The 72,089-nt window shown below is 45.0% G+C and overlaps 1 long non-coding RNA gene across 1 annotated transcript; it reads right to left on the bottom strand.

The window, feature by feature from the left end:
• Positions 1–3,063: 3,063 nt before the first annotated feature.
• LOC122466582 lies at positions 3,064–17,604 on the bottom strand. Its single transcript, XR_006292214.1, has 3 exons — positions 17,515–17,604; positions 4,813–4,919; positions 3,064–4,125 (listed from the first exon to the last, which is right to left on the bottom strand). It is a non-coding gene; the product is annotated as an uncharacterized LOC122466582 (long non-coding RNA).
• Positions 17,605–72,089: the final 54,485 nt, after the last annotated feature.

Below are 72,089 nucleotides of genomic sequence, written 5' to 3' on the forward strand. Positions count from 1 at the left end.
TAGTCCCAGCACTCGGCTTCCCACTCCGCAGAGGGTTGCCCACAAAGTCTCAACAACTCAGACAATCAGCTGGGGCTTCCCAGCTTGCTTTTCAGTGTCCAATTGCTCCACCTTGTCAGGGAGAAGGGTGGGGTGAAAAGGGTGGCAGGCCTTTGACCTCCCAATCCGGTCTTACCCCGATCCAGACCCTTCCTCTGTAGATCCCCCTGTCCCAGAAGCTACAGCCTGGCTGCCAGCCTGACAGAGTCCCCTTTTAAACAGGTTCACTCTTTGGCACATGCCCATCACAAGGAGCAACATCTGGTGCACAGCGTAAGTGCTGGGGGTCGGATTAAAAGGTCATTTACCAGTTCCACCGAGCACAGCATCCTTGTATCTCATAGGGTTCTGCAGGACTCTCCCCCTCCACAGACGATGCTGTGAAAGAGACAGCACTAAAGAAAACAACAAGAAGTCCGGTGGCACCTTAAAGACTAACAGATTTATTTGGGCACAGGCTTTTGTGTTTCTTCTTCTGAAGCTGGGTAATTTGAGTCTTGTGCAGATGAATGAACATGTGCAAGTTGTAACCCTACATTAATTTCTGTGCACCTTACCTGCTTTAACAGCAACAGTTACTTCCCTTAATAACAATTATTATAGTCTAGACATAGCATACAGAATATAATGAATATAAATTGACCCATTTGCAAGAATTTACTGCTGGTGGCAGATGAAGGCTCATAACCAAAAATGTTTACCCTAAACAAAGAGGTACATAAGAGCCAGATTCTGAACTCAGTTGCAGCAATGTGAATGTGGACTAATGTTGATGCTGTTGGTGGAGTTACTCCAGATTTACACCAAAGTAAATGAGACCCAAATCCGGGCCCTGGTGCTGTATCATGGGAGATTGTTTTTAAAAGGAAACTGCATCTTTCTTGCCCAGCTCATCTGTATGAAAGTTCAAAAGCACTTCATATTATGAATAGTTTATCGCCTTTGTGATTATTTCAGGGGAATTTAAGAGCTGGGATAAATTGTTGGACTGACACTCCTGGAGTAAGGAGTCCTCTGTTTTCCTATTTATCTTCGATGGAAGCAGTAAGCTGCCTGACCACCATGTTTCAGCTTTGTTCTGGAGAATGCAAGGCAATTTTACCTGTATTTCCCTTCAGTGGTCCATCAAGGGTGCCGACTCTCAGGCTTCCAGCTCCCGCGGCACCGTCACTCTTGCATGGAGACCTGCGACTCTCTCCCTTCTGACTTTGGTATCTCCAGGCTGAACCATTCGCTGCCTTCCCTGCCTGATTCCCAGCAAGAGACTGGCTACCTAAGCAGACCGGCTTGCTCTGTTTTCAGAGACTAAACAACAGTGCAACTGTCCACAGTTAAGCTACCACACAGCTCTTTCTGTGCAAGTTCGTGCATTTTTTAGGGTAAAGACATTAGAGAAAACATATTCAAAACAATAAAATCAGCAATATGCAGTCTAATCGGCGTAGCAGAGATCACTCCAACTCTGACATGGGCTCTGACAAGTCAGTTGTCCTTCACACCCCACAAAGGGGTCTTTTTTGTGGTCACAAGTTCAGACCAACCTCTGCTCAGAACTCATGAAAAGTTTAGTTCATCCTTTCTACAGTACAGGAGTCTTGGATCTGGAGCAGATAATCAGTGAACAATGGGTTTTTCTCTCTCTTTCAAAAGGCCTCCCAAGTCCTTCCCAGGAAACCCACTTCACATGTATTATTCCGACCGGTTCTTTGACATTCCTAACATTTTCCCAAGGTTTACATTAGTGAGGCTTCTAGACAAGTTACATACAATCCTCCCATAACACATATACCATTCCATTTCTAATACAGTGGAGCTCAAAAGGCATTAAACTTAATTCAGTAAGGTTTGTCCAGAATAGTGCAGGAAATTGTCCTCTGTCACTATCACTTTTAGAGGTGACAAGACAAGCCAGACTATCCCCATTTGGTCATCAAACTCTCTTCTGAGATTGCTAAAATGGGTGATAATCAGTGGTTGGCTTTGGTGGTGCTTGGTGCACAGGGAATAGCTCATGGTGGCTAGCAGTTCTCATTAATCAGCATGACGTTTTCACGCCACAGTTGAGCATGACAAGGAACAGACTTGGGATGAGGCTACTAAGTACAGGCCTGACACAAAGGCCAGGACGGTCCATGGAAAGACTCCCAATCACTTCAATGGATCTTCACTTCCATGTAGACAGGCCCCGCCCTTCACAGCTGCGGAACTTCTAACTACAGAGGACAAGCACATTTCTGTCAAATAATAAAACAAAGCAAATCCCATTGGCTTGATACACGTGCAACAACGGGCTTCACTATGTGCTCCATTGTCACATCTCAGTCGCTGGATTGAAGGATCTCCCAGCAACCTGGGACACAAACAGTATATACACCCAGGGGCCTGTGCTTTGTGGCTTTAAGCAACCTTTGCACTCCATATGCGCTGGCACTATACAGGAGCCCACCCCACCGGACCCTGGTGTAAGCTAGAGCAATCTCAGGGCTTCTGTAATTTTTGCTCTATTTCACTTATGGCAATAGTTGCAGTGCAGTGCATTCTGGTCAGCCTCTTCCTTTCTGTACCTGACCTTGTCCTTTTCCCAGCTTGCCTCTGTGCTGGGAGCAAGGATGCCATGTAGAGCCTTTATGCCAGCTATGTAGGCCTCTGCACAGGGTGTGTCCCAGGGGGCTGTTTCTACCTTTCTGAGCACCAGTGCATTCTTAGTGTAAATAAGAATCAGGCCCCAAGAATCCAAAGAGTGTTCACAAGGTCCTTTGCCTTTGCAAGGCCAGCCTTCTGTTTGCCTGTACAGCTAGGTACCTCTGCAATAAACCTGGCCAATCAATGAACAGAGAGCTCAAGTGTGCAGCGGCATGAATAAATCCTACCTTTTGGAGCACTAGTGTTTTACCAAAGCTCTCCGAGTTTCACATTGGAAGGAGCGAGAGAAGTCCTTGCGTCCCAGCGCAAGGGGAGGGAGTCAGCTATTTCACCTCATTAATTAAGGTGAAATCAGCACCACCGGGCATGAAGGCAAGGAGGACGCTGGGCTAATCATTTATTGCTTGCATGCAATGACAGCAAAATAAGTAGGAAAATCAGGGGCAGCTCACACTTGATGTTTTCATTTTGTAAACCGTCTCCCCTCTTTTGACAGCCTTTATCAAGGCTGACACTAATTAGTGCGTGATTCACTGGGGATGGCTCGTGGTGGCTAGCAGCTCTCATTAATCAACATGAAATTTTCATGCCATGGCTGAGCATGACAAGGAACAGAAATCCCAGCAAATCGCCTGTCTGTGGCTATAAGCATCAGTGCTGAACTGAGGGTAAAGATTAAAGTGCGTAAAGTGAAGAAGCACAGCCAGCCAGTCGGCTTCTTGCTGCCGAGTTGAGCCAGACAGAGAAGATGCCAGGGAGAAAAACGAAACAGCAGCAGGAGCAGGTTGTCTGCACAAGATGCCTTGGAATGAAGCAACCCTCAGAGATACCGTGTGGGGCACCCCCAATCCCGTGGCTTTCCCATTTCAGCTGATGTGTGTACAACGGGACACTGATCAAACGGGGGAGGCTAGATCCTCAGTGGGTGTAAATCACCAGAGCTCAATGCAGTTGTGCCAATTTGCACCAGGTGAGAATCTGGCCCATGAGACAGATACAAGCCAGTGCCATTAACACCTGCCATACAGAGGCACCGTGAAAGGCTGGCAATCCAGGACCTTTTAAAAAAAAATTAGAATTCCACCCACCTTTGGAGGGTGAATTCCACTAAATAACATTAAGTTCCTGCTCCCAGGGCTAGACTGTGCCTTGGCCACAAGCTGTGTATGGGATGGTACCGAACTCCTCCTTTCTCCTCAAGAGCGGTAGTCGCTTCAGCTGGGCCTCCTGCTAATTCATCGGTGCTGGCTGGTGCACAAAGGGAGTGGTGCCAAAGCTCCACCCACACACTTCCCCCTCTGCAGGGTGGGAAGGAGGGGGAACACACAGCTGGCTTCTTCCATTGCTTCCCACTCTCCCCAATCAAAGGTCCAAGAAGACTGTGCAGCAGTGTAAGGCAGGGAGGGATCCTGCATTAATGTCCCAACATCATATGTCACTTCCCTAAAAGCAGGAGATTGTTTTTAGAAATAATAAATGTGGGGCCATGTGCATTTCCCTTCTGGTTTCTGAGCCTTTAGGGTGCACTTGGGTCATGTTTTGGGGCTTTCCTTCACAGTCATGAACCTTTTTAAAAAAAATGAAAGCTGAGGTTCTCATGTAACCAGCTTCCTTGCAGCAACTGGGATTTTATGAAAGACAGCAAATATCACACAAGTCGGTAACACTAGATCTTATTCCCCCCCTTACATGCATTTGTATGCCACAATCTAGCCCTAGAGCTGTACAAAGAGAAAGTTCAGATCAGTTGGTATTATTCATTATTAATTAGAAACATGTGTCAGTTTAGATAGATAGCCAGCACACTTAACAAGCTGTATCCTCCTCTCCCGTAAACCTTTATAATCCTATTGACTTCAAATGAGCTATGCTGATTTGTGCCAGCATGTTTCAAGGTCTGTACAACCAGTTACCTGAACATCCTTCTTAACACCCCTGTGTAGCTGATAACTAGTTTTAATTGAAAAGTTTGTGTCATGTATAATTAGTCCTAAATAATCATTCTGAGCCGAAATGAAGCACGTGACTTTTTCTCCTTTTATTTGAATAGCTGTGGCTGTTTTTAGCAGAGATACTTTTTGAACTTGGTGTATTATAATAAAACAAAGAAACAACAACAACAAAACCCACCAGTTTTAAAATGGACTTTGGCAGTCAAGTAGCATTTGTGAGCTAATGGCTTTTAGGTTCAGATGCTTCCCAAGAGCTGTGTGTCAATAGGACTGCAGCAGGTGGACCTAAAGTGGTAATAAGAAGGCCATTTGTATAAAAAGACATAGGTAAGGAAGATCAGATGAGAGTCCCTCATCCAAAACTAATTTTACTCTGAACAAACAGTAATTATTTGCTGTATATTCTAGGAAGGATTTCTAGCACAAGAGTCAAGCAGGAAATCTTCCAAAGTCTTACAAGAACTTTTTTGCACTGACAAATGCTGTATCTGGTGCTAGACAGTTATCTAACATCAGGCTGGTTCTGTATTGCTGGATTGCATGCATAGCTTATTTATGGCATTTTTAATAGAGAGCATATCAATATTTGATAACATTCGATAAATGATTTAGAGTCATGAAAATCAAGAACATGAAATACAAAAATCTACTTTTAAGTAACGCTGGGGTTGTGACATCCATGAATAAATAACCAGAGGGCCTGTTCTTGCTCTCAGACACACCAGTGTAGATCCTCAGGCACTTTAGAGTATTTACTCCAGATTTACAGCTATATTCTCAGAGAGCAGGATCTGGCTGGAGGAATTCAGAGTTAAGGCGGATGCTGCTCATATATCATACGAGTGAATGTTTAGCTCTCTTTTTATATATAATCCCTTGTCTTAAAGGTGACCAGCAAATTAAATTTAAATAAAAACACCCTTTTTTAAAAATCTTTTTTGTGATATAAGGAAGGCCTGACCAGGTTTTCTTTAAAAAAAATTTTGCTCTTTTCTTTACCTTAGAAATTTGAGGACTATTAACTTTGATCCTCCCTGGCTTTGCTTGAAGATTTTTCTTAGGAGAGTCAGATGTCTATTCTATTTCAGTTTTTATTAATGGGTGAATCTGTAACGGAGACATCCTTGCTCCCCAATGTTTATTAAGAAATTGTTATTATTTACTTGTATTATAGTAGTCAACTGAGATCAGAGTCCCATTGTGTTAGGCATTGTACATACAAATTGTAAGAGACAGTCCCATCCCTGAAGAGTTTACAATCTAGACTGACAAAACAGATAGGGTTGGAAAAGGAATTGTCATACCCATTTTACAGACAGGCAACTGAGTTTTAGAGAGATTAAGTGATTTAGCCAAGGCCACACAGGAAGTCTGGCAGAGCCAGTAACAGAACACAGATTCCTTGAGTTCCAGTTCACTAACTTTACCCATAACTTTACCACAAAAGGGTTTGAAACGGTCTGATTAAAACTGCCTTCCCCTCTCAGCTTTCATGTTTGTGTGTCTTGTGATGGCAGAATTCCAATAAGCAGTTGTTCAAAGAGATCTAAGGAAAAAAAGCTTTAAAATTAGACCTGGTGAAAAGTTTTCTAATGGAACTTTTGTCCATCGGAAAATGTCATATGTCAAAATTGATAACCTTCTGCTGGAAGGTGTCAATTTTCAGAAAATATTGTTTTAAAATATTGAAAGAAAGCAATGTTTTATGTCTTTCCCATCTGGAGAAAATGAAGCGTCCAGCAGTGGGGTAGCCCTCTGGGTTAGGTGAGGCTCTCCTGGTCTCTTGCTGGGTTGAGGTCTTGTGGTCTTGACCCTTCAATCCTCAGGGTCTTTTCTCCCCTAGACTAGCCCTATAAAGGTGTCAGCAGGTGACTTTGGCACCCTGTAGTGGGGCGGCTGCCCCACTCCATGAGGGAAAGGGCTAGAACAGGCCAGAGAGGCTGCGCAGACTAGCAGCCAATCAGCAGGGGCCTGTGGAGAGCCAATCAGGACAAAGGGAGAGGCAGCCAATCAGGGCCAGGCTGGGTCCTATATAAAGGCTGCCTAGTGAAGGAGTGGGCAGTCTCTCCCTGACTAGCAAAGGAGGAGTGGCTCCTGAGGTAAGGAGGTAGCACCCACGACATGACACCTCACCTCAAGCCCAGTTACCTGCCAGGCTGTGACCTTGAGATAGACTGCAACTTGCCCCTGAGGTGAGGGGCTAGACTTTAGGGTTGTGGTTGGCCACTGAGGCAGGTGAAAACCGAAGGACTGCTGTTAATCCCACCCCTGGAAGGGGGTGAGAATGGAGTAGGGGGCACTACTGGAGGGCAGTATCCTGAAGAGGACACTGCCAAGCGGGGAGTGATGTGGGTCCCAAATGAGCAGAGCTGACAACGGGTGAGACACCATGTGCAGAGGGTACTCTGTAGCTGACAAGAGCTAATTCCCAGAGCAACTAGCAGGAGGCGCTGGCGGTGGTGAATCCTGACCCTGTCACACACCCCCTGTGATTTACATGGGGAACCCAGATCTACTTTCTGCACTGGGCTCCAATCCAGGGCCTAGTGTAAGCAGTTAAGTCCTGCATCACCTAAGTGCCATCATGCTGGATCCCATCCCACCAGTCCCCTCTTTCCCCGATGAGTAAAGAAATTAAATAACTGGAAATCAAATGTAAAGTCTGAGAATCCCAAGTCTCTTCTCTTTGGGTTTGGCTATGTTGCCATAGTCAGACCTCAGGTAACAGGAGCTTCTGTGGAGCTCTAGCCCAGAAACTCAGTGGCAGTGAGCTGACCTACACTCTGTCTGCTGCCCTGGCCTGCTCTCCTTTTGAGCTCTGCCTCCAGGCCGTGCATGCTTTGCAGATGTGGCAGGGTGGGGCTTCCTGGGCCCAGAGCCATTGCTTAGCACCTTCCTTACTGGTGCAGTGTTTGTAGACACCATCACAGCCACAATACAAATCAGTAGCCTAACCACGACAAACGCCAGGTTTGCTGAGCCCCAGATCATTGCCCTAGTCATGGGAAATAACTCTATGCCTATGAGTAATGAAAGGTTGGGATCTGCCAAAAACAGTTGTTCTGTCCCAATCTGGACATCATTAATGTGTATGAAGTGGAGTTTTGCTGCATGGTTGTTACTAAACTAAGCTGTAAATTTGCTAGGGCATACAAAATACTCCTGCCCAGGAGGGTGTTCAACCACCATTCATCAGCAGGGGAGTTATAATCAAGGGATTTACAAATCAATTACAGATGCCCAAGCACCACACAATGGGGACTGCTCAACTATGACTCAGTTGCACAAAACACCACCCCCCCCAGGGGGGATTGCCCAGCCCAGTGACTCAGCAAAGCCCACCATGTGTCTTCTAGGCACATGGACTAAGGATATAAAATAGGAGACAGGAAAACACCAGGATTCCACAAGTCTCCTCCTCCATTTACAGTGGAAGCACCAAGAATGCGGAGGAGATTGATTTCTCCCTGAAGCCTGGACCAATGTATTAAGGACTGTAACATCTTCCTGGGCTGAGAAAATTGCTTGATCTAAAATACTGCCTAATGCAATAAGGTTCAAGATTTAGATTGTGCATTTATATTCTTTGATAACTCTGACCTTTTATGCCTACCACTTAATCACTAAATCTATTTCTGTAGTTAATAAATCTGTTATCCTATACTTAAAACAATGTATTTTGCTTGAATTTGCTTGGGAAATCTCAGTTCAGTTTACGAGGCTAGTGCATGTCCTCTCCACCTTGAGGGAGAGGCAGACTGGGTGATAAACTTACACTAGTCAGGCGTCTGACCAGGGCTAGATGGTGCAGCTCAGGGTTGAAAGGCTGGGGAGCTGATGGGAATTGGCTGGTGCTTTTCTCTGTGATATGTGAGTGGCTCTGGGAGCATTCATTCAATTTAGCTGGATGTTGGGCTCCACATATTATTGTTCTGAGTGATAACAGAATCTGGAGGGGTTTGCTGCTTGTCACTAGCAAAACACTGAGGCCCAGCCCAGGCTGGAGAGTTAAGAGGGCACAGTGGTACCCCAATTCCAGGTTGTGCCCCAGGGAATCCCATCAAAGTGTAAGGGTATGTCTCCAGTACAAGCACTATAGTGGCACAGATGCAGTGCCGCAGCTATGCCCACTGTAGCGTAGACACTTGCTACAACAATGGAAGGAGTTTCCATCACTGTAATAAATCCACCCACATGAGGCAGTAGCTAGGTTGATGGAATTCTATCAACCTAACTGAAGCTATACCAGGGCTTAGATTGGCTTAACTACATCTCTCAGGAGTGAATTTTTCAACCCCGCCCTGTGATGTAGCTAAGCTGACCTAAGTTTTAGGTGTAGACCAGGCCTGTGTGCCTTCTAAGGAGTCTTGTTACTAAAGTTGCAGGGATGTGAGTAATGCAGAATTTGTCTAATGTGGGGACCTCCAGGACTAAAAGGAACAAAGTTTTTAATTAAAAGCGGGAGTATTTCACCAGGGCACAAACTTTACTATCTGTTTCCTGTCTGAGGCAGTTGCAAATTACAACCACTGCTTCTTCCCATTTTAATTAAAAGTTGTTAGCTCCAGTATAATCAGCTTCCCTCCCTTTTGTGTCCTTAATGAGCATTAAATAACGGAATTAGAGTACTGCTTAGTATTCAATGTGTGTATTGATGGTTAAATCAGGCAATGCCAGTTAGGTTTCCAGGGCCAAATCTGATTGATGTAATGCCTTTAGGAAATTGCCTTGCACCTAGCCTAAGAGCAAATAGCCAAAGGAAGGCTGCAGGGTGTCCACACTCAGGTCTCTACAGTGCGAACGGAGTTGGTTGTTCTGTCAAAGGCAAATGCAACTGACAGTTACTTAATATGTAATGGAGCTGCCTGACGAACAGGCTGGTGTTTCTATTCTGGGGACACTTATCCTGGTAAAGGTCGCAGTGTTTCTTTTTATCTTGCCCATTCAGCATGAGGACTGGATGTCTGCACGCAGTATAAGGAGATTATTATGGAAGCAACGTGACGACGCTGCTTCCTTCTTCAAAGAGTCAGGCAACAGGTATTCCCATCAATCAATATTACTGCTGGGATTTTCAAAGCCACCTGCTCAGTTCCCTCTAGGGGCAAGGGATGTGGGGGCACAAAACACATGGCAGAAAGAAGGAATCTGGGGAGAGGATGGGAATTTCTAAGGCGAAGGAGGACAGGTAGGGGACTTGAGGAGGAGGATGGGAATAAGGGAAGAGGGAGAGTGTCTGAGGAGCAAATAAGGGAATATCATGGACAAGTCACGGGAAGCTAGACCCAGTAGTCAGAGCCAGAGTCTGCAGTCACAAGACAGGAGTCGAGAATCAGCTGGATTGGGATACCGGAAGGTCAGAAGCAGGAGACAAACTGGAGATTGGAAACCACAACTCAGATGCCTGCAGTCAAGCTGGATGGGGATGCCAGGACATGAAACCAGGGAGGCACAAGGCATACAGTCAAGAACAGGATGGGGTCCACTTAGACAGCTTCCTGTTCCTGATGGTGACTGAAGTAGGGCTAGCAGGCCGATCAGCTGCTCTGGGACTCCACTAATTGGACTTCAGAGGCAGAGCCCACACTGGGGCAGGGTTTCGCGGGCCCCAGGTAAACTATTGCTAACAGGCTGCTAGATGCAGAGTTGGAGCACGGCTGCACCCAGAAACCTGGAGGGCTTGTGTTTGAGACCTGTGAGTCATCAAGGGGAAGGAATTAAGAAAAAACCGTGGAGAACCCCGAAGGGAGGAGACCCATAGGCGCCAACTCCGGGGCTGGAGCACCCATGGGGAAAAATTAGAGGGTGCTCTGCACCCACCTGCAGCCAAGCTCCCGCCTCCTTGCCTCCTCTTCCTCCCCAGGGTGCACCGCGTCCCTGCTCCTTCCCCCTCCCTGAGGTGGAATGGGGGTGGGGCAGCAGAGGTGGGGCCGGGGGGGTCAAACACCAACCAGGCGGAGGGAAAGTTGGCACCTATGAGGAGACCATCCTGCAATGGCTGAAGGATGGACATGGTGATAACCTCCTTGCTGTCATGTAAAAGTCTCTGATCATTCAAATGAATCTGTTCCCTTTTTCCTCTTAGGCCTTATACCAAAGCTTCCCCCACCCCATCCCCACATAGAAAATGAACAATTTTGTTTTGTAGAAATCTTCCACAGAAATGTTTGGTTTTTTTGATACAAAAAACCCAAACCTCCCACCCCCTTTCCCTATTCAGTTTTTGGCAACCGAAAATTGAAATTTTTTAAAACCGCTGAAAACATTTTTGGCCAAAAGATTTACAGAAAGTGGCTAAACCCTGCCAGTACCTAAGTGTTTCAGTTTTCATATTTGTGATTTTTTCCATTTAAAAAAAACCCTTTGAGGAAATCAAACACACCATGGAAATTTGTTTAATTGAAACCCCCAATATTCCAGTGGAAAAACAAGTTGACAATTTTTAGCATGGGCTGTGGCTCACGTTAGCCGTCGGAGTACAAACCCGCCAGGATCTGTCTCCCCAGACTGGGAAGCATGCTCTCAGTTGCAATATAGACGCATCCTCTTTCACCTTCCAGTGCTTGGCTTAACCAAACTGCTCACAGGCTCGTTTTCATTGGGCCTGCAAAATAGGACCTGTGACTACAACACTTTCGAAAGGCAAACTTCTCCCCTAACTAATTTAGTTCTGCTTCTCAGGCTTCTCTGATGTTGCCCACATCCTGTCAGGTACTCAACTTCTGCCTGTGGGTCATGCACCAGTGAGCTTAATGGAGTTTTTAAGGAGGTTAATTAAATACTAATGCTAAGGGTCCCTGCACACACTCCACTTGTTCTGAGCAGTGTTAATTTAGGTGTCTACATCTTTAAAACCTTTTTCCAAATTTGACCCTCTGTGGATTGGCGTAAATTACTCTAGGGCCAGGAATACTCTTTGGCTGATTCTCCTTGATCTATTAAAGATCTCGGAGGGGCACCATTAAGGTCAGGCAAGATTTGTACAGTAGGTTAATGCAAGGGCAGGGAGAGACCTTAGGGGTGGGCTTTTTTTTTTTTAAGGCCATTCTTTGCATGCAAACCGAAACTTTTTGCACTACATTCTCTATTTGAGTCATTGAATTCAGTCAGGTCAGATACATTTAGACTCTCACCCAGCCAAGTTCTGCCCTCAGTTACATGGGCAAAGTATAAAAGCTGGACAAAAATTCTTAAAATATTTTACATTTTTATATCACCTTCCATCCCTGCTACTTTACGCTGACAGTTTTTGGACTTGCTTGGAAAACATTGTCATATGTAAATGCTCAGTATAGTTATTACCTACTTTATGTCCCTATTCCATGAAACATTTAAGCATGCTCTTATGTCCATTCCTACTTAGCAAAACCCTTAAACACATTTCTCTTTAGGCATGCATTTAAGTGCTTTGCTGAATAGGAATGCACTATTGAATCTAGGCATATATAGGTATTGTGACAGGTTGTTACCCCCGGCGTGTAGTCTGGGAGCTGTGGGAACTGCTGTGGGCTCTAAGCCCCCAGCTAGAAAGGCCTCTCCCACACTGGAGATTCAGCCAGCCTCACCAGGCCCCGTTATCGCTCAACGTGACAGCAGGTGGCACCACACATCCAACTCAGTTACCAGAGTGCTTTACCTAAGCCACTCAAGGACAAACAGCCAATTTACCAGCTCCCCCACCTTGCACCCTTGCTGGAGTATAAACTCAAAATTATATCATTTTGTACTGCACAGGGATCTGTACAATGTAAGCTCATTAATAAAGTTTGCCTTCCCCTCCGTGAGGAAAAGATATGCAGCCGCCTTTGCTCACAGAGCTCAGATTTTCCCCAGACACTTCTCTTAAAGGTGCACTAGTTTAGATAACTCATAAAACAAGTTTAGCTACAGAAAGATGATTAAGTGATAGCAAACAGATCAAAGCAGGTTACCTAAGAAATTAAAGAAAAACAGAAACTAAGCCTAAAATACTAGATAGATTGCTGATTCAAATCCTCTCACCCTGACTAATGATACAAGCAGCATACTAACTTGTATGCAAGTTTCTATACACAGGCTAGAAATCTCTTCAGCCTGGGACCGGTACTTCCCACAGTTTCATCTTTGATCCTCACGTGTTCGCTTGTGTGGGGAGTAAGGCCAAGAGATTGTCACTCCTTGCCTTATAATATAGTTTTTCCATATGGCAGGAACCCTTTGTTTCAACTTCAGTTCCCAGACAAGTTTGTGGAAAAATGGAGTTCAGAGTCATGTGGTTTGGTCACATGCCCTTGTCTGCCTTCCTGAGTCATAGCAGCCATTATCCAGAAGCTGTCTGGAGTGTTCTCAGGAAGGCTCACCAGGTGGGGAATAAGCTTCTCCTAAGGCCTATTGTTTCCCTTAATAGCTCATTACCTTGAATAGGCCATTCACAACCAACTGTCTAGACTTGAAGCATCTTGCCTAGTGGGTGTCACCCGGGTGTGACTACATTTGAAATACAGATACATAGGTCAATATTCATAACTTGATACAAAAGATACGTGCACACAAATAGGATACTCATTCACCAAATCATAACTTTTCCATAGACACCTCACAAGACATGTATTGTCTAAGATGCAGCCTAATTATGTCATAATATTACGAGGAAGAATATGGGGGCAGTGTCACAGGTATATACATGTTATAGGCAGAGCTGGTAGTGTTGCCTATACTTAAGGTTCCCAACACTTCTCATTTTAAGGCTCTCTTTTCAATTGCTTTTAACATTGCCAAATTATAACTGTTTGGGCTGAAATTTTCCATGCCAAGTGGCTGCCCCATGTGGACATCTTGGGGAATGTTTTCAGCAGTAACAGAAAGCAAGGGGACTGGCTGGTGCCAAGGCAGCATAGAGAAGAAAGTTATCTGTCTTGCATGCAGAAGAGACAAGAGCCAATCCTGCTGCCGAGGAAGGAAGGAGTAGATTAGGACAAGGAGCGGTGGGGTTGGGGGGGTGGAGAGAAGATGGAGGAGAAACTGGACCTGAGAGCAGCAGAGACAGGGAGAACTGGGTGAGGGGAAAACTGGGAGCCAATTGCGGGGGGGCGGGGTCTGAGATCAAAGAAGATCCCACTCGTTATGACATGGTGGTTAGTTACCTTATTTCATAAGCGGCAAAGCGTCCTGTGGCACCTTATAAACTAACAGACGTATTGGAGCATGAGCTTTCGTGGGTGAATACCCACTTCAGATGCATGCAGTATGGATTATATGTCGTGTAGATTGCATAGTGTTTTTTCCACAGGACCCCCTGCCACATCTAGTGCACAGCATGGACAGTACTCTAGGGGTGAAGGGCTGTGCAGTGAAGGAGGCTGTTCGCAGAACCCATCTCATTTGTTGCAGAAGTTGGGAGGTGCATGGTAAATGAGGCAGGGTTGCAGGATGAGAAAGGACAGCCTTGTGTTCAAGGCAGTTGACTGCTGTCCTGGAGAATTCTCTTCCCTGCCTCAAAATTTCTGTGGGATACTGAGAAAGTCATTTGAAGCAAACTTTTCACAGGTGGCCACTAATTGTATGTGCCTCATTTTCTGGGTGCCTGACCTGAGACCCTAGGATCTGATGTGCAGAAGTGGTAGGCATGCATGAAATCTATGGGAACTCTACTTGAAACTTAAATGCAAAATCATGCTAAGCGCACTTTAAAAAAAAAAAAAAAGGCCCTAGGGCGGTCTCAAAACAGGCACCTGGAATTAGTGAACACTTTTATCCTCAATCATTCTGTGCCTTAGGCCTGGTCTACACTATGGGGGCAAGTCAACCTCAGTTACACAACTCCAGCTACATGAATAATAGCTGGAGTCGACATAGCTTAGGTCGACTTACAGCGGTGTCTACACCGTGCTGATGGGAGAAACTCTCCCATCGACTTAGCTTACACTTCATTCCGGTGGAGTACCAAAGTTGACAGGAGAGCGATCTGTGGTCAATTTAGCTAAATCGACCCTGGTGTATCAATCGCCACAGCGTCAGTTCCTGGTAAGCGTAGACATACCCTCAATCTCATCTGTACTATGGGGAGTACTAATGCTGTCTTCCAGAGGTGTTGTGTAAACACATTGATTAGTGTGTGTTTGAAGCACTCTGATACCATAATGGTGGTTAGAGGCTGCATCATAATGAATATGCCACAAGGGGGTAGCACAAACAGTCCTCCTGCTGCTGTTTCCTAACTTTTGAATGCTTGACTTTGCAACCTTAACATTCTTTTAAGACTATGTTTTGTGCTATATATTTAAAAAAAAAAGAAAAAAAATCACACTGTGAAAGAGAAACCACCTCTTCTGCTTAAGAGGCCACAGGAATTTGGGACATGAAGGGAAGGCGAATGCAACATCCAACTAAAATGATAAGCCTCTTCCACTTGAGCCAAATCCTTTAAGTGCTTTAAATTTAATCTGACGTGTTAGCTGTTAGAGGTGTAATTTGTTGTATGGTTTTTATTCTGACACTTGCCAAGGCCCCCGGGAGGCTGTGGACACACGATTTTTGGCAGAGTTTGTTATCTGTAGGCTGTGCATTATCAACTCTCCTGCAGTCTCTCTCTCCATTGTATGTTTCTCAGAGCCCCATTCCCTTGAAGTTGCCTTTTTACTCTGAGCTCCCTGAAACGTTCCAGGTTCAGATGTGGCTGCGGAGCATGAAGAATACAGCACTGCATGCCTCCTGAATGCTTTGCCAATGGGCTAGGCTTTAAACGGGCCAGCAATATGGGCTCTTTATTTTGGTTTGGGTTTTTTTGGCTGTAGACTTACAAATAAAGATAACGTGGAGAACCAGTGGCAAACAATATTAATAATGCAGCCATCCATCACTCTGACTAACCCTTGGAGGAAGAGCCTCTCTCCTCCTGATTGATAGCTAGCTAGATAGGCAGGAAAAAGCCTGCCTGAAATGATTAAAGTAGGCACTATATAACAAGCCTTCCCCATGTTAAGAATGCCACAAGAGAAGCCGGTCACTGATATTTAAACACATATTATACTTCCATCTTCCTGTCGTTTTGTTCTCAGAGATGTTCAGATTGGTCTACACCAGAAAGGAGGCTGTGAAAAGCAGCTGAGCAAACAAACAAAAAAAATCCATCCGAGAGCCACACACACACAGGGTTGGTCCTTCAATCTGTCCCCAGATGAAGTGTTGTTGTTTGTTTGCAGCACCTGCAGCTTGCTAACTTTAAAACTCAGCAGAACCCAGGGGGAATGGAAGCAGCATGGGTGGATGAAGGCAGGATGGAAAGGTTCTATTGCTTTGACCCTCACACCACAAAGGGATCCCCCAAATTTTCCCCTTAGGTCCTCAACATTTTCAACTCCCCCTCTGACTCTGAGCAAAACTAGATGCACATGTTTGAGACCTCTGGATGTCTGATCAACTCAGGCTTTGAGCTACCTTGGTCTCACACCCTCTGTGGCTGACCCACAGAGAATATCCCCCTGGTACTTTGTCATGTTAATGGGGTTAGTTCTTTAGGCTAATGTGGTTCAGGTCTAGGATGCAATGCTAAAGATCCAAACCCTGCAAATTACCTTCATTGAAATGTAGGGGCTGGAAAGGACCTTGAGAGGTCCTCCAGACCATCCCCCTGTGCTAGGGCAGGGCTGAGTAAACCTAGCACATTCCTGAGAGGTTTACCCGGCTGGTCTTAAAAACCTGCAAGGGCAGGTTTTTACACAACCTCTCCTGGAAGCCCCCCACCAGAGCGTAACCACCCTTCTAGTTTGCAAGGGTTTCCTCATAGCTAACCCACATCTCCCTTGCTCCTGAGGAAGCTGAACACTCCTTAACTTTCCGTGAACATTTTGTGCCTCAGCCTCTTACAACACTTGAAGACTGTTACCAGGTCCCCACTCCATCTCCTTTTCTTGAGACTAAACATGCCCAGTTTTTTAACCTCTCCTCCTAGGTCAGGTTTTCTAAACCTCTATCATTTTTGTTGCTTTCTCTTCTGGACTTCCTTCACTTTGTCACATGTACTGCAGCCAGAACTGGACACAGTACTCCATCTGAGCCCTCACCGTAAAGCAGGACCGTTACCTCCCATGTCTTACAAATGACACTCCTGTGAATATGCCTATGATGAGACACACTCGCCTCTCATGAATGCCCCAACCAACCAGGTGTGTCAGGCCCTGCACTCCCTCTGCACTGTGCCGCTTGCTGCAACCCCTGCTGGTGGCTAACCTTCACAGGCAGGTTTTTCAGTGACTCAGCCCTCTGGAGAAGTCACACACAGGCCATATGTGAAACAAATGGAAAACAGACCCACCCCCCTTCTGGGGTAAACAGTCCAACAGGGCCTATCACAGGACCCTCTGTTGGTCTCTTCACCCACAGCCCTCCCTGGACTTACTTCTAATCAAACAGACCTTATCACAAGACTCTCTTTTGATGTCTGCCTGCAACCCAGTCCTAGGCTCAGGTCCTCAATCAGTCCAGCAGGGCCTATCACAGTACTCTGGTTATTGCCCTTCATGGGCTAGTTTTCATATTGTCTCTTAGCCCCTAGTGTGCTCGCTCAAGTGTGGTCCCTGTGCCCCCAGGGCTTCCTCTGTGGAGACTCATCTCCTGGCGCTGCAGCTGAGTCACTGTTTATAGTTCAGCCCCCTTCCTGGGGAGGGAGGAGAAACAAAGTTCAACAATTACTGACCGTCATCTGGGTTTTCAGCCCCCTCTCTGGGCTACTCCCTTGCTCAGAGTTTTAGCTACTCCAACTGTGGCTGGTAGGGGGAACCCAGACCCACCCACTGCTCCGAGTTCTGACCCAGGAGCCCTAAAGGTAACAGCCACCTGCTGCTTTTCTTTAACTATTTGCTATGGCATTTCCCTGGGCCACTTCCCTTCTTAGCCCCAGTACCTTCCTTGCAGCCTGACTCCAGCCAGCATTGATCTGTCCAGCCCTGCAGTCAGCCAGGAGTATTGTCCTTGCTCCTTTGGCTCCAGCCAACAACTCAACTGCTCTGTCCAGCAACTTCTTTTATATGAACCTGCTGGACTCTGGTTGGCTGCTTCCCTCACAGCCTCTCTAGGCAGCCTGGAAGACTTACCTCTTTTGCTCTTTTCTGGGGCAGGGTGTGGTAGTGCCGGGAAGCCTCCAGTAGGGGACCTCAGGGCCTGGTACACGCTGTCACAATGCCCCTGAATGATATCAGCCTTTTCCATAACTGTATCACATTGTTGGCTTCTATTCAATTTGTGATCTACCATAACACCCAGATCCCTTTCGGCAGTATTGCCACCTACCCACTTATTCCCCATTCTGATTTTTGTGCATTTGATTTTTTTCCTTGCTAAGGGAAGTACTTTGCACTTGTCTTTAATGAATTTCATCTTACTGAATTCAGACCAATTTTCCAATTTGTCAAGGTCCTTTTAAATTCTAAGTGTGTCCTCCAAAGTGCTCACAACCCCTCCCATCTTGTGTCAACCATAGTTTTATAAGCATACTCTCCATGCCATTATCCAAGTCATTTATGAAAATATTGATAGTACTGGACCCATGGCAGGATAGACTCCCACAGGACCCCACTAAATATGTCTCCCCAGCTTGAACGTGAACCTTTAACTATTCTTTGGGTACAGTCTTTCAAAGAGTTGTGCACCTTACTTACAAGAATTTCATCTAAACCACATTTCCCTAGTTTGCTTATGACAGTGTCATGTGGGACTGTGCCAAATGCCTTATTAAAATCAAGATAGCCTATCTGCCACTTTCTCCCATCCACCAGGCCAGTAACCCTGCCAATGAAGGAAATTAGTTTGGGCTGATGTGATTTGGCAAATCCATGCTGGCTATTACTTATAACCCTATTGTCCACTAGTTCCCTACAAATCGGTTGTTTAATAATTTGTTCCAGTATCTTTCCAGGTCTTGAGGTTAGGCTGACCAGTCTGTAATTCCCTGGGCCCTCTTTGTTCCCCTTTTTAAAGACAGGGCACATATAGTATCTTCTCCAGTCCTGTGGGTCCTCACAAATCCTCTGTGGGTTCTCAAAGATAATTATTAATTGTTCCAAGATTGCTTCAGCTAGTTCCTTAAGTACCCAAGCATGAACTTCATCAGGCCCTGCCAGCTTGAAGACATCTAACTTTTCTAAATATTCTTTAACCATTTCATTCCCTAATTTGGCTTATATTCATTCCCACTTGTTTTTAATATCAATGGTCGGGTCACCATTTACCCTTTTAGCGAAGACTCATGCAAAATAGGCAAGAAATCCCTCAGCCAGTCATCAGTTATTAGCTCTCCTTCCCCACTAAGTAGAGGACCTACCCTTTCCTTTATAATACTTTAGGACTAAGAGAAAGATGATGTCCAGTGACCGAGGCCAGCTAGGGGGCAGCCCAGAGCACAGGTGGTTGGGTAGCCAGGAGGTCAATTGGTATCGGAGACAGTACAGACCAATGGTCAGAGTTGTCTCAGGGGTTAGTAGCCATGAGATCCAATCCAAGGGGCCTGGTCATAAAATCATAGAATATCAGGGTTGGAAGGGACCTCAGGAGATCATCTAGTCCAACCCCCTACTCAAAGCAGGACCAATCCCCAATTTTTGCCCCAGATCCCTAAATAGCCCCCTCAAGGATTGAACTCACAACCCTTGGTTTAGCAGGCCAATGCTCAAACCACTGAGCTATCCCTCCCCTGAAAAAGGTCAGGAAGATGAGGTGGCAAGGCAAGGTCAGGCAAGGCACCTAGGCAGCAAAGCAGAATGAGGCAAAGCAGCAGGGCAAAGTGGTCTAGGTAGCAACCAGCAATGGTCTATTGCTTAGACAGCATCCTCTGCCTTTTGGGGTCTTTATATAGCCAGGGACCCAATGAGTGTGCTGCCTGTCCATCCACTCAGGGGCCTGGGGTGCGGCTGCTATGGGTCTGTTGGCCTTTAGCAGTGAGGCTGTTGGTCAAGGGTAACAGTTCAGTGCATTGTGATGAACCCAAGCCCTTAGCCACTGCGTCAATACCAGCATCTTGACAAGTATTTATAGAAACTCTTCTTCTTGACCTTTTATGTCCTTTGGTAGGTGTAACTCATTTTGTGCCTTAGACATTCTGATTTTGTCCCTATATGCTTGTGCTATTCTTTTGACTCATCCTTAGCAATTTGTCCATGTTTTCGCTATTTGTAGGATTCCTTTTTGATTTTTCAGGTCATTAAAGCGCTCCCAATGGTGCTGTATTGGCATCTTGCTATTCTTCCTTCTTACTTTTCGTCTCATCAAGATAGTTTGCAGTTGTGCCTTTAATATTGTCTCCTTGAGAAAATGCCAGCTCTCCTGAACTCCATTTTTCCCTTCGATTTTCTTCCCATGACCTTACCTACCATTTCTACGAGTTTGTTAAAGTCTGCTTTTTTGGAAGTCCATTGTCCTTGTTCAGCTGCTCTCACTCCTTCCTTTCCTTAGAATCATGACATCTATGATGTCATGATCGCTTTCACCCAAATTGCCATCAGCCTTCCAATTTGCAACCAATCTCATAACAGAAGAACGAGGGGTCACCAAATTAAATTAATAGACAGCAGGTTTAAAACAAACAAAAGGAAATATTTCTTCACACAATGCACAGTCAACCTGTGGAACTCCTTGCCAGAGGATGTTGTGAAGGCCAAGACTATAACAGGGTTAAAAAAAGAACTAGATAGATTCATGGAGGATAGGTCCCTCAATGGCTATTAGCCAGGATAGGCAGGGATGGTGTGCCCAGCTTCTGTTTGCCAGACGCTGGGAATGAGTGACAGGGAATGGATCAGTCATTATTACCTGTTCTGTTCATTCCCTCTGGGCACCTGGTATTGGCCACTGTCGGAAGACAGGATATTGGGCTAGACGGACCTTTGTCTGACCCAGTATGGCCATTCTTATGTTTAATTCGCCATGGCTGTCCCTCTCCTCCTCCTCATTTACTTCCTCCACTTCTGAAACAAAAAGCTGTTCCCTATACCTTCCAAGAACATTACTGAACATTGTGTGTTTTGCGGTATTACTTTTGCAGCAGACGTCTGGGTAAAGTCCCCCATTGCTACCAGCTCTCCTGTTTTGCATAGTTCTGCTATTTGTTCTAGAAATACCGCATCCCTCTACCTCCTTGTTCAGTGGTCTATAGTAGATGGTTACCATGACATCACCCCTGGTTTTAATCCTTTTACCCGGAGACTTTCAAATGCTCCTCTGCTCACCTCCTCCTGGGTGTGAGAAGTGTGTATACATTTAGATGCATCATGCAACCCTCCTCCCTTTTTATACTCCCTGTGCTTCCTGAACAAGCTATGCCCCTCTATACCAATATTCCAGTCATGAGATTTATCCCTCCGTGTCCCTGTGATGCCAGTTAAGTTGTAATTTAGTTTATGTACTCATACTTCCAGCTCTTCATGTACATTCAGTATATTCCTCGCACCTAGGGACTTGTTATACCTGCTCATCAGAGTGCCCTGCAGGGACAATTACCAGTGACACTGAAAGGAAGATGGTGGAGGGAGACAGGTATATTGGAGAGGGAACAGGTAACTTCCATGGTCCGGGTATCTGCCTTGGTTCTGTGTAAACTGTCTTAAATCATGTTTTCACCAGTATTGTGCTGGTTCATCTCAAAGCTGATTCTTCTGAAAAGGGGGAGGGGCCAGAGGAGGGGCAGGAGCACATCAGCTTGGTCTAAATATGAAAAGACTTGGGATTTTTTTCCAGAGTTTGATTTTCAGGGCGGGTGATGGAATGGGGCATTGGAAACACGACCTACTGCGCTCGAAATAGCCAAGCTTCACACCCTGTCCCATCCTCTGCAATGCATGGGCTGAAAATGAGACCCATTTCTTCAGCTTTCTTCCCTTGCAGAACTCCATTGGAGCAGTGGCACAGAACTGGGGTTGGCTTTGAAGGAGGAGGGGAAGGATTTTCCCAGCAGATCCTTCTAGTCCAGGGGCACACAACGTGGTAGAACAGCGCCAGACTACAGAAGTGGCTAGTTGCTCAGTCTTAGCTTGATTTGGCCGTGACTGGTTTACAGTCAGATACGCATGCTCACACAAAGCACATTTATAGGTACCCCAGTGTCCCTATAATCTTCTGAGGCAAACAGGCCACTGCACACCTTAGTCGCTAAGGTCCATAGCCTGCTTCGCTCTAGGAGGGTCAGCAGTGGCAGGGGGAACTGTGGGAAGAGTCCACCTCCCTGAACCAGAATGACTCGCATGTTCCCCCTGGAGGCAGTACAGGATTGTCCCTAAATCATAGAAATGTAGGGTTGGAAGGGACCTCAAGAGGCCATCTAGTCCATCCTCCTGCATTATATAGCTGTAAAAGAGTTACTGCAACAGTATCTAGCTAATACATGCCTTCTCAACAAAATGAATCTATCTTGTGCCCAGGACCTTCAAAACTGTACAATGTGATAAAATTGTCTCTATTCTGGTAGCTTCTAAAGGTCCCAATTAGGATCAGACCCCCTTCTGCTAAGCACTATACAAACGCATAGCATGGCATGACCCTGTTCCAAAATCCTTCAATCCAACAAAGAACTTCATGGGGAAAATTTTCAAAAGTGCCTAAATGCCTGAGGTGCCAGGATGTAGGCACCTAGGTCACCTAATGGGTTTTGAAAATGGCCCCCAGTACTAATAAGGTACATAGCAGAGCCTGGCAGCCACCGAGTATCTTTCATCTAGTGACCTCAAAGAGCTTTGCAAACATGAATGAAATAAGCCTCACTTGTTTCATCCCCGGAAAGTAGGCCAATATTTATATCCCCATTTCACAGATGGAGAAACTGAGGCATAGAGTCTAATGGACTTTTTCTCAGCTCACAAAGGCCATAATTCAGGGATGCACTTAAACACTCAAGTGTTTTCTTGAATAGGGATGGACTTAAGTCCCACTGACTTGAGCAGGACTTAAGCAGTGGCTTAAGGGTTTTCCTGAATCAAGACCAGTGTGGGTCTGAGGCAAAGCCAAGAATAGAACCCAGGAGTCCCCGATCCATACTTGTGGAGTATTTCTGGCAATGTTTCTGCCAAGATGCACAGATGGGCTGTCAACCATGCCAGCTCCCATTAAAAAATACAACAGTAGTGATAATGCCCTTGGGCAGTAACAATAACCCAAAATAAGTCTGAGAGAAAGCAAAATTTACCCATATGCACCGGATTCCCATCAAACCATGATTTCTTCCACATAAAGGTACATTAACATCTATTGTGCTTTATTAATAGCCAGGTGTAATTCCCTTTAAAGCAGGAGATTAAGGTGCTATCTTATTAGTTGGGTTTTATGTGCAATCTAAACTATAACCATTAAGCTGTCTCTTTATATTACATTTCAAAGATTTAACTAAGATATACATAGACAATTAATGTTATTTATTTTAATTGAGTAATTTCTCTTTTCTGCTGAGCCAGTCTGCTTGCAATATAAATGATCACAGCATGCAAATAGCTAGCTAACGTAGTGATAGCATATAAGTTGCCATAACCTTCCAGTGTAACATGTTAACATATTTTCCTATTGACCATTTCACAGCTTGGATTAACTTTCCCCATAATTGAACTCTTTTATGCTTAGAGCACCATATATTGAAAGATTATTAGGTGCTACTGTGAGACTAGGTCATGCAACTGGGACCAGAAAATTCAGATCAGGACTCCTGAATGCCACAACTTTATTATAGCGCCATCATAGATCTCAAGAGTCGCAGAATTCCAGGTAGTTGACTAAAAAGGCAAATTTATAACAGGTCATGGCTATATAGTCGACAGCTAACTTTATGTGTTCAGCAGTGGGAAACACATTTCATGACCTTCTGGTTTAAAAACATAAATCTCTATCATCAAAGTTGTAACCGGTTGTCTAGTGTGAATTTACAGTGCTCATTCTAGAGAGATTCATAAACTTTACTTTGGAGGGTCTGGGTTCAAACATCAATGATGACCAAGAAGATGGTCTTTATCAATGCTCCACCTGTTCCTGGCCACTAGGTGGCGACATAAGCACTAGACGGCAGTGGTACACATGCATACCAGTAAAAGCAATATTATGCCTGACATATTTTCCATGAATCTCCTCAGATGCTCTTTTACTTTGTCCTGTGTGCCTTGTTGTCCCACTCTACATTCGTCTCTTTAGGTTTTTATGCTGTGTCCACCACCACTGTATCTGAGCACCCAGCTGTTGAGAGCCTAATGCTTCTTCCTGATGAGTTCTTCAGGACCCAGTGCGAGTTACCCAGAGGAGATCTACCTGAGAACAATAAGGGCTTGCCTCCTGCCCCTGGGCTGAGTAAAGGCAGTCAGAAACACTTCAAAACCCCCATATTCCACTGGAAAATGCAATTCCAGCAAAATCCAAAATGTATTGCCAAATCAGGTCAATTTCACCAATATTTTTTCAGAGGAGAGAAAGAGGGGAGAAAATGCTTTAAAAATGTCAAAGTTGCTTGTTGATAGTATCAGAATGAAGTTTTTTAAATTTTCCTTTCAACATGATTTATTTTGTATTTTATTATAATACAACATATATAATTAAAAAAAAAAAGTGCCGAGCAAAATCAAATTTGGGGAAACAACAGCACTCTGATTGACCTAAAGTGATCTTTGTTTTCTGGAGTTTTCTTTCACAGAAAAATTTGAAATTTCCAGGTTTCGTCCTGAATTAGAATGAAAACAGTTGTCCAAAATCTTGAAAGCCTCTGCAAAATGGAATTTCTGTTCCTTGCATGCCTCTAGGAGTGAGCCTCCAGCCAGGGATGAAAATAATTTAAAGGATTTACCAATACATCGGAGTCCTGAGCAGGGGGCGGGGGCCTCAACCAGAAGAGGCAGGCCTTTAAATCCCCAGGTCCTTTAAATTGAGATTTAAAGGGCCCAGGGCTCCGGTTGCGGTAGCAGCGGCCGGGAGCCCTGGGCACTTTAAATCACCACCAGAGCCCCAGGCCGATGCCACTACTCCAGGGCTCTGGCAGCGGGGCTCTGCAGGCGATTTAAAGGGCCCGGGGCTCCGGCCACCACTACCACAGCGGAGCTGTACCAGACCGTATCGGCTTACGTTCACCTCTGCCTCCAGCCTTCTTAGACTTCTCCATACAGACACAACTCTGCTCCAAGCAAGAGAGACATGGACGTCAGCTGGGGCTCTGCATGAACAATTTACAGGATCAGGGCTTTAGAGTCCCTAGGCTCTGCCAGCCTAGACAATTAGGGGCTGAGCTAGTCCTGGAAATAGGGAGTTTTCCATAGCCCAGTGAAGTAAATGGAAGGGCTCCCACTGACATGGTTTTGGTAATTAAATATTCATGGTAAATAGGCCCAATGGCCTGTGATGGGATATTAGATGGGGTGGGATCTGAGTTACCCAGGAAAGAATTTTCTGTAGTATCTGGCTGGTGAATCTTGCCCATATGCTCAGGGTTCAGCTGATAGCCATATTTGGGGTCAGAAAGGAATTTTCCTCCATGGCAGATTGGAAGAGGCCCTGGAGGTTTTTCACCTTCCTCTGTAGCATGGGGCACGGGTCACTTGCTGGAGGATTCTCTGCTCCTTGAAGTCTTTAAATCACGATTTGAGGACTTCGGTAGCTCAGACATAGGTGAGAGGTTTTTTGCAGGAGTGAGTGGGTGAAATTCTGTGGCCTGCGTTGTGCAGGAGGTCAGACTAGATGATCATAATGGTCCCTTCTGACCTTAGTATCTATGAATCTATGACTTCAACTGGTTTTGAATCAGTCCCTTAGATTAAAGGGACTATGGGGATGAGGGTCAGAAAAGTGGATAGGTATGTAGTTAGATTAGGTCACAAGGATGCAACCCAGTATCTCTCTTAGGTGTCTAACTGTAACAGGTTGAGCCCTCAGCGCTGCAGTGAAACCTGCACTTGTTGTTTAAAGGGCTGGATTCTTTGACAGGAATATTCCAGGCATATTATTTCTGCATGCCTATTGCACAGAGAACGTACACTTCTCTGTGTATCAAATCAAAGCTGTGTCCCATAAAACAACAAAGATTTGTTAAAGTGGCAGACCCGGTGAAAGAAGGATTATTTGCAATGCCTGGTAGAAGATTGATACCTGCAACACTCTCATTAATTCCCCTTTTGATCATTTGTTAGCATGCACTGGCACAGAAGTCACAATGACTTTGGATCTGCTCGATTCAAATATGCAGGCTCCCAGCACTTCCTTCACTGCTGTGATTGCCATCAGCTTGGCCCCACTCAGGATATGAAAGAGCATTTCCTAGCAGCAAAATTGCCTTTGATCAATGAAGTTTATGTAATTTGACTGTACAGCAAAAGTCAGTAATACACAAAGGTCTCCTTGACAATTGCAAATTAGAATGGTTCTCTACTGAACTAAGTAAAAGAGCCATCTGCTTGCATAACAGTGTATGTTTTATGTTTCTTTTGTATTATACATGCCCGATGAAAGCAGATTGGATTAATCTTGTTCCAAGTGGAAAATATACACCCTCAATACGAAGACTGTCTAGATTTTAGATCTCACCGGCTAATTGTTGTAGATGGGTTTCCTAAAAGGAGCACAGATTTCAGAATAGAGAAACAATGGTGGATCATAGGAACATAGGAATTGCCATACTGGATCAGATCTCATCCAATAATTTGTCTCTGACAGTGGCCAGATATTTCAGAGGAAACATCCTGTAATAGACAGATATGGGATGTGAGGTTTAACATCTTTCCAAAAATGTTGTTTTAATTAACTATGGTAACTCCGATTCTTATTCTTCTTATCCATATAAATGTCCAGTCCCTTTTTTAATCTTGCCATGCTTCTGGCCTCAACAACTTCCGATGGTAGTCGGTTTCACAGTGTAATAATGTGTTTGTGTGACTGAGTTCTGAATGGGATGGAACCTTCTCTTGCTAAGGCCCCAGTTCAAATCCATCCCAGGTTGATACTGAGCAAACACTGTTGCCCTTTGATAGCTGATCGGTTACAGATCTGAAGTGAGTTGGCTGGTCTCATCCCCCACTTCTCAGTTGCCAGGTGTCTGTATCTCAGCAACTACCACCACATTGAATACCGATTGGTCCCATTGCCAGCAGTATTTGCAGAGGCCAAGAACTGGGGAGGGGGGACAAAAACCCCTCTGTCCATAGAGATGGTCAGAAATTTTTGGGTGGAACATTTTTTCCACGGGAAAATGCGAATTTGTCGAAAGTCAGATGTTTTCATTTCGACAAAGTTTCATTAAAAAGAAGAAGAAACGGAAGCAGCATTGTGATACTGTCAAAGTGTTTAGGTTTGATGCTTTCAGAATGGAATGGTTCCATTTTTTGTTTAGAAATTACTTTAAATTATGAAATTTCTTTTCTCTCACATTTTAATTAGAAACAAAACCGTGTCAAAAATCGGAATGAAAAGTTTCAGTTTTACCAGAATAGAACATTGAGCGCAAGCCTAAACTATTTTTTTTCCCTTCGGTCATCTTTCTCCACCTACAACTCTTAGATTAGACATTGAGGACCACAATCTGCCATGGTACCTCACCCTGCGAGTAGGCAAATTGGTTTATGGGAACCTGTGGGGTAAAGGGCTATTCAGCATTAGCAAGCATGGCTGAATCTGGAGCGAAACGAAAAAGATGCTCACCAGCATGAGTTGGGGATGCAGAGCTGGGCCCTAATTGTAGAATCTGCAGGGACACCAGAAAGGTATACAATCACCCATATTACTTATTTCATACTTCAGTCTGATGCTCCAATAGGTAGGGAGTGGAAGGCCTCTCAGGAGGCTTTCTGTTCATCTTAGGATCAGGCCTTTCATGCACACACTCATCACAATCTGCAGTCAGGCAGACATTTCCTCCCATGATCCAGCACTGAACAAAAGGTGAATTACACATTCCTCTGAAGCAACCAGCATTTTCCACTGCTGGAAACAGGATACTAGACTAGCCGGTCCATTGGTCTCTGTCCCACTTTGGCAGTTTCTGGCCTCCACAAACAAAATTAACCTCGGCATCACTGTGTGACATTAAGCCAACACAGCTTGTTGAGTCCACTCAAAGACCTCAAGGGAGGCAGGGTCACAAAATGCTGCATGGAATATTTATGATGTACTGTGACAACCAGCTTTGAAGGGTGAATTTTTCAGGCTTCAGAGACACCATGTGATACAGCTCAAGCTATCAAACTAACAATGACACAAATTTTCCAAGGTAGACAGGTGTTCCTTGTTCATGCACATGTCCAGATGAGAGGCAGGGTTGAGATGGAATGGGATTTAGATGGTGCTAAGATCCAACAATGCAATAAGGATTTGTTCTATTCTTGTGGTTGATGTTCTGCTGGGTTTTCTGTGGCTGGGCCATTTAATTCCCTGAAATGAATCAAATTGAGATCTTTCGAGCAAAGCACCATGGCTTCATAATGTTCATACTGGGCCCAACTGAAGTACTGAAAGCGGGGGGAGAAACACTGACTAACAAGCTTCACTCGCTGCTCCTCAAAATCTGGCTCACCGAAGAAATCCCTGCTGACTTACATAACGCTAACACCATCACCATTTTCAAAAAGGGAGACAGGGCCGACTGTGGCAGCTATCTAGGCATTGCCCTCCTCTCCGTCCCTGGGAAGATTCTTGCTAGAATCTCACTGAATCGCCTGCTCCTTCTTGCAGAGGAAGTACTTCCAGCATCCCAGTGTGGCTTCAGACCATGGCAAGGCACCGCCAACATAATTTTTGCAGCCAGGCACATCCAGGGAAAATGTCAAGAACAACACCTGGAGCTGTATATGGCCTTTATCGATCTGACCAAAACCTTCGACTCTGTCAACTGTGAGGCTCTGTGGAAAATCATGTCAAAGTTTGGCTGCCCAAGCAACTTTATCACCATTGTAAGACTCTTTCATGACCAGATGACTGCCTCCATCCTCTGCAGTGGCTCTGCCTCTGAGCCCTCTGTCATCTGAACCAGTGTAAAAATGGCTGTGTACTGGCACCCACCCTTTTCTCCATTTTCTTAGCAGCTATGAAAACGTTAACCCGAGACCGTCTACCACAGGGCATTGGCATCCAATATAGGACTGACTGCCACCTCTTCAACCTTTCAGGTCTCCGTGCCAGAACTAAAGTAATATCGGCAACAGTAGCCGAATTCCAGTGCGTAGATGACTGTGTGAAGTGGCACACTCCAAGGAGGATCTTCAAACAGCCCTTAATTGCTTCTCTGGAGCTTTAAAAAACCCTTGAAGAAAGGAAAGGAAAAGGTCATGCAGCCATCATGGCCTAACCCTGTCTTCCAGCACCACCTGCAACATCTGACAACGAGACTGTGGCTGAAGAAATGGACTCCTTAGTCACCAAAGGGCCCATGAAAAATAAAACCTGTGGAAGAGATCATCCTCGAGGGATTGCAGATGACTGGGCCCAATTCAACGGGACTGCAGTTAAATGTAGCAACTGGTGCAGCCTCTAGAAGCCACTCAAGGTTTAGAGGTGAAATGTCTCTGCTAAAGAAATAAATGCAGAACTTTTCGCCAGTGATGGCTGCTCCGTTTGGACACCCACCTGAGCATCTATAGCTGTGAATTAAGGGGTTTGTTTTGGGGAGGCAATTGGAGACATCTCTAATGACTGGGTGTGATGGGGTCTATCAGGCCTTCTCTGCCCCCTGCTGACGGCATCAGCACCCTGACGCTCCCTGCCCGAGAGAACTCCACTCGGATTTGGTGATCAACAAGACAGTCCTCCAGACCCCTAGAGGGGCCTGGAAGAATATTAACCAATCAAGATCCAGGAGGCCAGTTAAGAAGGTTTGCCTGTGCTTGCTCAGGGACACAGCTGGGGGTGAGTGGGACAGAGGAGGAACACCTCAGGGCTAACCCAGGGCTCAGGCCAGGGCCTTGCCCTAAACACTGCAGCTAAGTACTTGCATTTGAAGGGTTTTTTTCTCTTTGGTTAAAGCTGTGCACACAGCCAGTGCTTTGTTACTTGATTGTTTAGAGGCTGACATGACTCTTATGGCACGGGCTGCCAAACCTTGCCGACTCAGACAGGCAGCACCTAATACAACCCATGGCCCCACAGGGGGCACTACAGGGTAGCCCTGTCTCCCACATTGGGCTTCTAATGTGTGGCACAATCCTGTATCAGCAAGAGCAAGCTGGCTCACTCCCTACACTATTTAGCAAGAACATCATAAATCCTGCCACTACTGACCCCCCCCCACCCCCGCTCAGCATCTCCCTATCAGCATCCCATAGTGAATGGATGTATCCCTTGGGGCTGGGAACCTGACTCCCACTGAGTAGTATCTGAGCTTCCTCAACATGTGTTGCCCTTGCATTGCCGAGCAGTGAATTGAACACCTGGGACTGGATGCCTGATTCTACCCCCCCGATGATCAAATTCTTTAAAAATATATGTATATTTTTAGGCATGTCACATTTAACTGACATTCAGGATCAACACCTGTCCCCTGTCCCCTCAGCATTAGCGGTCGTATTGAAAACAGACAGTGACATTGGACACAGAGGAGAAGGAGGAGGAAAATATGCCAGAATGCAGGGGGTGGGGGTGGGGGGAAAGAATGATTTCCTCTTTGGCTTATCAAGGATTGTGCTTTCCCCTACTACCATGGGGAAATTCAACCTTATAAGCCAACAAGGTCATCAACACCTGGGTTCCTCTGCATTTCCCAGCAAAGGGGACATAAAAGAAGGAATAATCTTTAAGTAGTAGTAATGGGATATATATATATAATTTATTTAAAAGATAGGGTGTTATAACGGTTTAATTAAGATAGTAATGGCACACTTAAAAAAAGAGCAGAGTTAGTGCTCTATGTATCATCTTGGAAAATTCACTTTCTCCCCCTGAAACTGCCTAGTCATATTGGGTGCAATTAATCCAGCTTTGTAGCTCTGGGGCTTTGTGGCACTCCAATCCAGAGCCCAGGGAGGAACAGCCAGTAACATGGACAAAAAGGGAAATTGAATTGAGACCTTGATCAATCTGATTTCAATGTAATTTTAACGATGTGCTGCTTTGTTGCGCTGGGGGTTAAGGGGAGAGTTGCTGAAGCCAAACTGTGGGGTTTTTTTTAAGTCAATACTCCACAGTTTTTAAATAATTCCTGTTGCTAGAGGGGATGGGTGTCTGTGGGGACTAGGCTTTCTCACCGCTAATTACCAGTGGAAGTTCAGCCCAAGCAGAGGAGTCAAGACAGCACCCACCATTCCTCAAAGGCGTCTGAGGAGTCAGTGGGCATCACCCAGAGGAACTCTGCCCTGGAATTTGGCCCCAAAGACACAGAACACTCCCCCATCCAGCTGCCTCTTCCTTGTGTGATGGACGGCCATCTTAGCTAGTGCCAGGAGGAGGAGATCAACGAGGAGGTCTTGAGACTTTGTGGGGCTATGAATAGAGCGTGCATGAATTAGGTACTGGGAGAGCTGGATGAGGAGCCAAAGCCTGAATGTGTTCTATGTCGATGTGTACCAGGGTCTTCCACTTGCTTCAGGAAGGACGGTGGTCAGGGGGTTCTGTGAACTGCACCAGCTACACGTCCTTGCTCACCGCTCTGTGGAGTAGTCACCAGCTAATGTCCTCGGTGGGCTGAGGAACCAGAGTGGAGTTCAGAATGGCCCACCAGGGTTGTCTGGTCCATCCACAAACCATTATGGCCCTAGGTCCCTTTGTTGGCAGTTTGAATGGTTATCAAACAGGCCACAGAGACTGAACTACTCTCTCATCCTATAGAGGGGGTTACTCTGGGGCAGGGTGGAGTCTTTTGGTGGGGTGCAGTGAAGGCAGGTTGCACAGCCCTTGCCTATATTGTATTGGTTCCAGAAAGAGAGGACTTCAGTCTCCAGAGTTGTCCCCTATCAATGAGATGACTTACTTACACAATCAATCTTTCACCATTATTGGCATGACAATAGGACCAAAACCCCTGACTGAGACCAGGGTCTTATTGAGACCCCCAAAGAGCTAGAATCTGCAAAGGCAGAGAGAAGAGGTTGATTATCTTAATTTTACAGAAGAGGAGCTGAGAGTTGACGTGACTCACCCAAGCTCATACAGGGGGTCTGTTTCGAAGCCAAGAGTTCCCACAAGACCAGTCTTCCACTCTCCCAGAGGGTGACAGTCTCCTTTAAGCATGTCCAGTGCACCCAGACTGATTGCTTGCTCCCCATCTGGACTTCAGAGAAGGCACTTGGACCTTATAAAGGGGAAAGCAGCTGCAGGTGCTTGTTGGCAAATGCCTGCAGATGCTGTAGGGAGTAAGAAGGCTCCAGCAGGGTCCTGAGTCAGCAGTGGGGAGATACCTGTGAAGAAGACCAAGCTCTAGGCAAGGGGTGCTGGGAGAGCAGGAAGACAGACCCTCAGGGCAGTGGGGCTATGCCTAGTTTGGGACTCGGGAGAAAGAAGTGAACATTAAAGAGCGGGCAGACCCTTGAGGAGGAGGGCCGGGGCCTGATGGAAACTGGAAGGCTTTGTACGTGTGAGTCTTCTTTTGAAAGAGTTTGCACAGGACTTATTCAACTGAAGCCCAGAAAGGGGGATGTTTTAAATATCAGGACTTGGTGGACTTTGTAAGGGAGCTGAGTTGATTCGAAGCAGGCCTTGGTAGAGCCATTCTTGGCCAGCAGGGGGTGCGAAAGGACATGCACCCTTTGATATATTCCCTGACATAAATATCCCAGATTCTATTCCTTAGGTGGAATTTCCTACTCTATTATAGCTGTGATCATAAGTATGTGATTCAGGCTACCACAAACCCAGGCTAGCAAAGAGATGGATTTATGCTTGCGGCTCTGTTCAGTCTCTAATACAGACAGCTGTACCTTGTTTAGAATTTGTGTGCAGTGAAAGTGTTTAAATGGCAGCCAGGGCTATTTCTAGCTCTGTTTGAAACCCAGCCGGTGTCTTCAGCCTCATTAGCCCGTGTCTTGGTTTCAATGTCTGACATTAGGTGTAAAGTGAAGGTTTGCATTTAATAGAACAAAAGGCTCATCACTGACAAGATTTATCCAGGTCCCAAAGCCAGAATGGCTTCACAACTAATATCTGCTACTTATGCTAATGAGTTTCATGGTGCTTTATTAAATCAGCATGGACTCTTCAAATGGGTCTGGATTTATAATGAATGCACGGAATACAAATTGCAGGCAAAAGAGATACATATGGAAGTTAAACTGTCTGGGGACAATTTGAGCTGTTTGGTACAGTGCCCTAGAAGGGAATAGCCCCATGTATGTGTACACAACAGGAGATCACCGCAATGCACAAAGAGTCTAGCACATAGGTGGTTCATCAAACAGTGCTGCTGGAAAAATACACAAGCTGAGTAAACGTTAATGCTAGCTGAAATGTATCATCATTGATTTATTCTCCTTGCCCACTAGTGCAGATCATTTTGTCCCAGATTTATTTTAAATACAGTTTGATCTCTCCTGACTGTGGTTTGTCTTTCAGGGACTGATCCTGCCAAGTGCTGTGTTTGAATTTGGCAGGAGATGCACGCACTCAGCAACACCAAGATGGGACCCAAAGTCTTGCAGAATTGGGCCCGTATGTTAGTATACATGTAACTCTTCTGCCCATCAGAGTTGGCAGCAACAAGGGCCGGGTTCAGTATCTAGGGGTTCCATTCCAATAACACAATGCAAAACCGGCTCGAGCCCCCACCCAGTGACCTGGGACAATTACATACCACCCCCCTGGGTGCCTCAAAGAGGCAATACTTCCCCTCTTGCAAGCACAGAGTCTGAGTGTAGCAAAAGCCTTTTAATAAAGGAGGGAAACAATGTGGCATTATGTTGGGGAAACACCACAAACAGGATTCATAATCCAAACCATGAGCAAATGATCCACCCTCAAGTAAGTTTGACAGTGTCCTTTTCCCCTCAGGGTCTTAAGTCCAGCAATCCAACAGTCACCCCGCCCACAGTCTCTGTCCTTGGCCAGTGCAGCCCCAGACTTCAGAAGTTCATCTGCAGAGTTCACCTCCCCGCCTGGGTGGAAGTGTGGGAACGTATGGGGGGCATCTTACATGCTCCACTGCTCGGATTGACAGCCAATTGCCACATCTCTCCATGGGATTCTGCTGCAGTCTTCATCGCCAGCTGTGCCTCTCCACCAGCTGTCCTGCTATCCGCTCCTCTCCGCTACCCGCGCCTCTCCACAAGCTGTCCGCTATCCGCTTGCTAGCCCCCCACCCCCAAAACACAGCTCTCAGTGAATTCAGCTCTTAGTAACTTTAGCAATTTCAGCTCTCAGCAGGGGAGACTTCAGTACTGGCACACTCCATACCACTAGTCCAAAGTAGGTCTGACGCTTAGACCTAGGACTCAGTGATTTCATCTCTGTAGCACATAATAAGACTCCTAACTGAGTCAAAATTAGCTCTGTTATTACACAATGGAGAGCAAGAGAAGGCATCAAAGTGGCATTGAAAGCCCACATACCTATCCCTAACTTCTCTCCATTCACTGAGCTTTGGATCTCATGTGCCTTGCCTAGCGAGTGCTACTTAGTTGAAGGCGAGTCCTTCCATCATAAAATGCCAAGTACAGTTCCACTGTCCTTGATTCACATAAGCAGGATAACAACCCTTTATTACTCCTGCCCCAGTAACAAAAAGAGACTGGGGATCCCACAGCAGCCAAAGTGACCATTTGGGCAAGCAGTCCATCATGCTAGGCAGGGTGGGTGTGCCCATGCAAACGAGATCAGCCCCTGAAGTCCTTTTCCACAGCTCACCACCGGCTGTCAGGGTAGAGCTCATTCTGACTCTGCTTACATACGTCTAGAAGAGAGACAAGGCTTGAAACCTTCCAACATTTAAAAGAGTGTTAACGTTCAATGGAGCAGTACTGAGATCCCACCGTACTCCTCCCCCCACATCTCTATATCGTGTTTATTTATGTTCAAGGCCTTGTGCATCTCCCACTATATTGTAACATGTAGTGCTGATAGAATAATGCAAACCATAAAGGAGGCCAATTTTTAACATGGTCTCCTTGAAGCCTATCATGGTAGGGAACATGAGACAGCATCCAAAAAATAATTGCTCCTTAAATAAATCACATTCTGAATATGAAACCATGCCCTCCTTCAAACCATGTAGATAACAAATCCAGCACGCTTTCCAGAGCTATGGGGTGCGAACATGAGTAATTAATGGCAGACCTGGAAAGGCAGAGATACTCCATTGGTCGCTCCCCTCAGGCTGCCAACATCACTGCTGCTTTCTCTGGGCAGACGCCAGCCAGCTAACCCTCATCTGTGCTCTGCTTAGGTCAGGCATTCAGCTGCACTGACAGGAGGAAGGTGGGAGAAACCGAGACACACACTTGAGTGCCATCATCACAGCAAAGGTGCTGTAACCTATATTTCTTCCGCTAGCCTGCCTCACAGCCCTGTGTTAATGTGGAACAAGGAGGGAGCCAAGATAGGATCAGGAGGAAGGGTGGTTTTAGGATTATGCCACTGAACTGGGATGCAGAAGAGTGGGGTTCAGCTAGGGGCTTTGACATGGATGTTGTGTGACCTTGTCTGAATTACTGAATCTCTCTGTGCCTCAGCTCCCCAAATGTAAAAAGAGGATAGGAATGTTTCCTTTGTCTGTCTTGTCTATTGAAACTGGAGCTCTTTACAGCAGGGACTCTCTTACTATGTGTACGTGTACTGCAGCTAGTACAGCGGGGCCCTCACCTTGGTCAGGCTTTTAGGTAGTGTTGTAATACAAATCAATAATAATAGGCACCTAGGCACCCTCAGAGAGAAGGGAATGGGGCCACTAGAATGCTGTCCCATCTACAAGGGTCTAACTTTACCTATGGGGGTGCTGAATTTCTGTACAGTATGGATGGCCATTTGTATGAAATGTACTCCTAATACATCTCAGACGCCCCTGTAGCATTGGGTAGGTGCAGGTTTATGAATTTCACATATGAACTGAAATAAATAAGAGTTGCTCATGATTAAGGCAAAGATTTTGTCACGGATATTTTTAGTAAAAGTCAGGGATGGGTCATGGGCAATAAAGGAAAATTCACAGAAGCCATGACCCGTCCCTGATTTTTATTAAAAATGTCCATGACAAAAATGGGGATCTGAAGGTGTTCACACCACCTGCAGTGGGGCAGTTGCGCGGCGGTTAGGAGCTCTGGAGGCCCTCACCGCAGGTTGGTTGTCGGAGCTCCAGGGTCTCCTGCCACCCACGGATAGGAGCTGCCGGGGACCCTGCAATGTGCAGCAGCTGGGGTCTGCGGGGTACCCCAGCCGCCCACGGCTCCAGGGGTCCCCTCACCAGCTGCAGTGGTCAGGAGCTAGGCTGTCCCCGCTGCTTGCGGCAGCCAGGAGCTGCGGGATGCCCCTGCTGCCCGTAGCTTCGGGGGCCCCCACAGCCTGCCTTGGCCAGGAGCTCGGGGGTTCCCACACCACCTGTGGCTGCCAGGAGCTGCGGGATACCCCCATCGCCTGCGGCAGCTTGGAGCTCTGGGGGCTTCCAGAAGCGGCGGGAGGGATCCTGCAGCTCCCAACCACCGCAGGCTGAAGTTACGAACGTCGCTGGAAGTCACAGATTCCCTGACTTCTGTGACCGCCATGACTAAATGACAGCCTTACTCATGATACAGGAGTGCTCTGTAAATGACATGTCTGCATACGTTGACCAGTAGATGGCACCCAAGATGATGCCATTCCTGAGTTTTGTATGATAAATAATACATCTTCCTGTGCATTGCAGATGACACTCTGTGCAGTTCTTTACATAGTACTCTCAACAGCCCACTGTAGTATCACCACAAATTGAAGGATACACTGAAGTGATCATTCCCTGAATGGCATAATAAAATCAGGTAAGCACATGAGTACAGCAGCAAAAAGAAAGCAAAACTGAGACTAAGGTCTTAGGGACAGGGACTGTTCTTTTTTTGTTCTGTGTTTGTACAGCGCCTAGTGCAATGGAGCCCTGGCCCATGACAAGGGTTCCTGGATGGTATTGTAATACATATTAATGTATAAAAATAATTCCATAACCTCTTTTACTCTAACCTGGAAACCTCTATCAGATGTTGCAGAAGTTTCCTATAATACAGTTCAAAACTTTCCTCCATATTGCTTGCCATTTTTATAGCTACCTCCCTTTCCTCTCACCACGTCATGTGTAAAATGTTCTGATTATAGGACTGGACCAGACTGCCAGCTAATCCTTGGCCCATAGCAGTTTTACTAACTCTTGTAATTTTATCACAACACAGGCCATATTTGGTGATTTTCTTAAAGCTCTAGCTCCTGGAGTCAGGTGATCATGGGAGATGCTCAACTTTCACTTTTCAAAAGAACAAATTTTCTGGACAGCTTGGTTTCAGAGGAGAGCTTGAAGTCATGAACTGAATGTAACCCAAAGGCTCAAAAAACAGAAGGCAAAGGCAGACCACAAATGCATTTTTTCCACAAATTTCATGACTTTTTAAGCCAATCTCATGCTTTTGGGGACACAGCGGACTGACTCGTGATTTTTGAATGCTTAGAGTCGGCGAGACTGAGTGTGGGGATGGCTAATAGGAGACACTACTCTAGGGAAGAATACCTCCCAGTCATCGATTTGACCCCTTTCCTCTCTGTCCCTCTGTGACAAGGCGAGACTCACCACTGCAGCACCTCCTGCCGGCCATTCTGGGAATTAGCTCTCGGCCCTTCCAATCCACCTTCAGCTAGTGGTGTCACGCCAGCCATCACTGCTGTCTCCACTCTTTGGACCCGCATCACTCCCTGGACCGCAGTGTCTTCTTCTGGGCATGGTCCTCCATCTGTGCCCCCATTCCACTATCTCCCCCCTTTTGGGGGGACCAGCAGTCCTTAGTCCAGCCACTTGTCTCAGCAGCCAACTTCAGACTAAGGTCCAGCTCCTCACCTCAGTGGAAAACTGCAGTCTGGATACCGGCCACTCTCCTCATTGGCAAGTGGGGTGCAAAGTGGGAGGATGACCCAGGCTCATCCGCTACTCTGGGTCCTGACCCAGGGACCCTATAGCTGGCAGCCACCTGCTGCCCTCCTCCAACCTGCTGCCTCTTTTCCCTGGGTCACTTCCCCCGTAGCCCTAGCACCCTCTCAGCCCTGGTAGCAAGGTCCTAGCCTGGCAGTGGTCAGCCACCAGCTCAACCTCACATGCTGCCCCTGCCCCTGCCCCTGCCCATCTATCCGTCTATCTATGACACTTCTTCAGGCAGCCAGTTCTCCTCCCTTGCCTTCCAGGGAGAGACTCCCCTCTGCTCTGCTGGGCAGCCCTTTATATATGGCCCTCACCGGCCCTGATTGGCTGCTCCAGCAAGCCTTCCCCCTATTGGTGGGCTCAATAAGCCTATTCCTGATTTGTGGGATCTGTGCAGTGTCTCTGGTGCTGCTTTTAACCCCTCTTCTCCCTTTGTGGGGCAGCCGCCCCACCACACCATCCTTGCCCCATTGGGGTGTACTGAGCCCCAAGTACTGTGGGTAGGAAGTATCCATGTGGTAAGGAGAGGGCAGTGACTAAGATCATGTCCAGGGGTAGGAAACTCTCCTTGTCTCCCTCCACCTCTGTCTTTGCATGTGCCCCAATCCAGCCCATGATGTGTGTAAAGCTAAACACACCATGTGAATGTTGTAAAGCTCCCTGGGATTGTTTATATTGCAGAGACATATAGAACACAGAGCTGATGGGATCAGTGAAGTGTGAGCGCTGTTCGGGATTTTCTTTGCCTAACGTTTTCAGGCTGTTTTCTCTTTGTCTTTTGTCACCACTGTTGTATACAAACCATTCAACCAGACCTACTGTTTTAGTTTCCAAATTACTTATTGATCCATGCACTAGGGAAGGGGAAAAAAACTAATTTAAAAAAATATCTTAAAGGCAGGACATTACAGAGACTTCAATTGCTGGATAACAGAGCAGATGCCACTTTGGCTGTGATGTCTTCTTTTTTTTTCAAGACATCAGAGTGAACTGGAACTTTAACATTCAAAACATTTTGACCTGTTCAAGCACTCAGTCTACAGGGCAAAAGAGTTTGGTTTTGCTGATGCCAGCCCTGAAAACTCTACCTGGAATCTGAGAGTCAAGCTGGGTTCTTTATGACTCGAACACCAGTCATAAAAGATACACTGCCCGATTCTTCTGTGATGAAGCCATTGTTTCATTGGAGTTCTGTGATTGGAGGGTCCCTTCCAAGGAGGGCAGCCCAGGGACAATAATTATGTAAACACAATCCAATCACTGTCCAACATTAAACGGTTTTAAAGGTGGTTCAGGGTTTGGTATAGAGACCTTAGCCTGCTTTGTATCATGGCAAACACACCATTAAAAATCCTTGTCACCTTTTCATACAGAAAAGAAGGAAAAACAGTATAACCATTTGAAATGTAAAGTATTAAGTAAGGCTTTTATTTTAAAAAAATTTCTTGTTCCCTTTCTCTTTAGCTGGAGAGAGTTTTTGGAAGGAAAATCCCCCTTGTTTGGCAGTCTCCTAGGTGGTATTAAAGGTGGTAAGAGCTGTCCTTTTGGGGAAAAGAGAAGGTAGATGAGATGAGCTAAAGCTGTTCTTGTTAAGGTCTGATCCCATTTCCTAGAAGGCAAAACAAGACAAACATGCATAAAAGGGGAAGGAAAGGAAGAGCAACGATAGACCATGCAGCTTCTGTCTGTGGGGTTGATTTTCACTTACAACCTCGCTGCTGGAAAAATACAGGCCCAGCACATGGTCTAATTAGCCACTCCGAGACCTGGCAAATTTGTACCAGCATTGGGCTGTTTAGAGCCCTGCACTGAGCTGCCTCTCTGGTCACAGACTTACAACCATGTTGCAAAATATGCAGTCTTGGCCAGCTAAGCCAGACTTTTATTAGACAGAAGCTGGTGGAGGTGGTGATATCATCTGGGTCTCTCTTTTTGGCTGTGTCTCATTGGGACATCTCTTAGGATTAACATAAAGGAGGCCCAGAGTCCCAGGGTAGGTGGGTGGGGGGCCAATCATGATGGTGAAGCTTGCTCCGTCCTCGTCTCTCATGTTTCACTCAGCCAGCTTTCCCCTGCCCCCCCAAGTCTCTTTTTGAGAACCCCAAAATAAGAAATAATGGGTATAATAGCCGTCCTTTCATTATTTTGTCCCCCAATTCAGCCTAGTTTCCAACACACCAAGTTTGGTTCATTGATTTCCGGACGCACACTCCTTATTTACCAAGCATGATCTTAACGCAGCCTTTGTGTTATGTCAAGAAGTCTTTTTGTTTGAACTATTTCAGTCAGCCTCATTTTTCCAATCGACCTTTGTTCTGATAGGTTATTGGGGCCTCGTATCAACTTTCACTCACCTTTCGCAGCTGAGTTTACAATTCGGGTAAATTTGTAGGCTCAGTTGCCACATGTCCCTTTAAATTAAAACAACAACAACAACAACAATCCACTGTTGTTATGCTGAAAGGTGCTAATGGCTGCCATTCTATTAGATCCAAAGACAATAATAATAATTATTCCAGGTTATATCTTAAATCCAAAGACAATCACAGAGCTTATTAAAGCCAACGGGGGTGCCAGGCATTCTCTTTCAGGCTCAACAGAAGGAACAAACAAGTCTTTTATGGAGTAAAAATAGCTGCAGACAATGATGGCAGGCACCTGAGGTGATAGCCCACATGGCAGATCAGAGCTAAACCTTGCGGGATTTCCCTGGTTGCACATGTAGGGGTTGCAGGCTGTATGTGTAGGAGGCAAAGCAAGCCAAGAGAAGGAACTGCGAGTGTGACCCTGAGCAAAGACACAGGGGTTCTTGGGCACAGGGCTCACCGGGGTGGCAAGTGTGGGGATTTCTGAGTAAGGACACTGCCTGTTGTTTGTTTCCACTGCAGGAAGGGAAGCAGGACTTTGTGGACATTTTGGGTAAATAAAATGACACCAAGATTATACCTGCCTTCATAGAATCATAGAAGATTAGGGTCAGGAGACCTCAGGATGTCATCTAGTCCAATCCCCTGCTCAAAGCAGGACCAACCCCCACTAAATCATCCCAGCCAGGGCTTTGTCAAGCCGGACCTTAAAAATTTCTAAGGATGGAGATTCCACCACCTCCCTTGGTAACGCATTCCAGTTCTTCACCACCCTCCTAATGAAACAGTTTTTCCTAATATCCAACCTAGACCTCCCCCACTGCAACTTGAGACCATTGCTCCTTGTTCTGTCATCTGCCACCACTGAGAACAGCAGAGCTCCATCGTCTTTGGAACCCCACTTCAGGTAGTTGAAGGCTGCTATCAAATCCCCCCTCACTCTTCTCTTCTGCAAACTAAATGACCCAAGTTCCCTCAGCCTCTCCTCGTAAGCCATATGCCCCAGCCCCCTAAACCTTTTTGTTGCCCTCTGCTGGACTCTCTCCAATTTGTCCACATCCTTTCTGTAGTGGAGGACCCAAAACTGGATGCAGTACTCCAGATGTGGCCTCACCAGTGCTGAATAGAGGGGAACAATCACTTCCCTCAATCTGCTGGCAATGCTCCTACTAATGCAGCCCAATATGCGTTTAGCCCTCTTGGCAACAAGGGCACACTGTTGACGCATATCCAGCTTCTCATCCACTGTAATCCCCAGGTCCTTTTCTGCAGGACAGCCACTTAGCCAGTCGGTCCCCAGCCTGTAGCAGTGCATGGGATTCTTCTGTCCTAAGTGCAGGACTCTGCACTTTTCCTTGTTGAACCTCATCAGATTTCTTTTGGCCCAATCCTCTAATTTGTCTTGGTCACTCTGGACCCTATCCCTACCCTTCAGTGTATCTACCTCTCCTCCCAGTTTAGTGTCATCCATGAACTTGCTGAGGGTAAAATCCATCCCATCATCCAGATCATTAATGAAGATGTTGAACAAAACCAGCCCCAGGACTGACCCCTAGGGCACCCTGCTTGATACCGGCTGCCAACTAGACATTGAGCAGTTGATCACTACCCGTTGAGCCCGACAATCTAGCCAGCTTTCTATCCACGTTATAGTCCATTCATCCAATACATACATCTTTAATTTGGTGGCAAGAATACTGTGGGAGACCATATCAAAAGCTTTGCTAACGTCAAGGTATATCATATCTACTGCTTTCCGCATACCCACAGAGTCAGTTATCTCATCATAGAAGGCAATCAGGTTGGTCAGGCATGACTTGCCTTTGGTGAATCCATGCTGACTGTTCCTGATCACCTTCCTCTCCTCCAAATGCTTCAAAATTAATTCCTTGAGGATCTGATCCATGATTTTGTGTGACTTGTGTCATTTTCTCATCCTAATGGAAACTACCCTGCAACGCCCCATGTATGGGCTAACCACTCAGGCCAAAGGGGTAATAGCACTTTCACAGAAATGTTAAAGGAAGAAAAATCACAAATATTTGCAATTTGTCCTAGTGCTCTGTGAAATCTCACTGTGACTGTGATCCTGCCCCATGGAAGTCAAAGGTGCCAGGATCCAGCCCTGTAATTCCACCTTTCCATTTTATTATCATGACACAGAATCAAAATAATTTGAACAATAACCAACCTGAAAGCATCATCATGCAGCCTATACCCTTAACAGCCCATGATTTCCTTCGTTTTCCAGACACTAGCAAAATAAAACATATGAGGTTTTCCAGCTAATTCTTGCCTAAAACTAATACCTATCAGAAAAGTAATTTTCTATAAGACATTTGGTATACTGGTAGTAAATTTTAATTGACACTACATAATAAAGCCAGTGGGTAATTTAATTAATGAGCAATAAATGTGCCACTGTATTTTTATAAGAACGAACAAGTCAGGCATGCCTATGTTGTTTAGAGTGTCAGATACAAAATCCCTTATATGTTCAGGGATGGGATAGGAGATTGGGACTGGGATATGGAAAGTCTTTCATCTTTTAGGTACCAGGTTGAGTTAAAACCCTCTTGGAAGCCACTATTTGCATGTCTAGACAGCAGCTCTGAGCTGTGCTTCCCAGCTCAGGTAGACAGACGCAAGCTAAAATAGAGTGTGGCCAGAATTGCAGAGGGAGCAGCTCAGATTAGCTTCCCAAGCATCCAGAATTGTACTTGGGCAGTTTATCCAAGCCGCCACCCAAGCTGGTGTAATGCTGACAGACCCCGGACGCTGGCGGGTTGGATCGAACCGGAGACCTCTGGAACTTAGTGCATGACCTCTACTGCATGAGCTAAAAGCCAGCAGGCTGTTAGCTAAGGCTGTCGAGCAAACTCATTTAACTCTCTCTCTAAGTGGTCTCGGTGTCACCAAATGGGACAGACCACCACACCCAGGAGGTGTGTGGGTTACACTGTCATAGCCACACTGCTATTTTTAGGTGCTCGATTGAACAGAAGTAGTGCATGTCAGTGTACATGTGCTCGGAATTACATCTCCCAGCTGCTGTGTAGACATACCCTGAGGCTATATTTAGCCCTGTCCAGAGGCTACTTTAACGGGTTATGTGAGCCTTAAGTTCAACACAGGGCGTGTGCTGGCCCCTCTGCACCTGTGTCGCCTCCATGGAGTTCACTGACTTCCACACACGTCATTGTCTCCGGCTTCACAACAGTGTAAGTCAGAGCAGGAATCAGCCCCTTCGGCACCTCCTGACAGCTCTTTGGTGGCCTATGTGGCATGAGCTGATGGTCTCAGTCTAGATCCGAAGAGGCAGCATGGGAAAAAGACGTGGCACAAATGACACCCTTTCTGACAATCCCGGCGGAGAGACCAAAGCCTGAATGGACTCAGAGGTTGACCTGTGCTCTCACCTCTACCTTTGTGCCTTCCTATAGATGGGCTGCTCCAGGGCTGCATAGGCTGCTGTAACTTACAGCAGCCTCCCCAAGGCTGTCTACAGCTTGTGGTGCCAACGAGAATGGCCATAGATGTATGCAATACAGCCACACCCCTTCCCAACCTGATGCGCCCCCTTCTGGCCCCACCATGAGCAGCAGGCCTTGTGTTGGAATCAGCTCACAGAGAATCAACGCAGTGCTTGTGCCAAGGGAATTCTTCCCTAGCTCCTTGTGCAGCCGAGAGGGGCCAGAACAGGGCAGTGGCATCCCCTCCAGTCTCACCAGAAGCATGTTAAGGCACATGGATTGTGCAGCATGGAGCACAGTGAGTTGTGATGCCTCTGCAGATGAATAGGCGGCTTCACTCCCAAGGCCACCCACACGAGGGTCTTTCACCAGCACAAAAGTCACTGAACTAAAAACACTCTACAAACATGGGAGTGGAAAGGGGGGGAGAGTGAGCTCACTGAAGTCCTGGAAGTTTGCCCAGCACAGCAGTCACTATCACCTCAGGTGTGCTGCAGTCTGCCCCCTCCAGCGAGCAAAACAAAATTCTTGAGCGACTGCTGAGATGATAATTTGATGATGATTAACTCTCAGGTTCAAAAATACAGACACTTCAGGCTCAGCGAGCTGGCACTTCAGCAAACTCTTATCTCAAGGGACACGAAGAGCAAGTTGCACTTCTAGATATTCGTATATATTTAAACCTCGCTCTAATTGCAGGAGGAAATGTTTTTTTCTCATGCCAGCTGACGAGCCACTGATCTATGGGCGGTGCACGAAGGATTTCCATTGTAATGCCTGCTTAAGCTTGGATTATCATTGCTGTTCATGTTTGGCCTGGAACAAACAACAGGGGAGTGAACTGCTGAGCTTTTATCTCTGGGTAGTACTCATACACAATTAAGTGTGGAGCTATTGGCATGTGAAATCTGGTTTGGATTCAAAGCTCCACTTGCCTGACCTTTCTGCAAACCCACAGAAAATAAAGGGATTGTGCTTGGTACTGATTTCTCTTTCTCCTCCATCAAGATGCTCTTTAAGAACCTCCCATTGGCTTTAATGGGCACTGGGTCAGGCCCTAACACAACATGGCTCATAGGACTGGATGGCTTCAGGACCTGCATCAGGTCTCCAGCTTGATTGGGTAGTGGCCAAAAGTCGTTACGCTATTAAGTGGCTTTCTGGGAGACCTGTGGACAACAAGTCGGGGAGGTCTCAATAGAATCATAGACTATCTGGGTTGGAAGGGACCTCAGGAGGTCATCTAGTCCAACCCCGTGCTCAAAGCAGGACCAATTCCCAACTAAATCATCCCAGCCAGGGCTTTGTCAAGCCTGACCTTAAAAACCTTGAAGGAAAGAGATTCCACCTCCTCCCTAGGTAACGCATTCCAGTGCTTCACCACCCTCCTAGTGAAAAAGTTTTTCCTAATATCCAACCTAAACCTCCCCCACTGCAACTTGAGACCATTACTCCTTGTTCTGTCATCTGCTACCACTGAGAACAGTCTAGATCCATCCTCTTTGGAACCCCCTTTCAGGTAGTTGAAAGCAGTTATCAAATCCCCCCTCATTCTTCTCTTCTGCTGACTAAACAATCCCAGTTCCCCCAGCCTCTCCTCATAAGTCATGTGTTCCAGTCCCCTAATCATTTTTGTTGCCCTCTGCTGGACGCTTTCCAATTTTTCCACATCCTTCTTGTAGTGAGGGGCAGTATGGAAAATCTGGCATTGCCACCAGGGATGCCATTTGAATGGAGATTGGCCATCCAGATCTATTCCAACTGCTTATCAGTACTGGATCAAGATATCATGGTTTATAAAGTAACCATCCTGCCTACCATCCTTTAGCCTCCCCCAAAGTTCTGAGGACTGGTGGCTTGCCCATAACTAGCTCTGCTCTTATTCAGAGATTCTAAGGCCAGAAGGGACCATTTTGATCATCTCATCTGACTTGCTGTATATCACTGGCCATACAATTTCCCCCAAATAATTCCTAGAGCAGATCTTTTAGAAAAGACATCCAATCTTGATTTAAAAATTGATGATTCTCCAGTGACAGAGAATCCACCACAACCCTTGGTAAATTGTTCCAATGGTTAATTACTCTCACCATTTAAAATGTATGCCTTCTTTCCAGACTGATTTTGTCTAGTTTCAACTTCCAGTCACTGAATTGTGTTATACCTTTCTTTGCTAGATTGAAGAGCCCATTAAGGAATATTTGTTTCTAGTGTAGGTGCTTATAGGCTTTAATCAAGTCACCCTTAATCTTCTCTTTGTTAAGCTAAATAGTTTGAGCTCCTTGGGTCTATCATTATCATGTTTTCTAATCCTTTAAACATTCTCATGACTCCTCTCTGCAACTGTTCTAGTTTATCAACATCCCTCTTGAATTGTGGGCACCAGAACTGGACACAGGATTCCAACAGCGGTCACACAAGTGCCAAATACAGAGGTAAAATAACCTCTCTTCTACTTGAGATTCCACTGATGATACATACTAGGATTGCAGTAGGTTTTGGGGCCACAGCGTCACAATGGGAGCTCTCATTCAGCTGATTATCCACCACCATCCGCAAATCTTTTGCAGAGTCACTGCTTCCCAGGATAGAGTCCCCTATCCTGTAAGTATGGCCTGCATTCTTTGTCCCTAGATGCATGCATCTACATTTAGCAATATTAATATACATATGGTTGTTGTGAGGTTGGCTGTGTGCTCTGGGCCGGCAGTACCGCCTAATGGTTATACTCTTGGGCATAATACTTAACAGTGAGAGTCCAAGGATCAGTTTCCCTAGCAGTCATGGCTCAGCGTAGTTTCGCCCACTGGTGAGAGCCAAAGGCCACCTTGCCTAGTGGCAATAGCTCAGAGTAGTGTTGCCCACTGTCAAGAGTGTGTGGGTGTAAGGGAACCCAGGCCCACCCTACTCCTCCAGGTTCCAACCCAGGGCCTTTCGAAGCAGTAGCCCTTGTACAGGGCCTAGGGCCTTATAGCCTTAAACATGTTCCCTGGGTCACTTCCTACTCTTGTTCCAGTCCCTCTGGCATCATCTTGGGCTGAACTCAAGGTCCTTCCTGTGTTCTGCACAGAGCCATCTCCTTAGTCTCCTCCGCTGGCAACGACGAGTCATCACCTTCAATTCCAGCCCTTGACAGTCTTCCAGTGGCTAGGCTATGAGACTCGATCCCAGTGGCTTTGAGTCCTGGTGGCTTCCCGGTGGAAGGCTGCTGCACTTGACTGCTCTCCTCTGCAGTCAGCACAGACTGAGCTGAGTGGCTCCCTTTTAAACGCTCCTTCCACTGGGGAGCACATCCAGCAGAGGTGAGGGGGCATGGCCTCTTGGGCCTAGAGTAGCTCCTTAACGCTCGCCTCACCAGTGCGGTGTTTTTATACCCCATCAAAATGGTTTGCTTGCTCCCACCTTACCAAGTGACTTAGATCATTCTATATCAGTGGCCTGTTCTCTTTGTTATTTGCCACTCCCCCAATCTTGGGTCATCTGCAATCTTTCAGTGATGATTTTATGTTTTCTTCCAGGACATTAGTAAAGAGTTAAATAGCGTCGGGCCAAGGACCGATCCCTGCGGGACCCCACTGGAAACAGATTCTGCTCTGTGACGATTCCTTGTTTACAGTTAGATTTTGAGACCTATCAGTTAGCCAGTTTTTAATCCATTTAATGTGTGCCATACTAATTTTATATTGTTCTAGATTTTTAATCAAAATCTTGTATGGCACCAAGTCAAACGCCTTACAGAAATCTAATCATATTATGTCAACACTTATCTTTATTAACCAAACCCGTCCTTGCATCAAAAAAGATATCAAGTTTGATCAGATGTATTTTCCACACAAATTTGCATTAATTACATTACCCTCCTTTAATTCGTTATTAATCAAATTGAATTATTTTGCCCTGGATCAATGTCAGGCAGATAGGCCTATGCTTACCTGGGACATCCCATTTATCCTTTTTAAAAACTGGCACAACATTAGCTTTCTGCCAGTCTTCTGGAACTTCCCCAGTGTTCCAAGAGTTATTGAAAATCAACATTAATGGGCCAGTGAGCTTCTCAACCAGTTCTTTTAAAACCCGTGGATGCTAATTGTATGGACCTGCTGATTTTAAAATGTCTCAGTTTAGCAGCTTCTGTTTCATATCCCCCAGAGATGCAAGTGGAATGGAAAGAGTGTCATCATTACCATATAATGAGACGGCAGCATCTGTTTCCCCCCAAAATATACAACAGAAATATTTATTGAACATCTGTGCTTTTTCTGCATTATTATTGATAATCCTACTATTTCCACCTAGCAATAGACCAACACCATTGTCAGGGTTCTTTTTGTTCCTAATATATTTTTAAAAACTTCTCGTCCTTAATTCTGCTAGACATAGATTACACCTTTTGTCCCTTGGCTTTCCTTACCAATTTTCCACAATTTCTAACTTATGAATTATATTCATTACTACTAACTTCCCCTTTCTTCCATTAGCAGTATATTATTTATTTCTTTGTTTTACAGCTGCAGTAATTTACTCTGTAAAAAAACCCCAACCATCTGATTTAATCAGCACAGCCTTCTTCCTCAGTTGTTGGATTGTGGCTTTTGGGGTACCTAGTGAGGTGTTCTTAAATGATTCCCAATTATCATTCACATTTTTCTGATTAAATTTGCCTCCCAGCTGATCTGGCTCATAATTTTTTTCATCTTTGTGAAACTGGCCCTATTAAACCACATTATAAATGTGATCTAGTCATGGTCATTTGTACCTAAGCTACCATTAACTTTTAGTTCTGTGATTGGTTCCCTCTTGATCTGTTAGGACAAAGTCTAATATAAAATTCCTCCATGTTTGTTGCAGAGTAACAGCCGTGTTAGTCTGTATTCGCAAAAAGAAAAGGAGTACTTGTGGCACCTTAGAGACTAACCAATTTATTTGAGCATAAGCTTTCGTGAGCTACAGCTCACTTCATTGGATGCATACTGTGGAAACTGCAGAAGACATTATATACACAGAGACCATGAAACAATACCTCCTCCCACCCCACTCTCCTGCTGGTAATAGCTTATCTAAAGTGATCACTCTCCTTACAATGTGTATGATAATCAAGTTGGGCCATTTCCAGCACAAATCCAGGTTTTCTCACCCCCCCCCTTTTGTTTTCAAAAAACACACACACAAACTCACTCTCCTGCTGGTAATAGCTTATCCAAAGTAACCACTCTCCTTACAATGTGTATGAAAATCAAGGTGGGCCATTTCCAGTACAAATCCAGGTTTTCTCACCCCCCCCAAAAAACACACACACAAACTCACTCTCCTGCTGGTAATAGCTTATCCAAAGTGACCACTCTCCCTACAATGTGCATGATAATCAAGGTGGGCCATTTCCAGCACAAATCCAGGTTTTCTCACCCCCCCCACCCCCCCCCCACACAAACTCACTCTCCTGCTGGTAATAGCTCATCCAAAGTGACCACTCTCCCTACAATGTGCATGATAATCAAGGTGGGCCATTTCCAGCACAAATCCAGGTTTTCTCCCCCCCCCCCCCCACAAACTCACTCTCCTGCTGGTAATAGCTCATCCAAACTGACCACTCTCCTTACAATGTGTATGATAATCAAGGTGGGCCATTTCCAGCATAAATCCAAGTTTAACCAGAACGTCTGGGGGGGGGGGTAGGAAAAAACAAGGGGAAATAGGCTACCTTGCGTAATGACTTAGCCACTCCCAGTCTCTATTTAAGCCTAAATTAATAGTATCCAATTTGCAAATGAATTCCAATTCAGCAGTTTCTCGCTGGAGTCTGGATTTGAAATTTTTTTGTTGTAAGATAGCGACCTTCATGTCTGTAATTGCGTGACCAGAGAGATTGAAGTGTTCTCTGACAGGTTTATGAATGTTATAATTCTTGACATCTGATTTGTGTCCATTTATTCTTTTACGTAGAGACTGTGCAGTTTGACCAATGTACATGGCAGAGGGGCATTGCTGGCACATGATGGCATATATCACATTGGTGGATGTGCAGGTGAATGAGCCTCTGATAGTGTGGCTGATGTGATTAGGCCCTGTGATGGTGTCCCCTGAATATATATGTGGGCACAGTTGGCAACGGGCTTTGTTGCAAGGATAGGTTCCTGGGTTAGTGGTTCTGTTGTGTGGTATGTGGTTATTGGGGAGTATTTGCTTCAGGTTGGGGGGCTGTCTGTAGGCAAGGACTGGCCTGTCTCCCAAGATTTGTGAGAGTGTTGGGTCATCCTTCAGGATAGGTTGTAGATCCTTAATAATGCGTTGGAGGGGTTGTTTGTTTGTTGCAAAACTTTTTAATTTAGGAACTTGTCATCTAGAATGTTCAGAAATTCCAAGGATGGTTAGTACGAGCAGCATGAGACCTCCAGTCTATGTCACTCAAATTAAAGTTCTCCCTAAGCACACAGGCTTTTTTTCTTATACATTAGAGATAGGTGCATAAGGATCCGGTCATCCTGTTCACTAGTGGAATTTTGTGCTCTGTAACTGACACCAAATAATACCCCATCTTGCTCTTTATCTGTTAGGACATTGATCCGTAAGCATTCCAAATCATTTTCGTCTGAGTTGTCCATGACTCAGAAACAGGTAATGCCATTCTTGATGGAGTGCCACTCCCCCTTCTCCTATTGCCCACTCAATCTTTCCTAAAGAGGTTATAACTATTGATTTTAACATTCCAAGTATGTGAATCACCCCATCGAGTTTCAGTAATACCAACTAGATCCAATTTATGCTCATAAATAAGTAATTCCTATTCCTCTTGTTTGTTACCTCAGCTTCTAGTATTAGTGTACAGGTAATTCAAGAATTTCTTCTCTTCATGTCCATCTGTTTCTTGATTAATTTTGTTCTCAGCATGTTGATTTTGTGCAGAGTGCTCATATCTTCATTCTTTTTAAGTTCCCCTTTTACTATGAGTTAAACCACCTCCTGGCTACTCCTTAGGGACAGGCCAGGTAAAGATCAGTTCCCCTTCTTCTGAGGTGGAGACCTTCCGAACTATACATTTCCCTCTCCCCATAGAAGGTGGACCCCATATTCCACAAAACCAAAGCCCTTCACCCTACATCACTTACCTAGCCAGTGATTCACTTCCAGAATCTTGTGCCTTCTGTCTCCCTTTGCTAGTGGGACAGGAAGGATCCCAGAGAAGATTGTTTGTATATTCTTCTTCTACAGCATGCCTCTGAGTTCCCTGAAGGCATCTACTGTCTGTGAGCTAATCTGTGACACATGAACCATCACCAATCGATCCTTGCCTACAGACTTCAGAAGCCGATCCAATCTTGAAGTTATGTCTCATGTCCTGGCTCTGGGAAGGCAGCACAGGCTCCTGTTGTCCACCTGTCCCTTGCAGAATGTTCTTTCAATTCTTCTGAGTCTTGAATCGCCAACAAGGATCGTCTGTCTACCTTGGGTGACTGGAGAACTCTTTGGGGGTAAGCTTGATTTTCTTACCGCTTGGCCTAAGCTGCCATCCACACATATGTCCTGTATATCTCTCTATTCCCTTGGACCTGTTGTAGCTTGAGCAATAGTTTCCATATTTGCCACATTGAGGACCCAATACTGATTTGAAACTTCTAGCTGTGTGGAATTCCTCCTGGTTCTCTTTTCTTTGGTGGCCACAGTCTGCCTATCCTCATCCATGTCACCAACCATGGAGAATGCTGCCCCGACCTCTTGCCTCTGGTGGTTACAAACTGCCGGGCCTCCTCTCTGATTTCCTCTCTCACCAATTCGTTTGTGGCTAGCTCCATTCTTCCTTGAACCTGGGATACTGGGGTTTCCCAACCCTGGTTTTCTAGAAACTCTACAGCTTCTCTGATTCTTAGTGGCATTTTAGCTTGCCCCTCCAATCCAATAATCTTTTCCTCCAGCAGAGCCACCACTTTGCACTTACTTCATGCACAGGAAATCCCTTCCGTCTTCAGTCTGAAAAAAGAACAAAGCCCATCCATTGCAGATCGCCACCACTGTTCCATCGCTGGCCATCTTGCTATCACACATAGTGTTGAACCTGGAAGGAAAGCCTCTCATGCTCCCTTCCAAACTCCCTCAGAAACTCCTATTAGCTGCTTCTGGTCCTTTTGTTATAGGAGAACTCAGGAGATAAGAACCTATACCATTAAATGGCACATTTGTGCTCCATTCACACAAATACATGACTACTGATAAAGGAATAATGTAAGTTATTTTTTTAAATTCCTTGTGCATCCTGCTGAATGTGTAACCCTTATAGGTAGAGTCCTACTAAACACATCTTTGATTAGCTCAAAATGCAATTTTTATAATAATACTATGCAGACAGCTTGTAAGAATAGCAATGACCGTTTTTTTTCTCTCCTCTCTATTTTAAAATCAGTTTCCGTTAGATCAGTAGAAGATTTACTGGAGAAATAATCACTTCAGCTGCATTTAAACCCTATAAAAGACAGATTGGCTGTGTTTTTAGACATTTACATCAAAGTAATTAGCACTATATAAAAGTGTTGCATTCATTAAGATGCTCTGAACCAATTCTTATATAGTATTAACAAAAGGAAGATGAAAACTGAAGAATGGGAAACGACATTACATTTTGCTGCTTGGCTTCTTTCTTATTCACGAGCCTCATTGCAATTCTCCACGGCAAGTGATAAAGAGACATAAAAACAGCTATGGGAGAACTAGGAGGAGGACGGGCTTGTGGGTAAGGCTGGGACTCAGGTGATCTGGGTTATACTCCTAGCTCTGCCACAGATGCTCTATGGGACCTGGGCAAGTCACATAGGCCCAGATTTTAAAAGGTATTTAGGTGTTGCTGCTTTCGGCGTTGCAACAACTCACTGGTTTAGGAGCCTAAAACTGCTAGGTTTCCGAGCTGCAACTGCAAAGCGCTGTCTACACAGCTAATTTCAGAGCACTAGAGTGAGCCCTGCTAGCCCACGTCTGGTGACCCGGGCTGGGAGGCTCGGTGCCACGGGCTGTATAGACATTCCCTAGGAGTCTAGATGGGATTTTGATATCCAAAGAGCCTAAATCCCTTTTGAAAATTAGATGTAGGCTCCCAAATCACTGAGTGAAGCAATGCTGAAATACCTTTAAAAATCTCGGCCTTAATCTCTCTGGACTGTAAAATGGAGATAATAATCCTTCCCACCAGCCTTTGTCTGTCTTGTCTACTTAGGTTGTAAGCTCTTTAGGGCAAAGATGGAGTCTTATTGTGTGTTTGTAGAGTTCCTAGAACCACAGGGCCCTTGCTTTGGCTGAAGCTGCTTGGAGCTACCAGAATAATAAAGATATGGTATTAGAGGACTAGCTAAAGATTATAAAAACCAGCAAGGGAGCGGAATTATAAATGCCACTGAGGGAGGGGAATTGTTCTAAACTAGTGGTAGGATAAATAGAATGAAACTCAGGAAATTAGAGTTGAATATCAAGGAAAAGTCTCAGATGCCGAGATCTTTAACTTGGAGGAATTAAGTTTTAGGGATAGTCTCCCATGGGGTTTGGTAGTAGCTGTATTTTCTGACATGTTTAAAATTAGAAAGGACAAAGTACCAGAGAATATCCTGAAGGTAAAATTGTTACTCGGGCATGGGGATAGACTAGCCAAAGTAATAGGTCTTCTTCAGCTATGACTTCTCTGAAAGCCCAACCCTCTTCGTATTCCACAGCAGGGAGGGAGGGCAGGGAAATGGGCTGGCTTCCTCTGGAGTCCCTCAGTGCTGCTCCTTGGATACCAGCCCACCAGTGTCATTGCAGAGTAGAGGTAGGTTAATGATGAATGGTGCCCCCCTGTGTCAGTAATATAATGTAACTGATGTGGCATGTTCTGCATCATTCAGGCAGAGAAGTGAGCAGGACTGTGGATTCCCATTGTACTGTCAGAAGGGCTGATCTCTTGATGTGTCTGACTGTGCCTGGAAACAAAATGCAGCGCAAATCCCATGACAAAAGTTGCTCCTTCTGGGATTGCTGGATCAATTTTGCAGGTTCCCTCTACCCCCCGCTCATCAAGTTCATCTGAGTTCTCTGGATGTTTGCCCATCAGTGGGGCTTCTCCCCTCAGCTGCTGCTGAACAGATCAGGTGTGTGTCTGATGGGCATGGGCTTGCGGCGGTGCTGAACGGATCCAGATGTGGCTGTTTACACAGGTGAAATTGCAAGACCAGAATTCGAAGTGAGATTTTAATAGACTGCCTTCACAGCTGCAGGACACTGCTTAAAAAGGGCCTTCAAATCGAACTCAGGGTTCGCGAGTCTCAGCTAATTTCAGTGAGGCTGCTCAGCTACTCTGAAAAATCAGGCCATTTCATTTGGGTGCCTAAGCCTGGATTTGTGTGCCTAAATGTAGGCACACAGATTTTAAAAAGTTTGGCCTGAGTGACTTGCCCTGATTCACTTGCCCTGAGTGACTTGCCCCGTGGAAGAGACTGGGACAGAGCTGTTTTGTTTCTCTTCTTTTCACCTCAGTACATGGGAGACAGGAGACCCCCTTGGATAAAATAGGAACCTTAAATGGAAGCATTTGTTACCCACTGTGAAAGGAGAGACTTATCTGTTGCCTTCTGCTACAGAGTGAAGTGGTTTCTGCCTTTCTACATCTTCAAGGAGCCATCTCTGTTTGTAATCTTCCTTTTTCCTCCTCAGAGTGTCCTGAGGTGCCCTCGTAATCCATCTGATCAGGCTTCCTGGTGCTTTGACTAATGAGTAACATCCTTTTCTATTAGGTTGTGTCTGTGATGTGTGGAGCTTTCCTCTTCCCATTCACTCATTACTAATGCCAGGCTGCAATGGAGGAAAGAGACTATGTAGCAGGAGGAGCTACACAGTGGAGTATCATCTGGGTAAAAGTGAGATGCTGGGTGATAGAAGCAGAAAGTCAAATAGTCGACCTGCAGATGAGTTTGTGTAACTTACATATACAAGAGGCTCTGCCAAAAATTAGTCTGACAATCCCAGGGAACGTGGACATGATAAACCTTCATTTGCTCGGATATGGACTAGCTTACCTACATAGTACATATCATCTTCAGCGATCTTTGCTTTTTCTGGTAGCTCCTCACTTAATGACATTTGGTTAACACTGTTAATCTAAACACTGGCCTTTTTCATTCTCATCACCCATGTTCCTTTTGGTTGATAGAAAAAGTGGACCTTCTACAGCCAAAGAGAAAACATAGAGAGAGGTTGTCTCTTGAAATAGTGGATAGTGGAGATGAAGAAAGACCTGGCAGCGCAGGGCTGTTCCCTGAAATGCTCTGCCTGGATCAGTTTTCAGGCCCAGATTCTCTGCTTCATTCAATTTACACTGGGCGGAGACGAGAGGGCAGCTGTCAAGGGGCGGGTTGTGAGTCTTTGATTGCCCACACTGGGCTTGAGGCAATTCTGTTCTGAACTGAGCCAGCTGGTAATGCTCCCCTAGGGAATGTACCCCAGCTGGAGATCATCAGAGCACAACACACTCTGAGCCACTATTCTTCCTGCCACTCCCTGCCCCCAGTATGCCCCATGCAATGAAAATGGCTTTGTTGGTTCTGTGCCTTCTGAGGACTCCCATAGTCTGTGTGTGTGGCAGGGGGGGATATGGTTAGCAGAAGGCTTGAGGGAAGTTTCCACTTCTGGTGCCTCCTGAGCGGAGAGAGAAGGGAGAGAGCAGGCCAGAGAATCGGCTCCAGCACTCTCAAGTGATAGGGATTCCCTCACTTCCCTCAGGAGACTATTTCACATACTAATGGATCTTAGCGAGGACATTGTCTGCTGAGGCCTGGTCTACCTACTGATTAGCATCTCACTCAACCCCCACATCAGATGTCACATCTGCCAGCTGCAGCTTAACTCAGACGTAGGGATTGGATAAACTCTCTCACCCTTCCCATACAGTAAACTGCCTGCTTGGCAGAGCTCCGTAACTCAGGAGGCTCGGTTACGTGGCACAAAAATCTTTCCCTTCTCTAAGTTCTTGGCTCCAGTAAGGCCCTTAGATTGATTGTGGCCGTAAGTTGTTTACACCAGATGACCTATGTGTCATGAGTTGGCCCGGTCTCAGTTGACTCTCTAAGGGACAAGTGCCCACATCACAAAAAGTATCCAGAGGGCATTCACTGCCATGTTAGTTGACCTTCTCAGTGCAGGGACGGAGGGTTGAATAGGCTGTGAAAACTGAATAACTCTTTAACCACTAGAAGCCTTTGCTTGTGAAGGTAGAGCAGAGACTTATCTTGCCATGTCCATTCTGTATCAATTCTGTAATCTTCAGATGCCAGGGTTGTCAGTCCAGCACCTTTCACCCGCATTCAAGTCACCTGAAGAATTTTAAGGAGGGAAAATAACATACTGCTGTAGGGAATTGCCATGTCTTCAGCAGTGCATTTTAGAAGGCCAAGCTAATCGTAGGTTCTTCCCAGTAAATGGGATTTAACATGTAAATAGTGATTTAAAATGCCACCAGACAGTCTGCTTGCTTGATAAAAGAGTTGAGGTCAGTGATGTAAAATCAGTGCCCAGTATGCTCATAGAAAGAATCATTATGGGTTTCTGTTGGTATATGCAAAGTATCCCTCAATCTTTCCATGGTCAAATCATTTCCCTAGAACCAGATCAAAACTGCTAATTCCCTTTTCTCCTCCTGTGCCTCCAAAAAACTGCTATTTTTTTTTCAGATCACTGTTTTTAGTAAATTTCATTAGAGAAGACTTCCTGGGATAATCTAGTACCATCCTAAAATTAACATTGAACTGCTCTGAGATGAACCTTTATCCCATGTATGGTGCATCTAAACTACGTGGTCTGAGTTAGGGCCTGATTCTAAGGTGTGTTGCTGACTTCCTGCAATGCCTGTGTTTTCACTGGGTGCAATCTGTGGCCTGTAGCATGCAGGAGGTCAGACAAAATTATTATGATGACACCTTTTTGCCTTAAAATCTATGATACCTTTCAGGATCAGGCCCTGAGGATACCTGTAATCCCAGTGGCGACTGTTGCACTCCCATTGATGTCAATGGGAATTTTACCTTATAGATGACTGGGAGCAGGATGGGCTCCTTAGACTGTAAATTCCTTGGGGATGGGACCATTTCTTTGTCTGGAAAAGGCTAAGCACAGTGACTGCTCTGAGTCTATACTCACATAATAGTAATCACGCTGTGACTCACTCTACAGAGTTTCCAGTGAGCCCATGGGATCTCTATGGCCCGTCAGCCTCCTCTGCCAATAATTTCCACCCATGGAAAAATGATACATTTTGGTGACATTAAGGTTAATATTTAAAAAAAAAAAAGAGTTCTCAGATTTGCTTGGTTCAGTAAAGTTTCACAGATTTCTAACCAGAGCTGGTCAGAATATGGGTTTTTTCTTCATGGAAAACTTTGGTGAAACTGGAAATCTTTTACTATTTTGTCAAAATGTTCAGTGGAAGTTTTCAATTTTTCTTAAACACCCCCCCCCAAAAAAACTTTTTTTTTGGCTGGGGAGGAGATGATACTTGGGACAATGAACATTTTTATCTGAAAATTACCAAGAACTGAAACATTTTACAGTTTTTGGTTTTCCAACAATAAACTTAGTATAACTAAGCTATTTAGTTAGATTTAATAATAAAATAAAATAATAACCTAGCTACTATATAGGTTTTTTTTTATCAGTAGATCTCAGAGCACTTCACAAGGAGGGAAGTATCATTATCCCCATTTTACAGATGGGGAAATTGAGGCACAGGGAGGTGATGTGGCTCCTTCTACATCAGCGGTTCTCAAACTGTGGGTCAGGACCCCAAAGTGGGTCTTGACCCCATTTTAATGGGGTTGTCAGGGCCAGGATTAGACTTTCTGGGACCCAGGCCTGAAGCTGAAGCCCGAGCTCCATCCCCACCCAAGGTGGCGGGGCTCGGGCTGCAGCCCCCTTTCTCCCCATGGAAAGTGGCGGAGCTTGGGGTCCAGCTCCCCCCCGGGGTCATGTAGTAACTTTGTTGTCAGAAGGGGGTCGCAGTGCAATGAAGTTTGAGAACCCCTGTCCTAGATCAGCCAGCAGGCCACTAACACAGCAGGGAATAGAACCCACATTGTGCGAGTCCCAGTCTAGTGCCCTATCTACTAGGATATTTTTCATCAAAAAGCCCATTTTCCATTGAAGAAAGATCTGATGGAAACATTTTCAGCTGGCTCCCTTTTTATTACAAACGGGAAACCCTACTGATTTAAAACTACACATGCACAGAAATACTAAATTAAGGTATCACACAATAAGGCAACCTTGTCACTTTCCTCTTTTTCAGAGTGCAGAGCAGCAAACGCAAGAATACATCTCAGCACCTGCACTTTCCCTAGCCAACTGCTCTGTCTTTTTCTCCGATTCTTACTTTGGCTTTGGACACAAGCTTTTGGCTTCATTAATTAGGGTGACCCATACTTGTGAAATATAAATGTCCTGCCCTTCCTTTTAGAGCATTCTGGGACCCTTTTTAGCACGCTATTCTTTCAAGGATGTCTTCTTCTGCTAATTAGTTCTTGTTGAGACAGCGATTCCAAAAGTGTAAGGTTTCTGGAAGGTTTCCTTCCAAACGAGGCCAGGTATTTAAAGTAATTTAATGTCTGAAAAAAAGAAATCAGAGAGGTTATGCTGTGATGCGTAAATAACTGAATTAAAAGCGATGGCACCGAATGAAAAATTGATCACTGTTCCACAAATGTGAATTTCTCCTCCATCCTGAGCTAGATGGAAGCGGGGGGAGGGGGAGAAGGGAGGGACGGACAACTAATAGATTTTGCTAAATTATTGAAAGCCAAAAGGTACGGATCAACGCAATATGGATTAATTGTGCAAACAGAATCAAAATTTTATTACAGGCGCTAATGAAATATTTATCAGGCAGACTCCTTTTCTCATATACACTGGAGTAATTAAAGAGATGTAACCCCTAAGTTAACATGTCTCTTCTCATATCCATGTTTGTAAACCAAATGAGAAAATTAAACTGATTCAGTTTAGGGAGACTCTGCTCCTCCCTAGCATATGTCCAGCTCACATTCCCACAGTTTTGCACTGACTGGTCTTGGGGGAAGATGGGGATCCAAGACCCATTGAATGAATAGGCCCTATATAGTTGACACTCGTATGGAAGCATATGGAAGTCAATGGAAAGATACCCATGGATTCTGGATCTGGCTCATAGTTCTTTAGTAGTAACTATGAAAGAGAAAGGCATTTTACTCTTCCTTGCCCTGGAGTAATAGGCACTCAAATAGCATGGTGATGGTTGCCATATTAGTGCTGAGAAAGAAAGTTGGTGAGGATTAGGGAGCTTAGTGTTGGGATTCCTTCCAAGGTTTCTTCCACTCAGTTCATCTCCAGTTTTCATGTCTCAGGTGTCTTTATTCGTCATAGCAAAGTTATGCTGAGTTGAACAGACACAACCACAGTGGGTCGATGCAGGATACATCACAGACCCCAAGTTACACAGACAACCTCTTCCTTTATGTACATTTATACATACATTGCATTACTATACATTACACCACATGCTTCACGATTGGTTTGGTTACCTTGTAAGAACAGCATATTCTGTCCATGCACGACCTACTCTTTACCTCATTTTACATTCCAGGCTTATCTGGTCCATTGTGATCTTGCCCAATGTAAACGCTACTAGGTGTTCCCGCTTTTCTTAGTTAGTGCAGACATCCAGTTTCTAGTGGACCGATCCATTTACCTCTCCAGTCATGCTTATTGAGGAATGTGGCCTCACCCACATCTAGTTGTATATGTCAAGCCCACGCCTACACTTATGAAGTTAGACAACACAAGATTCACAGTAACATGTTGTTTTTTAGATATTCAGAGGTTGTGGCAAGCAGCATTTATACCTCACCAGGCCATCATGTATTATGTGTAAACCACATTTAAAAAAAAAGAAAAGAAAAAAAAGAAAAAACGATTTTAGAAATATTTGGGAGTGATGTAAAAAAATTCTGTTGGGACTATTTTTGTATCTTTCCACCTGTAACGGCAAATGCCTTCATTCCCATGAACCCAACTGTATAGGCCTCAGAGGGAATGAAAAGAAATACAACTAATAAACTGGAAACACCTCTAAATATAACTTAAAAAGGTCTTTTTCTACAGCAGAGTTATCACACCTTTAGCACCAGATGTTGCAGGACCTTCCAGGGCTCAAAGTAATTGTTTTTGATCCAAACGAGAAGCTAAGAATTTCTCTTTTCCTGTGGCATAAAGCTCCGATTGCTAGCTCTACAGAATTACTGTATACTTTAAATCAGATCACTAACCCAACCTCGGTCCTGAGGTGGGGTATTTGGGGGACGGAGGTAGCCTGGAAACATTTCTCTAACAGGTAGATTTAGAAAATAATGGTGTCTGTTTAAAGCTGCTCTCGAGTTGGTTCTAGGACACTGAGGAGAGGAATTAGGGGGAAGAGTGCATTTGAGATGGTTAAATATGCGGGATAAGTCACATCGTTGTGGCAAATCCCAAAGGGACGTAGCCTCCTTGCAGAGCAAACGCCACCTGATTCGATCTCTAGTGAGGTCCATAAAGTGGCCTGGTTGGATATTCTCTCTCTGTAGTCACTGGTGGTCTTATTGTGCCACTGAAGCTTTTGGTGGCCACGTGATCACTGGCCATTTAGCAGCATTCCTTGATAAACACACTTTAATTTGTCATCCAGGCACCCATTTTCCATTTGCCGTCAACATGTAGCATACTAGAACGGCCCTTTTGCAAGGTTACATTGATCATTTTTGCCCCAGCTACAGAAAAACTATTGGCCTTTTCAGCAACAAGGGCAGCTGACCAGTTTATCACAGATATAAACATCCTCACATGAACCTATTGACCCTGGAAGGCAAAGGTTGGATACATGCAACTGCTCAAATAGATATCACCAGCACATATGTGATCTATGCATGTGTGTATGTATAATTTACAGATGACTTTCACCAATAGGCATTTGCACAGATGCAATCACACCTGCAAGGCGAGTGTCTTCAGCCCTTGACTTTCTCCGTTTCAGGATCTTTATTTCCATTTTTAAACAAATGGAGGTGTGTCTCACAGCTATACATCAATGTCTTCCATGGCTACCATTTACATACTTCTCTTTTTCATTGCAAGTACAAGTTAATTTTTTTTTCTGGTGCCTAGAATCACAAGAAAATGTAGCAACTCATGCCGAGACAACCTGAGAACCAAGCGAATGATACAGCTCGGTGGAAGAGACGGCACCGCTGTCAGGTTTTTTGCCATTCTTATGATACTTGCTGTTTTTCTTAAATCCCTAGCTCTTGGAGTAGTGATTACGTGAGTAAGTCGTGGTTTTTTTTCCCCTTAAAAATAGTAAATTTCTAGCTCTCATAGGTGCCGAAAAAGGCTCAAACAGCAGAAGGCAAATAAAAAAAAAATCTAAAGTGTGTATATATGTATTTTTAAATTTCATCAAGTTGTTTAAGCCAATCTTGTGATTTTGGGCAGGAGGGGCAATCTCACAATTTGTGAATGCTTGGCGTTGGCTTTGCTAAGACAGACATGCATCTACGTAGAACAATGACTTGCACAGAAAGTCCGCTTCTGCTTTGCAAAGAGAACCGTGTGTTTAATTGGGATCCCTTCTCAGGCGTGGGTGACTACAATTGCTCTGTAGGGACACTAGGAAATACTTTCTTCTTTTCACATAAAAGGCAAATGCAGGAGTCTACAAGAGATCAATGGAAGAGGGCTGTGTGCATGCGGCTGGTTTTTCTTTTCTTTTCATTTTGTTTTGTTTTTGTAATTTTTTCCTCACAGACAAAGCAGCGCATAATTTCTCCAGCAGTTAAGCTAAATGAAAAGAAAATTGCCTCCATAATGGACAGGCTTAGTTTAGGCAGAACATTTGTAGCCTAATCCTTACACCGGGCCCAGAGGGACAAGTCAGAAGCTACTTGATATGGCTCCCTGAGGAACCCAAGTCATGGGCTGTGAGGTGGAATCCCATGATGGGCATGCCTGGAACCATGCCTGACTGCTATCCTCCTCTTGGCTGCACAGCTCCAGACTTGGTAAAGTCATGTCACTGGCAACAGGAGGCTTTGCTCTTAATTAATGGCCACTGCTCACCCAGGCCGTAGATGTGGCCTGTTAGTGTCCTTCCACTATACATTAGTCAATGCTAATCCAGCTATGTATGTGACAGCCACCATTTTAGCTGACACACCGGGAATTGAACCTGGGGAACCTCCTCTGCTAAAAAAATCACAAGCTGCTACAGCTCGAGCAAATATTCTCCAGTTGGAGCCTCTGTGAATCTGCCACACCGGGGCGCCTGTAGCAGACTTACTAGTGGATGCAGGGCTTAGGAGGCATTATACAAACTCCTTTTGGCCCATGTGCACCAGTCCTGCATGGTTGAACACGCAAGGTCTCTCCTTGAGTTTACCTCCAAATTAAATCCAAGCTTGACCTGCTTATTCCTCTCCTTTGGTAGGTATCATTACTCTGCCAATTCCTGCTGCTCCTTGTAATTACATATTTACTTGCAGTGTATTGTCCAGCCACTAGATATCTCCATGTACTACATAAAGTTCCAAAAACGGGTGTGGTCCCTGGTAAAAAAAAGTAGATTAAGCTGGAACTCAAGCTGTGTGGAAGCCTGTTTGTGTGCTCTGTTGTGGGTAGCTTTAATAAATGCTGCCTGCTTGAAACAGACTCATATTCCACGTGTCATGATGCTCCTGAGGCCCTCGCCAAAGAGATAAATTCCCATGTGATTGATTATCCTGTTTTGTGACCCATAGCTGAAGTTCAGTTTCACTGAACAGCGAGGGCATTTAGGGTATGTCTCCACTGCAATTAGACACCCGCAACTATCCTGTGCCAGCTGAGTTGGGCTCATGGGGCTTGGGCTAAGGGGCTGTTTAACTAAGGTGTAGACATTTGGGCTCAGGCTGGAGGCTGGGCTTTTGGACCCTCTGAGGTGGGAGGGTCCCAGAGCTTGGATTGCAGCCCTAGCCTGAATGTCTACACCGCATTTCAACAGACCCTTAGGCCGAGTCCGCTGGCACCAGTATGACCAGACATCCTGATATTATCGGGACTGTTCCAATATTAGGGGCTTTGTCTTATATCACAATACACTACACTACAAGAAGGATGTGGAAAAATTGGAAAGAGTCCAGCGGAGGGCAACAAAAATGATTAGGGGACTGGAACACATGACTTATGAGGAGAGGCTGAGGGAAGTGGGATTGTTTAGTCTGCGGAAGAGAAGAATGAGGGGGGATTTGATAGCTGCTTTCAACTACCTGAAAGGGGGTTCCAAAGAGGATGGATCTAGACTGTTCTCAGTGGTAGCAGATGACAGAACAAGGAGTAATGGTCTCAAGTTGCAGTGGGGGAGGTTTAGGTTGGATATTAGGAAAAACTTTTTCACTAGGAGGGTGGTGAAATACTGGAATGTGTTATCTAGGGAGGTGGTGGAATCTCCTTCCTTAGATATTTTTAAAGTCAGGCTTGACAAAGCCCTGGCTGGGATGATTTAATTGGGGATTGGTCCTGCTTTGAGCAGGGGGCTGGACTAGATGACCTCCTGAGGTCCCTTCCAACCCTGATATTCTATGATTCTAATTATATCCCCCTGCTACCACCTGGCGGGGAAAAGTGTCCTGATTTTTCACACTTGCTATCTGGTCACCCTAGCTGACACGGTCCAGCTGAAGGGGTCTAATTGCAGTATAGACCTTCCCTTAGAGCATTAAAGGTTCCTCCTGGCAGCTTCCTGCTTCTCCCATAGCAACCAGTCTGTGTCTGGCCTTCCCAGCTAATCGGCCTTTCTGCAGCACATTGGGTCTCCAGCTGAAATGACTGATCTCGTCCTGTTACCTTCAGACTGCTGGTTCTGCCCCTTCGCTCTAACTCATAACAGGGCACCATGGCTAGTGAACATCGTTCTCTTCAACCGCCCTGGGCCAGCTGAGTACCAGCAGCAGACCGTTCCCTTCCCAACTCTCCTCTGCTGGGCTCTGTGTTACTGCTGCTTTTCACGCTGTTTACCCAATTCGCTGGGATGTGGTGGTCACTGACAGCAGGAGCCAGGGGTTGCGCCGGGCAACAAATGTGCCTACCCCATGCAGCAGAAGGACTCTTGCTGCATCGGTGCTTCAATGGCGAAGCGAGCCCTGACGGAGCTGCAGGACTATCCCTTGCGGCACCCGTCCTTTACTAGCACTATGCCTGCCCCCTGACGGCAAGTAGCAGCTCAGAGGTGCATTTGCAGAGAGCTCCAAATGGAACACTTTGTCTAAGCCAGTCCCTCTTCCATTAGCAATCCCTGAGCAGACACACCATGGTACTTGCTAGCTAGCAGGACTTCCCAAGTCTGCAGTTGCTACTCACCCAGAGGGGCAGGGGCAGAGCCTGCATCACAAGAGAAGGGAGTTAATTGTAGTTCTCCTTTGTACAAACGGAACAGGTACTTTGAGACGCCCTATCCCTGTCCACAATCAATCTTCTGTTGGTGTGAGAGCCTTTTCCTTTGCAACCTGAGCGATGCAGAGCGACCTTTCTGTCTCATCTCTACATTGCTTTTCCTGTCACACCCAAGGAAAACATATTTGCTCCCCATTCTGCTTAATTCCTCTTTCCCTCTGCTAACAGCCTCTTCTCTTGATGATTTAAGTTTACTCATCACACACTGCTTGACGGTTTGTATTGTCTAAAGGGACATTGTCATATCATATTTGGCCCAAATATAGACCGTGTAAAAATAAGTTTTAGCATAGCTAAGCTTGATTTTTTTTAAAAAGCATTTCTAATTCCAATGGAAATTGCTTATTTTTTTAACTAATCAACATTTCTCCATAACGTATGCAACTACATTGTTGCAGTGTTATACTAAAGAAGGAGAACCTGAGTGTGACACCAACTAGAAAGTCGTTGCAAAGGAAAGTGAAACTCTACTTTTTTTACTGTTCCAAACTGAGGGAAATTAAAATAATGAAAAAATACTGGAATAAATATAGTTCTCATTTCTACCAGCATGAATCCTCAATAATGGAAGTCAATAGAACTACTCAATATTACTCCAGCGTAACTAACATAAGTAACTCACCAAGAGCAGGAATTATTGCTGAGTACCAACAGAATGAAAGGACATCAGGATTGGCAACCCCGCGTGTTCAAAAATCATTAGTCAGATTGAAACTTAAAAAAAAAATCACAAGATTGGCTTAAAAAACATGAGGCTGGCTTTTTTTTAGGGTATTCTTTTACTTGTGATCTAGTTTCTTTAACTTTTTGTGTTGATTTTTCAAGCTTTATTCTGGAAACATGAAGTAAGTTTCAATGAATGCTGAGATTCTCCCATAATCATATGGCTGCAGGAGCTGAGGCTTTGAGCAAAAACAAGAATTATCATTTGGGATTAAATCATGACAGCTGGCTACAATGGGAAATCAAATAGATTCTTACAATTCTTTTGGTTGTAATAATCATTCTCAGGTGATTTTTGTAACAGGTCAAGTTTTTGTTTGTTTGTTTGTTTGTTTTTAAAGTATGATTTTTAATCTGAAAGTGTCAGTGTCCTTTTAATACTGAAATTAAACATCAAGATTTACTGATATAAATCTATTGAGATGTGAGCATAGGGGATGATTAAAGAAATCTTATTTTGGTTTCTGGCCTCTATCCTCTTGGATTCTGCTTTTTTATACATTTTCAAAAGTTAAGAGAATGGAAGATTTCCTTTTTCAACCTTTCCAGAAACTGATTCTTATGCACCTTTAAACTAGATAAGTCGAATAAAGATGTAAACTAATTTATACTAAAAATGATGAAAACAGATGGGCATGATCATAAAGGCATATTTTGCAAAAATATACTTGAGATGGATTCTCCTGCTACTTCATTTCTTTCTCCACTAGGTGACACTGTGGAGATAGTCCTAAATTTTGAATCTGTTTGTTTTCTTTTAAAAGTACCATCAAATTACAGATTTCCCTCTATTGTTTACATCCTGCCGAAAAAGCAAAGTGAATTACACAGAGCAGTTCAGAAAATTAGCATTGTTAAACGTGTCACATATATCACTAATAAAGTTTTACACTGTTGACTTGAACAGCACTTATTTCCTAATCAATCAACTCACAACTATGCAAACAGTCATATTGGCATACAACATGAAATGATGGTGCTTCCAAATCAGATCTACTTGATATTAAATGTGTGCTGGCTGAGCTTAGAAAGGGAAGAATACCAGAGTGTAATGTGCCCCAGTCCAGTCATGTCCCTCCATCCCCAGATGCCTACAAGAAAAAAGATTGACGTTTGTTAGGCCTCTGGCTGATTTTTTAAACTATAAATGCCACATGGTCATCCAAAGCTGATGTTTAAGCAAAGTTAAGGCAGTCACACCATTTGTAAAAGCCAGGATTTCTTTTAATGCTAAGAGTGATGCATCTTTGTGGGACAGCACAGTGGAGTGGCTGTGGAATCCAAAGCTCTTTGTGTAGAAGTCATGGTTCAAATCCTGCCTTGGTGCTAGTCTGTGGTGACTGAAAGTCATCGCCATCTGTGTTCGCTGTCCAGTCTGGGCTGAGACCAGGGGGCAGCTGTAGAGGTCAGCAAAGCCTTCATTGTATGCACTAATTGCCAGTCATGTGGGAGGTGCCAAGGGTAGAGCAAAGAGGTAAATTCGGAGAGGTGGCTGGAGCAGGTCCAAGGAAAGGTTTGAGACAGGCTAGGTTGACTTTGCACTGGATCCTAATATAAATGGGAAGCAGTCATACTTCTTTATGCATGCAGCACACCTTCATCCAGCAGCATTCGGCACATGCCAGAATAGGACAAACAGGCACCTGTAGAGAAGGGAGTTGCAGGAGTGAAGACAATACTGAAGTCATATCATTGGTATGCAGCTGGCACTCCGTATGCCCAGCCTTGTACCCACAACAATATCCCTAACCTCTCCCCCAAAGCAGAAACATACACAGTTCTTGTGTATGAGCTTAAACATCTCTCTGCCTTAGGGCTTCATACTGTTCACCATCATGTCATAGCTAAGCACCTTCCTTATAATATGATAGCAAGAGCGAGATCTCTTGTAGCCTTTCTGGAATCTCTGGCACTTTTCTCTTTTCAAGGTCAAAATTCTGCTTGTAGTAGGGTGTTGGTGGGGGTGGCTTTTTTGATCGTTTGGGTTTTGTTTGTGGTTAGTAGGGGCTTTAGGAACAGAAGGGGGTGCCAATGATGTGTGTGTCATTCTTATAACGGAAAGGCTTTTTCAGAATGGAAGGTTTTGCCGTATTTCCTAAAGATGATCAGACTCAGCATTTGCCTGATCTCCCCTGGAGGTTTGCTCCATTGCTGGATCCTCTCGACAGAGAATGTTTTGTCCCCAACTCTCAGATTCTTCAGCCTGGGCTTTGTGGTCTGCATTGTCCCAGAGGAACTCAGCAGTCATGGCGGCTCACAGATTGGCTCAGTCTTTGACGTAGTTAGGGCTTGATCTATTATTTGCTTTGAAAATTGAGACCAAACCCTTCATCTGGCATCAGAAGCTGACCAGGAGCCACTGGAGGGATGAGCACAGGCCTGATGTGCTCACAAAGGCATAAACCCTGGCGCATTCTGTACAAGCTGGAGCCTGCATGTCATCTTTACATTCAGCTTCAGATTCGCTGGTGAATTACAGCAATCCAGTTTGGAGGTGATGAATGCATGGATCACTGTGACCAGATCTTCATCCCGGAGGAGTGGATGAAGTTTCCTAGCAGGCTGCATCCTTGCTACCCACCTCAGGGCAAAATCTGGGTGTGTCCTGAATGGAAAAGAAGGGGGCAGGTAGCATTTTAGCAGTCTAGCAAACACATGCAGATCATGACATGATACAGGTCTAGTCTTCCTTTGAAGACCAGCTGGTGGGGATAGCTAACAAGCCTGATAGTGCTCCAAAACCTCAAAAGGAACATGGTATGGACAGACTTGCCTATCCCTTGTGCATGTGTTGTCACTGGCAGCAGGCACTGGGGGACACATGTGTTGCTCCTTTGTGACATTTGTGAAGCAGCACTGCTGGATTGCCCTGTGATGCAAAGTGGGTAACACTCACCTTTATGCAGAGGGCCAGGACAGAGCCTATGCATTGCTTATGGGCTTAAATGGCTCTCTGCATGTGGGTTAATTTCACTGAATGGGAATCACCCAGGTATCCACTCTGCTCAGCTGCTAGTGCTCAGCCTGATGGAAAAGGACAGAGTTTGAATCAGAGAATCATAGAATATCAGGGTTGGAAGGGACCTCAGGAGGTCATCTAGTCCAACCCCCTGCTCAAAGCAGGACCAATCCCCAATCAAATCATCCCAGCCAGGGCTTTGTCAAGCCTGACCTTAAAAACTTCCAAGGAAGGAGATTCTACCACCTCCCTAGGTAACGCATTCCAGTGTTTCACCACCCTCCTAGTGAAAAAGTTTTTCCTAATATCCAACCTAAACCTCCCCCACTGCAACTTGAGACCATTACTCCTTGTCCTGTCCTCTTCTACCACTGAGAATAGTCTAGAACCATCCTCTCTGGAACCACCTCTCAGGTAGTTGAAAGCAGCTATCAAATCCCCCCTCATTCTTCTCTTCTGCAGACTAAACAATCCCACTTCCCTCAGCCTCTCCTCATAAGTCATGTGTTCCAGACCCCTAATCATTTTTGTTGCCCTTCGCTGGACTCTCTCCAATTTATCCACGTCCTTCTTGTAGTGTGGGGCCCAAAACTGGACACAGTACTCCAGATGAGGCCTCACCAATGTCAAATAGAGGGGAACGATCACGTCCCTCGATCTGCTCGCTATGCCCCTACTTATACATCCCAAAATGCCATTGGCCTTCTTGGCAACAAGGGCACACTGCTGACTCATATCCAGCTTCTCGTCCACTGTAACCCCTAGGTCCTTTTCCGCAGAACTGCTGCCGAGCCATTCGGTCCCTAGTCTGTAGCTGTGCATTGGGTTCTTCCGTCCTAAGTGCAGGACTCTGCACTTATCCTTATTGAACCTCATCAGGTTTCTTTTGGCCCAATCCTCCAATTTGTCTAGGTCCCTCTGTATCCTATCCCTGCCCTCCAGCGTATCTACCACTCCTCCCAGTTTAGTATCACCCGCAAATTTGCTGAGAGTGCAATCCACACCATCCTCCAGATCATTTATGAAGATATTGAACAAAACCGGCCCCAGGACCGACTCCTGGGGCACTCCACTTGACACCGTTTGGTTGTGAGAGTTTACAGATGGAGACAAGAATCAACCTGTGGGGTCGGAGCTTTAGGGTAGACGAAGGGTATAATATTGAGACACTCAGTGCATCGGAAAACACTGGCAATATACTGCAGTTTTGAAGAAATAAATGAATTTACTAGGAGTAAGAGAGAGAGACTGCTGATGAAACAAAAAGAAAAAGAATTCTATAGTCCGGAGGAGATTTTAGTCCGAGTACTAATATTCTATACAAGGGAATATTTAATTTAGAGAAAAAGCTTATTCACTCATTTGGCTTTTAACTCTCCAAAGTGCTTTCATTGATTGATTTTGTCTGTGGCAGCTAATATTACTGTCACTTTAGCAATATTTTTTTCTTTAGTTCTCTTAGTGCAAGTCACCCTTTAAAGCCATTGACTTTTCTTTTTGTTTCAATAGAAGTGCTTTCTAAAAACTCAAAAATGGTTTCCCAACATATGTTTCGAGCCTGCATTTTTTGTAATGGATCCACAGGAAAACCAAATTGCCAAACTGAATCAGACCCAAGGGGCATCTCGGCCAGTATCTTTTCATCAATAGTGGCCAGTGCAGCTGGTCAGGAAGTTTTCGATGACACATTTTTCACCTAAAGATGCTGATTCATCAAAACTGAAAATGTTCCTGAGGGTCACCAGTGACAAATCTCCCCACTTGAAAAAAATTGGAAATTTGTTTTTTGAAATTTGTCACCTACGATCTGGACAGTTTCTGTTTTTTGACAAGAAATCTTTTTTTTTTTTGGAAATTTTAGAAAATTTAGACAAAAATGTAACTGGGATTCAAGGTCTAAATCAAAAATTAAACATTTCAAAATTATCAGAATGAAATGTTTCAACTGACACAAAATAATTTTTGTTGCTCTTTTGGTCTGTCAGATTATGAACATCTTTGACATTTCAATTTTTGTCCCAATTTCGGATGGGAAAATTTTTCAAAATTTCAACGTTTCTCACGGGATGGGAAGCCTATTTCCCACGCAGCCCTAGGGGCTACCAACAGATGCTGATACAACACCACAGGAGGCAAATGTAGGATACTCTACCCCCCTACCCCAAATAGGTCGAATCAAACCATCTAATAATTCAAGGTGGTTAAGCCCTAAAGTAGAAGTATTTCTACCTTTCCAAAATTCTCTCTGTCTCTTTTATATTTACTATTAAAATTCATGCTATTCTGGTTCTTCATGTACATATCCACTGCTTCACTGAATTTTGTTAAGCTCTTGGCTTCAGCAAAATCTTGTGGCGATGAGTTCCACCAGTCTAATTTTGCATTGTGTGAAAGAGCATTTCCTCTTTGGCAGTTTTCAACTTTCTGCCTTTCAGTTTCACTGAATGTTCCTTTCAGTTAAATGAGTTTCACACAGCTTCTGAGCACTGGATGCTCCAAGAAGATGGAATATGTGTGTGTGCGTGCACACACACACAGGTCCTGGCCTATGTGTATCCTTTTGGGTTTGACTCCCTGATGCCAGAGTGTACAAAGAACTTGCCTTCATGCTAGTTGACCCACAAGCCCTTCTGTATTTTGGCATCCTGTTGCGGCTTTAAGAGGTTTTTGAAATACCTATTGGAATTTTATGTATCCTTTTAGCAGTGAAAGCTCCTTCCCCCAGAATTGCACTGCCCTGAATCTCAACTCATTCTGAGTGGAGATTGGCTAAAAACAGAGCCTTTTACCAGTCTCTCCACAACCTCAAACTTTGTTCCTTCAGCTAAAACTCCAAAATATCGATCATTTGAGTTTTGGTTTTGAAAAGATAGAGAACAGGATCCTTTGGTTCATCTGGCCACCGGAGAGTCAACACACTACCCCACCACAGATAGGCAGCAGAAGAGACCCACTGGTATAACACTTTCTGCCCATCTTATGCTCACTTTGCTTGGCACTTGTGCCTGAATAAAAGTGGTATACAACCTTCTGAGGGGGAGCCCTGCCATTCTAGCAGATGGGTGTGAAAATAGGAGCCAAGAGAATCATATACATTATGAGCGTCAAACATGTTTGCTGAAGGCCAGGTTCCAACCTCCCAGTAAAACAGCTGCTAGCTCTGAGCTGCTGCACTCAGGGTTAGAGGTGATATAAAATTGCCACTCCCAGACTAAGCTGGATTCAGTCTGAAAATGAAACAAAAATTGCTCCCAATTCTGCAGCAAAATGCTGTCTGTCGTCAGGATTAGGGTTTTCTGCAAGGCGAGCCAGACCAGGAGACAGAGCTGCAAGAAGTGGTAGGCACAAAAGGTCAGAGATGGCTACCAAAGAAAATAGAAGGTAAGCGCACAGCCTAAATATTAAACCTTATTAGATTAGGCAGTATTTGGATTAAGCAGTTTTTCCTCACCCCACTGGATGTTGCAAGTAGGTTACAGTCCTTAATACACAGGCTTCCCTTTTAAGCCTCAGTTCAAGTCTCTGTCTTCCCAGAGTTCTTGTTGCTTCCGGCGTAGGTGCGGGAGGAGAAAGGCAAAAACACAGTGTCACTGTCCTCTATTTTATATCCTCAGTCCATGGCTGGAAAACACTAGCTCAGACATGTCCTGATGGGCTTTGCTGAGGCACAGGGCTGAACAATCCCCATTGTGTGGTGCTTCTCTTACAGAATTGTAAATTCCTTGTTTACAGCTCCTATGCTGGGTAATGGTTATGTAACACACTCCTGGGAGTGAATCACTTCCTTTGTTGTCACTGGAGGCCTGGCACTGGCACAACCCTCAAATTTACAACATATTTCAGTAACAATCCGACAGCTAAAATCTCACAACTTCATACACACTAATGATATGCATATTTTGACAGAACAATGGATTTCAGCAGATCGTGATCTTTCATACAATATCTTACATGGCATGCTTTATATGAAATATCACAACCAATATATGAATGATGGATATGGGGGTTACAGGGTGCTACTTTGAGGTACAGTATTTCACAACCTGGACCTGGAAGCACTGAGCATCCTTAACTCCAACAGTCATCAGTTCATGGACTCATCAATTTTAAAGCAGAAAGGACTACTGCAATAGTCTAATCTGACCTCCTGCATTACACAGGCCATACAGCATCACTCAGCAGCCGTACAATGGGAATCGTGACTGGCCCAGCACCTCTGGGAGCTGCTCAGCACTTGGCAGCATTGGTCCCGTACTCCCTTTCACAAACCATCCTGGATCTTTATACATGGACTTATTGTTCATAAACACTTGCCAAATACTTTATACGGAAAGATGTGATTAACTTGTGAAGGGTTCACAAACTATCCACTTTGACTGCCCATGTTGTGACTGGTTACTTGAAAAGCAGGGTTTTATTGCAGCTCTCTGATTGACTCGCTGTTTTTTTTCTGACGTGGGGATAATGACCATCAGA

Source organism: Chelonia mydas, chromosome 7 (genome assembly GCF_015237465.2).
Source record: "Chelonia mydas isolate rCheMyd1 chromosome 7, rCheMyd1.pri.v2, whole genome shotgun sequence".
NCBI classification, from domain to species: Eukaryota; Metazoa; Chordata; order Testudines; family Cheloniidae; genus Chelonia; species Chelonia mydas.